Source organism: Solanum dulcamara, chromosome 3 (genome assembly GCF_947179165.1).
Source record: "Solanum dulcamara chromosome 3, daSolDulc1.2, whole genome shotgun sequence".
Lineage (NCBI taxonomy): Eukaryota > Viridiplantae > Streptophyta > Magnoliopsida > Solanales > Solanaceae > Solanum > Solanum dulcamara.
The window spans coordinates 77334055-77405767 of NC_077239.1; the positions used below are offsets into that span (position 1 = coordinate 77334055).

Consider the following 71713-nt stretch of genomic DNA (forward strand, 5'->3'; position numbering starts at 1 on the left):
ATAAGAGTATTTATAAATAATATTAAATTAAATATTTAAGATATATATTATTTTTTGAAAATATATTAGTTAGTAAACATATGTTCTTAACTAATATTACGAAAAATCAATTTATATTTTACAAGTTATTATATTTTAATTAAATTAATCATAAAAAACTAAAAATAAAAGATTTATACAAACATCATGAAATGTATGTTTGAAAATAATATTAAATATTATAATTATAATATCATAGTAAAGTTATTAAAATAATTGACAAAAAGATAATCTATCAAATCTAATTAAAAAATAAATGGCTTGTAATATGAAATATCAAGTCGATACTACTAAAACCAATGAAAGTAAAAATAAAACATAAGTTCTAAATTCAAAATAAAAATTTAACATAATACTCTTATGTCAAATTTCAACATAACGTACATAAATATGATTTAAAAGAAAAAAAAGTAAGTTCGTAACTTTATTAAAAAATGAATTCAACTTTAATTTAAAAATTAGAATACTAGTAAAATCGTTCTAATGAAAAAAATAAACATAGAATAAATAAATAAATAAGATAATATAAAAAAATTCATTGAATCACATTAAGTAAAAGTTGAGAATGAGAACGAAATAAAAAATAAATATTATAAAATAAAATATATTTAAAAAATCTTAGAATAATAAAAATAAAAAGAATTTAAAATAATAGAAATTAAAAAATAAATTAAAAAGAAAAAAAATTGAAATAAAAGAAAGAAATTCAAAAGTAATCAGCTTGTAATTACACCATATAATTACCATCAATTCACAACCTTACCCAGTGAATTGGAGTGTAATTACACCATTCCTACACCTAATTACCTACTGACCAAGTGATAATGCTCTTGAAGTTGTTTTTGATGATTTGACAAATTCAGGAAACGGGTAGAGGATCTGGTCCCTTTGAGGACTTCTTGCTGATAACGACAGCAGAAAAATAGTACATAACAGATTCTGCCAAGTCTGCAGGTCTGTGCGTACGCGGCCAAGTTCATGTGCAGAAGGCCAGTTGTCTAATCAATACAAATCGTCCAACACATAGTATAGCAGTGATATATACATTCTTTACAACATTTTCTCATTTGGCTTTCGGAATCTGAAAAAGGGAATATCCATTAAAGCTCATGCGCTCAAGTATTGAAAATTTTCTTTTGAAGAGGACCAAGGTTCTGATAGAGTTATCAATATTTTGTTCTTGTTTTAGAGTTGTAATTTTTTGTTCTTAATCTTGTAAGGTCTACTTCCTAGTCTGTAACGAAAGTTAGATTAGTTCTCATTTCTTATTTTCTTCGTTCATCTTGTCAAAGTAACTAGAGCTAGTTTTGGAGACCACCTGAACTCTAAATCATCTAAGAGGTTAGTAATTTAGAAGGCAATAGAGTTATTGTTTCAAAGTCTGATGATGAAACAGAAGTAACACTTATTGATCTTAGAAAAAATTTGCACATCTATTCTACTAAAAAATTAAGAAGCTTAACAATAGTGTTGATTGACTTAGTCACTGAGTTGACAAATGAGAAGGACGTGATGAATAATACTATCAATATCTTTCAAGATGAAAAACTTGCACTAGTATCTCAAATCACAGATCTGAAAAAGAAAATCATGGTCCCGATAAGTAACAATGTTGAGCTTGATCTAAAGCTCAAATATCTGAACAAAAATAGTGAAAGTTCCCAGAATGAAGCAAGAAGTGTACAAGCTAAGCTTGAAGAAAAGTTAAAAGAGGCTGAGATGAAAATGTATGACCTAGAAGAGTAGATAATGGTCTTAGTAGCTGATAAAGTAGAGCTTGAGATTGAATTCAAGAAGCTGAACAAGTTTAGTAAAAGATGCAACACTGAAGTCAAGAATGAAGAGGCTGAGCTTGAAGAGAAGTTTAATGAAGCTGAACTGAAGCTATTTGTTCTGGAAAAGCAGATTATGATGCTAATGGCTAATAATGCCGAGCTAAATCATGAGATTTAAAATTTCAACAAGAAGTGCTTAAAGGAAAAATGTGAAGCTGATAATTTACAACTGAAACTTGAAGAAAAATTGAATGAAGTTGATGTGAAGTTAGCCATGACTCTTAAAAGAAATACTCAACTAGAAGGAGATCTCATTCAGGCAAAGTAAGAGCTAAGAAAATCCTTGAAATGGTTTGCTTCATCTAAGATGCTTGAAAGTATGACAAGTCAGGAGCATAATGGTGAAAAAAGATTAAGATGCCTGAACATCAATCCTCATTACAATACTCACACCAAATATGTCTCAGTACCTGATAATCTTTTGTGTCTCCATTTTGGAAGGAATGGTCATCTGAAGGATGAGTGTTCTGTCTAGAAGAGCTCTCAAGAAAAAATTTCAATCTATCTTAAAACAAAGGCAAAATTAAACAGAGAACCTGGTCCTAACTTTGCACATAAAGATAGTATGAGGAAAAATATTTGGTCACACTGGACAAAAAATATCGTGATTATGCTATTATCTGACTATTGGGAACTTCGTTTGAAATGAATTTCCAAACTTAACAATTAATTTATGTTGCAAGAAAGTGAGTGAAATGTAAGCCAGTATTAGTTTTATGTTGAAGATATGAATAAAATACACGGAGTATAAAAGGCTTCATCTCACTCAAGGACAGGTTAAAGAGAAGGTGTTTCATTTGCTTACAACCCTGTTTGACTATGATTAGGATGCAGGTATTTCTTACATTGCTTATTAACTAACGGTGTGAACCGTTTTGATTGTCACGTGTCAGTTATCTGTCATCTGACCGTTGTCCCATCAACTACAACTCAAACATCGTGACTCTTTTGAAGGGATCTGATACACCCTTTTTCTTCTTTTTATATAACCTTACCTTCTTTAAATCAAACCCTAACTTGTCCTAAGAAATTCACTCCTCTCTCACAAAAATTATATTTCTTCATCTTTGTCCTCTTTCTATAAGATGTCTAACCCAAGTTCGACCACTCAAGATATGTTCAAGGTCCTTCAAGATATTAATCCTATTGCATTTTTTAAAACTTATGACATTTCATCATCTTTTGCTCTACCTTCAAACCCTTATGCGAATGAAGTGTTAGAGAATCTTATTCTTGATTCCCCCATTCAAGCCAGTGAACAAGAGTTTTCTATCATTTTCTCTACTCTGGACTTTAAATGTACTCCAAAACCTGTCACCTGATGAGCCTATTCAGCCCAAGTCCTCCTTTGAAATTGAGTTATCATTATCTCTATCGGGTGTGTCTTTGAATGAGATTACAAAGCGACATTTCAAAGGAGATCTTTCACAAATAAGAGGAACAGAGTCCAACATTCTTGCTAAGAATGAAGGGTTGGTAGTTGAAGTGGCTACAGAAAGCCTTGCAACCATGAAGAACAAAATTGTACCTTCCTTCTCAGAGGAAGAACTATGTAATGCTAATCCTTCCTTTTATAAGGAACTATCTCCTAGAGTGAACAAAACTCCTGAAATGGCTCCATTAGTTGTAAATACTCCTGATGATGTAGATGATGATTTCAATAAGCCCTTGTCTTGGGGTTTGAAAAAAAGAATGGTACCAGTTTAAGGCAAAAATAAGGAGAAAGTAGTGGATTTTGTAGGCTTGAAACCACAATATCATCCCACTACAAGAAGTTCTTCTCAAATATTGATGGGTGATGCCATAAAAGCAAGCAAAGAGAAAACTATTAAAAGAACAAGAAGAAAATTGAAACAAGTTAATGAGTCTGTTATACTTGAGAAAGATGAAAATTTTGAATTGTCAGAGGGAGAAGATGATGAAGAAACTAATTCAAACAGGGGTGAGGAAAAGGTCGAATGAAGTTCAAAGAAGATTGATTCTAAAGGTAAAAGGGTCACAAAGCCTAGAACAAAGAAAAGTTCTGCAGAAACACCAGCAAGCAGGAAGAGAAAAAGAAAAACTGAAATGGTGAAGGAAGAAAAGAAACAAACCAAAAGAAAGAGAGAGATATTTTCTGAGCAGTTTGGAGAAGGAGATGCTGATAAATTATTTGGTGCATCTAATCCTGAACCTGAAAAGGGACCAGGTTCAAGTAGTAAAAGAATGAAGATTGAGAAGGAACTGTCCAAAGAAGGAAGAGTTAAAATTCTGAGAACTCAAAAGGTTCTAAATGGAAGGACATTTGACACTGATATACTTGATAAGCCAGGAATACGCGATTTGGCTGATGCTATGGAGATTCAATAGTAGTCACACTTGTTTAGAGATTATGTTCCTGTGTTGTATAAAAAACAGGTCCGTGACTTCTATTATAATGCTGAGTTTAGAGATGATGGGTGTTTATACATCAATGTTAGAGAAATAGATGTGTGTTTGGATAAATTTATGCTTGGTAGAATATTAAATATAAAAATTGAAGGAATCAGATCTGTTTTAGGGATGGGGTGCTCTAAGAAATTTGTTCAAGAGTGTGGGAAAGTCTAGATATTGAATACAATGGGAATTCCCAAGAAGTTTCTCAAGGTAACATATCAACTGTATTTTGAATTTGTGAACAAATTAATGCTTTCAAGATTAGAGAAAAGAATAGTGGCTTTTGCCTCTGATTTGTTTATCATGAAAAGCCTTGAGCAAGTTTGAGTTTAACAACTTACCAACCATTATTTTGGAGCATATGCATAAGACTGTTTCTGTCAAGGATGGTAATTATGGAATGGGGTATGGATATTTTCTCACTAAAGTGTTCAACCATTTTAAAGTTCCTCTTGATGCTGATGTAAGTGGAACTGTCAAGCAAACATTTTTCATGAATACTTTGGTTGAGTGTGAATGTGTTAAGGAAAAAACTAGACAAGTAAGTAAGATGTTTAAATTAATGTTCGAGAAGGAGCTATTAAAGCGTGAGTTGGAAGATATAACAACACTCTTAAGTGCTAAAGATGCTAAGATTGTAAGGCTTAAGACACAGCTAGCTATTACACAATCAGAGGGACCAGGTTCTTCTGAATTGCAGGCACTCAAAGAAGAAAATGCTAGTCTGGCAGCACAAGTTATCTGTCTCAAAGAAAAACTGCTTATACATCATGAAAATCATGCCGATCAAATGTCTTTTCTCCTTAAATTCCTCACCCAAAAAATCCCCATCCACCTAGTGTTATGTCCTTTTCTTGAACTAATCACAATGATTTACTTTTCAGTTAGTTTGTAATGTTTTGAATATTATTTCTTAGTTGTGATGAATGAATATTTCTGTTTCTCCAGTTTAATCTCCTGATTTATTGCTTTTTGGCTTGTGATTGTGTTGCCCTCAATAGCTCTGTCTTTTCTATAATATTGCATGCTTAAATTTTAATTTACTACTTTCCTTTTTAATGATGTCAAAAGAGAGAACATTGTAAATTTTTGATATGTTAGAGAAGAGCTTGGTGAAAGGGGGAACTTTGCATTTTGAAAGGGGGAACATTGATTTCTTTTGTGATTTATTGGCTAGAGAAATTTGCTCTGATTCTGCTCTCAGGTTGTAAAGGGAGAATGTCGTAAAGGAGTTTGCCATCATCCAAAAGGAAAAAAATTATAATGCTTTTGTAGTTGATTTTGATGATTTGACAAATTTAGAAAACAGGTAGAGCACCTGGTCTCTTTGAGGACTTCTTGCTGATAACGACAGCAGACAAATAATACATAATAGATCCTGCCAAGTGTGCAAGTCTGTGAGTACGCGATCGAGTCTCTGTGTAGAAGGATAATTGTCTAACCAATACAAATTGTCCAGCATATTGTATATCAGTGATATATACATTCTTTACAATATTTTCTCATTTGGCTTTCGGAATCTGAAAAGGGAATATCCATTAAAGCTCATGCTCTTAAGTATTGGAAATTTTCTCTTGAACAAGATCAAAGTTCTAATAGAGTTATCAGTATTTTGTTCTTGTTTTTAGAGTTGTAATTTCTTGTTCTTAATCTTGTAAGGTCTACTTCCTAGTCTGTAAAGAAAGTTAGATTAGTTCTCATTTCTTATTTTCTTTGTTCATCTTGTCGAAGTAACTAGAACTAGTTATGGTGTCCACTTGAACTCTAAATCATCTAAGAGGTTAGTGATTTAGGAAGCAATAGAGTTATTATTTCAAAGTCTGTAACAAAGTTGTTAAAATGAGTGGAGAGGGATTGTGACTACAATTCCTGGATTACAATAGCTTATAATCTGAATCTTTGGCTCAGTTGTTCAAGTGAAGATTTGAGTTGAAATCTAGTGGGATAGTCATGGTTTTTCTCTCTTGATTAAGGAGTTTCCACATTAAAATCTTGTGTTTATTTTATCTTTCTATTCTTTAGATTTCTGCACTAATTTTTGATAAGGGACCCAGTCATTATTATTCTGATGAAAACATTTATTTTAACACCAAGTAATTACCTGACCAACCAAATACTTTAGACAGTGTAATTACACCAATTACACCAAATTTAATTATCAGAGTAACTTTCCAAACAGGCCCTAAATGCATGAGAGTATTTACCTCTTTTGAAGAGGGTGAAATGAACTTTTTTGCCAAAGGCCAAACAAGGAAAAGATACTATATTGAGCTTTTGAAAGTTTCAACATTTCATCTATATTCCATTTCCTTTTCTTTTAAAAGAAAGAAGAAAAATAAGATGAATTTTCTTTGTTAGTGAACTTATCTCAATGAATTTGTTAAATTTTTTTTAGTTGAGTTTAAATTATATAAATTATTCGTATAAAAAAAGGTTTTCCATTAACATATGACATGAATAATATTAAATGTAAGTTTTCTTAAAATGTGAGTTTAATCTTGAAAATAAGTCATATTATTTGTTATAATGGACATTAATAATCTGATAATGTGAATAATTCGTACATTGATATTGTATATAAGATGAGAAGTGCACTTTAGCTAATTCTATTTTTTTAATAATACATTTACATTCTAAAAAATTTAGACTAGCCTCTATTTCTTCGTCCTCTCAACAAGAAAAAAAGAACTTACAAAATCAAAGAAAGAGAGCAGTATCAACTTACATGTCATTAGAGGCGGGTTTTGTATGATTATTTTTTAATGTTCATTAGGGAGTGTAATAATTTTGATTATTAAGTCATTTTTGTTAGAAAACATTTTACTTTTTGATATAGGATTTTTTCGGAATGAATTTAAACTTAGCCAGACATAGATTATTGTCAACTCATATTGAAATGGAACTTTGAAAGCTGTCGAATTCGCTTAACAAGTTGGGGATTAGTATCATCGCGATTTAAGCAAATTATTAGATCGTGAAAGAGTGATATCAGAGTGCTAGGTTCACCAACCGATCTTATGAGTTATTAGGAGAATCTTACGAGGCACGAGAATATTTGTACTTGTTAGTGTGAAATCCGAAAAGAGAAAATCAGGGAACGTACATAATAAATAATTTTAAACATAGTTTTTTTAGCTTAATACATTGCCCAACTCTTAAATTTATCAGTAAATTTCATTTAGATACTGAAACTACTATTTGTTTCAATCGAGCACCTGAACAAGCGATAAAGTGTGCATATCTAGTCACTTCCGTTTGATTTTTTTTAATTTTAAAAAGAAGTGTATTCTAAAAGTGTCTATTATGTAGCTAAGTTAACCACATAAATTATATCATCTCCTTCAGCTATATACATCAGTCTCGATCAAAACAAGTCTGTTGTTTTACAATTATTGATGCTAATGCACATAATAAAAAAATGTGACATGCATATTTTAAATGGTTAACTTATATACATAAATGGATACTTGATAATACACAATTTTTTCTTCAAAATTTGAATTGAAGTATCTAATAAGAATACTTCATCATATGTCCAGTTGTCCATGTGCTCAATGTCGTAATTTGAGTATCTAAATGATATATACTGATAAATTTAAACTATTATCCATGTATTAAGCCTTTTTTAAAAAAATAAAAATAGAAATGACATGGATGTTTAGGATGGTCACAAGCACATGGGATGTGTACTCTGAAGTGAGTTCAAATCCATAAACACTGTACATATAAATACTGTTTTGAGAATTTGGAATATTCGTTAGATTTGGGCAAAAAATAAATAGAAAGCACATATTCCAAAATTTTCCCATAAATAGAGAGCATTGGAAAAGTTGAATGACCCCTCTACTAATTCCAAAAAATATTTTATTTCGTTTTGCCATATTTAAAAATCAGTATTTAATTATGAAAATTTTAATTCTATAGTTCTCTTTTTAGGAGTTTTTTTATTTTTATACATATGAGATCCGAAAAGCTACCAACATGGGTTGTGGTGCAGTGATGGATTGTTTCACCCTTAACTAGAAGTTTGGGGTTTGAACCTTGGATATGGAAAAAATCTTATTGAGAGCACCCCCGAATGAGCCCTACAGTCTGTGAATCGAATTTAGTTAGGGCTCCACGGGCTCCGAACACTGGATGAAAACAAAAAAAAAATCCGACAAGCTTATTTTTTTCTATTTAAATTGTAAAAGAATAAAAAATATCATTTTCTTGTATATAATTAATTATTACATATTCTTACATCATTAAATTTCTTCCATGTGTACGGGTAAATTTTTACATCACATAATATTGATATGTACGGACAAATATTTACCATCGATCAACTAATATATTCAGAACGTGATTTTACATTATCAGCATTTACAATTAGAATTCTTTCTTAAAAATGAAAATAAACAAAATTGATTTCTATTTTTCGAATTACTATAAAAAAAAAAAAAAAGTAGGAACCTTTTTTTATTTATCCGTTACAATAATGGGTCTCCAGTGTTTAAATATAATGTGGTCCTTCTGAGTCCAAAGTACAAATATAGTTTTTTCTCCAACTGCCAACCCCACTTCTCCACTCCCTATATATTTTTTTAAAACAATTATTCACTATCCTAATATCTATTTCCATAGGAAAAACATTATTCTACCTTTCTAGTTTGTTTTCTGAATTTATTATAAATGTTTTTTTTACTATTTTATGGTATGGTTGGGTAGTTGGATGAAATTAGAGGGGGAAAAATAAGAAAGATAATGATATTTTAATCGGTATTAATTTTAAACTAATTACACCTATTTTAACTATTTAAATTATGTATTAGTTGTATCCTTAGAGTAAGAACTACAACTCAGAATAAAATATTGAATATGTATAAATAAAGTCTCATATTGATAGATGAAAAATAAAAGAAGTTACTTATAAGAGACTTCATACCTAAAATGGACTCAATGCCAGCTCAACGGTGTAAAGAAAAAAGCATGTTCCTTAAGCTCTCTAATTTCAAGGGCCCATTGCTTTAGTAATGATTTTTTAAATTTTTTATAAGTCTCTTTAAAAAAAAGTATTAAATAACTTTTCATATAAAATTAAAAAAAATATTAGAAGAAGTTGATACATTTGATTTACTATGTCTTGTAAGAGATTATATGGATTGATTATATTATCAATTGAAAAATAATATTAGAAGAAATCAATTATATAAAAGCTATTAATAATTTTATATCTCAAAGAGTTAGAAGAATAGATTTTAAGAAAAAAATATATTAATCTTTTAAAAAATATAAGAACTTCATTTGATTTCGACTTTAAACCACTGTATACTTAAGCTATCCTCAAATGGTGTACAACTTTCCAAAACTATCCTCAAATGGTGTACAACTTTCCAAAGAAAAGCGTACAAGTTTAGCCAAAACAGATAATATCCAACCATACTAAAAAGTGTGTGAATTATTTTAACCCAACAACGAATATCAAAGCCACCGACGAAATGATGGTGTAGGGCTAACTCGACTTAGTGCCTTTACCCGTTTTAGGACCGATTTGCTATCTTTACCAATAGCATCAAAGACACATGTACAAAAGAGGAAGTGGTCACACATAATCTCTTCCTCAACCTTAGTGTAGTATCTATTAGCCTATAAATAGTGATGAGTCGTGTGAAATTTAGTTCAAAGGAGAGATTATTAATTACTATACTAAAAAGGTTTCGCATTAATAGCTACAAAGAAGAAAAACTACTTATAAGGTATTTGAATAATGTGAAACCTTTTAGAAAATCATGTATACTAGGTTCAAAGCGGACAAATATTAAAATATCTTTGGATTGTTTTAGCCAAATAACTGATAACAAAGCCAATAGCTCAACTAGACTCACTTGTAGTGGTAGTCTCAATTTGTTTACCAATTATCTTCCACAGATAGGATTATTTTTCCTCAACTACCCAAAAACGGAAAATAAAAGAGAAAAGGAAATGTGAGATATTAGTTGTTTAAACATGTGCCTAGTCGTAGATTAATTAAGTTATTAATTAGTTATGCATTTAAGAAATACCTGTCCTTTCAATTTCATTTTCTTAATTCAGATAGAAAGATGAGGTGAGGCTGTTTTGTTGGGAAATTTCATGCTCGACAAGTCAAAAAAGTCTTTAAAATTAGTACTCTACTTATTAGAGTTAGGTTTATTGAATCATAATTAATGCTCTTTTAGTATTAGTATTAGAGTTAAACCTAACTTATGAATATCATTATCTTATTTTTGCTAAAATTGGATTAGACTTAAATTTCTCCAATGCAGTACTAAATTATCCAACATGCTCGGTTGGGTGTCGATTTTCTTTTGGTTGTTATGCATTTTTGTATTTGAAATTTATCGACTCAATTAATTTGACAAGAGGATTGTTCGAATGGTAAGCACCATTTACCTCCAATTCTGAGGTTATGAGTTTGAGTCACCAAGGGATTAAAAAGGATGGAAACTCCCGAAAAGAATTTTTTTTAAAAAAGAAGTCCACTAAAAAAGAAAAACATTTCTGATTAAGAAAATCTATATTTTCATGACCCAAATATCAAGACATTTGGTTAAGGATAAATGAGTCATAACCATCCCAATATAAATTATTATTTTTAGATGTAACCGCTTCCTAATTTTTTCAATTACTAATATAGGACTTTGTTCGCATACTTCATCATCTAGTCTTCCAGTATTTATAATTTGTTTCATTCGATCCCTAATTACCAATGGGCTTGTAGCTTAATGTTACTGTGACGTCCCAGACGAAATGGTGCATAAATTGATTTCTCTGTATATTCTCTTTTGAGTTAAAAGTTTATCCTAAACAACATTTATTATTCCCAAATCTCACTACATCACATTATTGTTGCATCTTTTTTATTAGACTCCAAATATAGTACTATCTTCCCTTAAAATTGTACTCCTACAAACTATCTAGAGGGAAAAAACGTAACATTATTCGTTAAATTAATGCCATTTGGTTGAAAAGTTGGTACTTTAATTTGTACTACATTAGCAGTACCAAGAAGATAAGGTAAGATTGAGAGAAGCAACAGTGTTCCTTTCACTAATCATTCAAATTGATTGATTTGTAATTTATTTAGTTGGTTCATCAATTAAAGATTCGACTTTATATATTATTTTGAATTTTTTATCAACTTTAGTTGCATTTTTTAGAGATCACCTTGCATCAGCAGCCCATTTCCTTTGCCAAAAATCAAGCACAAGTAAAGGAGCAAGTGGGAAATTATATAGAAAAGTTGTAATTAATCTTGCTGTTTAAGTTAATCAACAAATGAACTTGATTATGATCCACTAACTGCAAAATAATATATACCAACTTGATTAGGTTACTTACAATCTTATATTTTTCTCAAGATTAATTGCTTTTAAGAGGATTGACATTTTAGTACCACTTGATAGGACAGTACTCCTACGTATATACTATATTCACCTTGATTTTTTTTTAAATAACATTATTGATTGCTCGATGTATATTCAATCTTATATTTTTCTCAAGATTAATTGCTTTTAAGAGGATTGACATTTTAGTACCACTTGATAGGACAGTACTCCTACGTATGTATTATATTCACCTTGATTCATTTTTAAATAACATTATTGATTGCTCGATCTAATAGATTGATCATCTTTTAGCCGCGACCAACCCATCAATGGAGCTAAGTGCCCGTTTGGATTGGCTTATTTTAGGTGTTTTTAAGCCAAAATAGTTTTTAAGCAGTTTTGAAGTGTTTGGGTAAAGTTAAAACACTTATTTTTAAGCCAAAATAACAAAATTAAACCAAAAGCCATAAGCTAGAAATTCTAACTTATGACTTTTGACTAAGTCATAAGCCAAAAGTCAATCCAAACAAGCTCTAAGAGGCTCTAAATGTCATTTTGCCCATGTATAATTTTAATTTTTTTTCAAAAATTTTTCCTGAAAAAAAATGTTTGGACATAGAATTGCTATAATTTTCTGAACTTCAAAAAACTCCAAAACAAGAAAGAAGGAAGAAGTAATTTTGCAATTTTCACTCCAAATCACTCACAAGAAATCAAAAACAATTCCATTTTGTATTCATGGCCAAACACAACTATAATATTTAAATAATATTTTCAACATAAAAACAAATAGTACTTTTTCTTTCGAATTTCATAAATTTTATGTCCAAACGCCCTCAAAGTATACACTGCTGGACCCTCTGCATTGCATTATTAATTATATATGATTGGGTAATAATACAACAAATTAAACTTCTATAATTCTTTAATTGTTTGAATGTAACCTTAGTATAGGTTGTACACCTAATTTTCTTGGAAAGGTAGGGGAATAGAGATAATAAAATTTGACAAGAAGTTAAAAATAAGTATTAGAAGAATTTATTAGTAAAAGATTTTTTTTAAAGAATGTTTGTTGGGTTGTTGAGAAAACAAGTAAAAGAGGGTCAGATTTTGTAGTCGATAGAAATTTCAACCACTTCTTCAAGGTAGCTAAACAGATAAATTTTTACCTCTTTTTGTTACCAATGTTCATTTCTTAAATGGAATACATATCACACATTTTTAGTCTCTGCAACTTATAATTTCAATTGAAAAACATTTGCTATATAAATGAGTTAGTTGTAATTTTAGTTTAATACATATTCTTGGTGGCATTTCTTGATTTTAACGTTGGCAAGTTGAGTCATTCAATGGGTAAACTTACCAAATAAGGCATCATTGCCTTTTGTAGTAACCCGGTCCAACTGTTAAGGTATTGTTCACCGTGGGTTAAATTCGTACAAATTTGTTCCTTAAATTTTTAACCTAAAAAACACCTTGACAGTTGATTATGAACTCATTCGTATACGGTCTCTAACTTTCAATATGAGATTCGCCTAGGATATAATGTGCACCGCTTCTTTAAAGGCTTGCCCTATGTCATGGGCGCCATATAATCCCCCTCTAATCCCATCTATAACAGTCTTGGTCCAACTGTTAAAGGTATTATCCACTTAAGAACTAGGTCTGCACAAATTTGTACCTTTAGTTTTAACCCAAAAAGCATCTCGATAATTAATTCTGAATTCATTCTTCATTTCTTATAAGGTTTCTAATTTTCTTCTCATATTTCAATATAAAATTCACCTAAAATATAATGCACCTCTTTTTCATACGATTGCCCTCCATCATGTGTGTTTAGACCCATACACACAAAATTGACCAAGAAATTATATCTAAACTCCAAAACTTTACCCTTTTTTTTCTATATAAAACAAGAAATCTATCTAATTGTTTTTGTCTAAAAGGAGCAAGCTATCATTCATGATATACTTATGCAGATAGAATCCTATATTTATGGACTAATAAAACATAGATTGAGAATGAAATTATAACATAATTAGGTAAAAAGAGTATATATAGATATTATAGAAAACAACTTGTCACTAATATCCATCTCAAAATGGTTATAGTTATGCATACGTTTAATATCTTAATTGTTAGTATAAGCTTTACAATTAGGTATAAATTGACATAATGCTTAATCAACCAACTAAAGATTGGGGGCTAAGTGCACAAATAGCTATTTAACTTGTGCCCATTTTTTAATTTTGTTTTGTAAGTTTATCTGCTTTGGAAACAATTCAGATGTATGCGATTGAAGTTGAAAATTTGTGTCCGACTAGGATGCATGTAATATTAGACTAAAATTCCATTTATGTGCGTCAAGAGTTTTATTTGTTCTTCGAATTTCAACAATTCAACAACCAAATACTTTCCAAATAAACTCAAATTTGGAACAAAAGTTTTATATATCATAAAGAACAAACTTCAATCATCAATTTGTCAAAAAAACACAAATCTAACTAATTCATTTAGCATCATTTTAGTTTTTTGTTCTTCGAATTTAAAAATTCTACACAGAATTCAACACCTAAATCTACTCCAATAAGCTCAATCATCAACTTTATCAAAACAACAACAAATCTATAAGCTCACTTAGCATTCTTTTAATTTTTATTTTTATATCTGCGCTCTAGTCATATACGACTGAAATACATGTACAAAACTGACTTAAATGTCAGTCACATGGACGATGCAAAAACTTTTGTCTGAAGTAAATCTAATACTAGATATTCATACAAAACAAAATACAAAGCGAATACCAATTAAATGAGACGACCGTGATTTTTTTTACAAAAGTTAAACACTAATACTAAGTGTAGTACAATCTTTTTCTCTATATTTGGTAAAAATATCATGTGTTGTCAATTTATAGTCAAATGTCTTGAAAATTTCAAGTAACCCGGAAAAATATTCGAACTGCACGCTCAATATACCAACTATAAACATTTTGGTTATACCAACCATAAACATTTTGGTTTGGAGTTTGATTTGACAGTCTCCAACTTTGAATCCGTACATATGAGGTTTGGGACTTCAGACCCTAATTTTGAACTTTCAATCTCGTGGGCTTTGAAGTTGATTATGAGGCGATTAATCATTAAATACTTTATAATTTTTAACTACGTTTAAATAGTGGCCTTCCAAGAGGCTATCTTACTACTACCACCCACCATTACAAATACTAGGTAGGTCCATCGACAAAGTTTTAGGCAGACAGGAAGAAGTCACTGTCGTAGGGATTTGAACACTGATATCCCATGGTTTAATCCCCACTTATTTGACGGATAACAGGTGCAACAAAGATAGTAGTCTTACAGAAAGAGTGTATAAAATTCATCAGGAGCAAGAAAAATGACAGATTGATAACAAATGGCTATGTTTCATACAAACTCAGAAAATACCATAAATGCATTGAGGCAGCAAAAAGAGATCACAAATGCAAGCATTACTGGACTACTACATCTCTGAGCATTATTTGGTAGGTGCAATGAGGTGACGTGAAAAAAAACTGCTTTAGCACATAGTATAACGATATCAATAGGTAAAAATTCCACGCGAACAAAACATGGTGGAACTAACAGATGGCCATTGTTCACTCTTTGCCATCGGCAGCACGGAGGGAGCCCAATTCAACTGGAGCTTGTGTTCCCACAACTTTGGATGATCCATAAGCAGACACATCGGCACCCTTCACCTTCTCTTTCTCAATTTGTTCCTTGATCCAGAAATATGTAATTCTCAACCCATCCTAAATCAGTTGGAACACAGACATTAGAAGTGCATCAGTTGTATAATAACAAACACCAAAGGATGATCAAATGATTTACGTTGATACCTTCAACTTCATATTAGGAGCCCAGCCAAGCCTTTCCTTGATGAGAGTGTTGTCAGAGTTTCGACCACGCACACCCTCTGGTCCCGGGATGTGATGGATAGGAAGGTTCTTTCCATCAAAGCTGAGGACTATCTCTGCCATCTCATTCATGCTTACCATCTCATCACTTCCGATGTTCACAGGCTCTCTAAAGTCTGATTTTGTTAACCTAAATAGGAATAAATTTGTTTGAGCAATGGAGGTGCATCTCCGAAACAAAGCTTGACCCGTTACAGTTGCTAAAACATCACCAATTAGGACTAACGATATTCTGAAGGTCCTTTTATTTCCTATTAAGTTTCTTTCTGGTGGGGCATGGGGGCCAAGGGGAGGTCTGTTAGAAGAATATTTTTACTTTAATACCCGAGATTGTTGATCAAAACTATGCCAAATCTCTCTTTTGTCATGATCTCTGAGGTGTCATAGGAACAAGCCCCACCAAGCTCACATACAACATAAGGAAGCTCTCAGATTCTTTCTTGTCCACTCTTCTCGATAAATTCATATTTGGTTTACAGGACTCGGGAGGATTCAATTTAGTAGGTGGTCATTCGTATTATATTTGCTTGAATAAACCTTTTAATTGTTTCACTTTTTTTTCTCAGCCTTGGGTTTTTCTAGGGAAGGAGGTGTCTCCAATCATAGAATCATGGAATGCTCAAATCCATACAGAGAAAATATTTGAGTGACAGAGTACAATTAAAATTCTTGTTGGGAAATCCAATTAAGTTTAAAGTTCTACGTACCTCAGAACACCTTCAACACACTCATCAATGAAGGTGAAAGATCGAGTTTGTTTTCCATCTCCCCACATTTCAAATTTGTCAGTGGAAGTGAGGGCTTTTCTACAAAAAGCTGCTGGTGCTTTCTCGCGTCCACCTATAGTTCAAAAATAGAGGTTGATCACTTCATGGAAAAAGACAATGACAATGTACCAACATGCAATTTGCTTGAACGGGATTACCTTTCCACGTTCCAAATGGGCCATAAATGTTATGGAAGCGTCCAATGCGACATTCAATTCCAAAGTCCTTGTTGTAGTGCTTGCACAACTCCTCTGTTGCTAGCTTTTCTAAACCATAAGCATCTTGAGGCTAAAACAAAAATAACAACTGTCTTCAACGCTGCAGATATCTAATTCCAAATACATCTAAGGCTTATTGATTTAAGGTACAAACCTCTGCAGGCCAAGCATCAGACTCCTTTAAGCTCACATTAGTTTCCAACTGCTTAAATTCAGGGTAGATGCAAGCACTGGATGCATAAAAGAACCTGTAACCAACATTTGAAAGGTCAATCTCTGGAAACTGTACTATCTCTTAGATACTCTTAACTCAACAAAGGCAATGAATACGGGAAATCAGAACTAGCTACAAGGAATAAATGAGCCCAATGATGGCATTCACGACGGAATAAATATACTTTGATACATTATATTAAGGTATCAAAAGCTAGGGGAATCAACAGAAAGAAAAGTGTGCTTGTCAACCAGATTTTTCAGTCTATTCCTGCAAGTCCCAAAACCTTGAGTTCACGGGTTGAAATCCCGTCTCCCCAACGTCTTGTTTTGCCTCTTAAAGGAACATGGTTGTAGATTGTAATGCTCCTAGATGACTTGTAATAGCATTTTGCTTTATTTTATTATATATTAGAAAATGATTACGGATGTGCAAAAATTGGCAGTAAATGCAGAAAGAAGTGATAGAACCCACAGAAGGAAAGGGGTGCAACAAATAGAAACAACTTCATCTTTCTGCACGAGTCTTGCATAACAAATTGATATTGGTAGAGTCAACCATCTACAAGAAAATTGCAGTAGTAACATACACCGAGAATTATGAACAACTTTTTATATTTGTACGTGTATAAATATTATTGTTTTCTTCTGCTCTCGGGTCACTGGGGGCAGTGCATTGCAGAGGAGGTTTTTAAATCACTGAATTTAGACAGCAACATTATCTCCCATCTTTCTAAGATAAGTCCTTCATCGTTTTAATATGAACAAATGCCAAATGATTGTTAGCCATAAACAATTTTGCAAGTGAAATATCCTTAAGTTCATATAACCTTTTCATCTTAAAAATTAACAAAATTGCCAAATAAAAACCAGTTAGCCCTTTTGCATTAGAACACTAGTATGACACTAAACACTAAACAAAACTCCCTAAGAAAGCAGGAGAGATTGGCTAACCTCTTAACACTATTTATTCTTGAAGCCTCCATCATGTTAAAGCTGATCATAGTGTTGTTATACATGATCACCGAGTGGTTGGACTGAATGAAGCCCATACCTCCCATATCGGCAGCGAGATTGAACACATGATCAACTCCTTTTGTGACTTTCAAACAGTTATCCATAACCCTGAGATCAACAAGATGGAACTCATGACAAAACATGTCCTCAGACATGTGCTCATTCTTCTTCCAGTCAGAAGCAATAATGTAATGCCCCTCGGTCTTCAGACGCCTTGCAATGTGTGAGGCAATGAATCCACCAGCTCCTGTAATCGAGACCCGAAGCTTCTCTGAAGGCCAGTAGGGTTCCCTCTCAAGGTTTTCATATGTGTACTCCCCATAAGTGGTTTCAACAGAAGTTCCCATTCTGTGTACAAAATACCATCATTAGAAGGAAAATGGTAGGGATACTAGGCCAAATAGAGGCAAAGCTCGAGATACTAGGAACATAACAGAATAAAACTCACTGGATTATCAAAATACTTCTAAAACAACTGAACAACATTAAAGAAGGGAATCTCCATGTGGTTAATACAGAAACAAGAAGTCTAAGACATACATCCAGATGGCTGAAGGACAAACTTTAGGTGTAACGCACATAAGTGAATATCAAGAATGAACTTTTCTCTAACTACACTACAAATTACATTTAATAAAAAAGCTAAAAATGGGTAAGGGTCAAATTTGTCCCATTGTTCAGTTTTGCCATCCGTTATACTTTGGTCTAATGTTGCCCCGTTGTTAGGAAAAAGTCTCATTACCGCCCTTGACCCCTAACGGAACTCCTCAATCATAGACAGAACGTGAGGAGTAAATTGGACCTCTTTTTCTCGAATAATTTGAAGACGTGGAGTTCACCGTTAATCACGTTGGAGCTCCATTAATGCAAATTGATAAATACGAGACGATTAGCTAACGACAATGACATGAATGCACTATTGGCAAAATCGAGTTATTACGAACAGTACATGGGCAAACTTGAAGCTCCCACCAGTAGGCCACCAGTAAGGAGAGAAACAGGTATACTAGTGTAACCACTCCATCTCAGCCAGTTAAACAAAATACGAAAACTACACAACAAAACTAAAAGATTCTCTTTTTTCGACAAGGAACACAAAAAGAGATTAACTTAACAAAGGCTTATTCATATCACAGCAATAAAATATAATTGCATAAAGAATAGGAAAATCTATATACAGAACTAAAAACTATACCTTAGTTCAATCCCTCCACAAATTAAGCATTAAACGAGACAAGAACTCCACTTAAAACGCCCAACTTAAACAGAAAAAATGTATTGAAAATACCAAATAACCAAAAAAGATGAATTTTTTCCACCCCCAGATTAAAAAGAGTGCAAAAAGTGTACTGAAACCTCAAAATCCAAAAGGAGAAAAGCAACCCCAGAAAAGTTATAAAGAACCTAATCACATTAAAAATCACTTAAACCCCATAAATTGAAATTAAAGATTCAAAGAGAAAACAAATCCAAATTAACAACTTCAGCACAGGAAACAAAAAACAAAGAGATAAGAGTGCAAAATACCTTGAAAGATTTGGATTTTTGAGGTCTCGAAGGAGATGGAGAAACCCAATAATGATAAAGGGACTATGTTTTTTTCTTCTTTTTTTTTGTGGGGTGCGGGGGGGGGGGGCAGGAGGTAATAGATCTCTCTCTATCTATATAGAGCTACTCAATAATTTCCATGTAGCAGGGGTTTCTTGGTTCAAGATTACTACAGTAGGCAATATATTTATGTGGACCAGAATTTATGGAAACAGAAAAGAGTTGTGTCTGATCTGTAATTTAAAAACATAGAAATGGAGTCGGTTTGAAACTTTGAACAATCATCTTCTAAATCCATTTTCATTGGTCTGTACTCTGTAATAATTCTGGGCCTTTGAAAAATGCATCACATGCCCAATGAATAGATTATATATATATATATATATATATATATATATATATATATATAAATTATTTGATATTCAAAATTTAATTAGATTAATTCAAATTCATATTGCTAGGAACTCAATCAAATAAGTTTTTTGTGGATCACACGGCTAAATATAGTAATTTTGTAGGTTGATTTGAGATGAAATTCGAGAATAGCTTTAGGGCATCATACTCAGTGGATAGGCATTTAATTCGCTCAAAATTCAATCTTTAGTCAGTTTGTAATATTCTTAGTAGCTTAGGTGAAAGCTTGATTTCGTGTGATTTATGACGTTAAAAATGCTTACTCAATGGATAGGCATTCAATTCGCTCAAAATTCAATTTTTAGTCGATTTGTAATATTCTTAGTAGCTTAGGTGAAAGCTTGATTTCGTGTGATTTATGACTTTAAAAATGCTTTCCTTTTTTCTTTGTTTCTTCATCTTCCTCGTCTATTTACTTAGTTGACTATCGTATATAAAGCAGGATACATGCTCTCTAAATGGGATTTAGGATCGCCTATGATAAAAGAGCTTTATATAGTGCTTTCACTTTTGCGCTTTAAGGGGAGTATTAATATACCACTTGTATACGTGATGGTTGATTTTTAACAGTAAAATACTACATAAATAGGTATATCAAATAAGAAACGATCTTTGAAGTAGATTGGAAATAATTCATAAAAATATTAATATAAATGGAGTTTTTCGAGAATGAATTTCGAAAAAGAAGAGTGGAAATTAGTATGAAAAAATATGCTAAAATAATCGTAATAAATGAACATGTTTAATTCATCATTCTATTATGAGGGGTGAAGCTTAAAATCTACAAAAAATTAAACGTCATAGTTGTGATTTGAATGTATATTTTTCTTATACACATGATTCAAAAATCTATGCATATAACAATATGCCCCTACCCCCCACCCCCTCCTTCCTTATTTGAGCAGTATAACTGTTTGATACGCAGATCTCCTTTATTGCATTGAGTATACTTGCTATTATTGAAGTTTAACTTGAAATTTCTAGTTAGTAAAAATATATATTCAACGATCTCATCGTATTTATAGTATTTTTTTTTTATTCGTTCAATAAAAGAGAGCTGTGTGGAAACAATTATCTAATTTAAACTTAGTTTAGTATTGATTCTTTTATTTATTAAAAACTAAAATTTTAACTAAGCACTTAACATATGATTGGCGAGTTGGTGACCAAATAAAATATAATCAATCACATCATCTGTCCTAATTATAATATTTGAGTAATCAAGCTGGGGTTATCATATTAATTTGACTTGTTTTGTAGTTTGTTGCGGAAGAAAGAGTAATTGAACTTTTGAAAGTTGTAACGACTCGTTTGATTGTGTAACAAGTTATTTTGGTAATAATTATTTTGAGATTGTTATCTCATCTTCAATGTGGATAAAAATAACACTACAATCTCATTATAAATTATTCTATGATTTTATTCTAATTAAATATGAAATAAATTTATTGTAAAATTAATTATCCCTTATCACTAATACCAAATGAGCCCTATATGTTACGTCCATCATAATATTATCCTGAAATTATAATATTATTTTTGTCCCACATTAAAAATGAATAACAATTCTAAAATAATTCATCTCGAAATAACTTATTTCGTAACCAAACAACTCCGGAGAGTTTTGCATATTTTCCAACACCTTTTGAAAATCTTTTTAAAAAATTAATCGATGAATAGTAGTTCTTGCTTTTTGTCTCCAATTATTGGAGGAATCAAATCTTGATCCCATATTCCATACGACCCAATAAAACAAAAAAACGAAGAATTAGAATCAAGTGTGGATCTTATGATTTGATACATTTTTAAAAAATCTTTAATTAGAAGTGTATTTTATTAAATTAATTTTATTATTGATGTCTTTAAAATCTAAATTTATCTATTAATTATTTGTCACAATTCGAATTTGGGTGTGATGACACTCATCTCAATCCATCGAGACAAGTCAATGTAAAATCCAACAATAAATGAATGCGGAAGTAAATAAAATAAAACAAGGTTTAACTTAGTCAAAAACAGGTAAGTAATTCCAAATTTCCCCAAAACTGATTGTCATGTGTACAAGCCACTAATACATTACCGAGGTACAAAAGAAAATACAGTCACAATGATAGCCTCAACACTCGAATGATAGCCTCAAATGTGGTAGAAAACACTAGGAGATCAAGCAGGTTCGAGTTCACAATCTACATAAGTGTAGAAGAAAGGGTTGAGTACCAAACAACACGGTACTCAGCAAGTGGACAATTAAAACTACGCAAAGCTCAATAGATACAGGTACTCTTGTCATCTCAATCGAACCTCCTTAACTACAACCTGCATAAAACCAGCCCAACTCTATACTTTGTATAATAATAATACGCAGTTCACGAATACTCATCAATAATATTAGCAATTGAATCATATCAAGTCAAATTCAGCAAACACAGAGAAATGAGAGGTGAACACAATTCACAAATATTAGAAAAATACGATGCAATGCAATAAAATGATGCATGTCTGTTCTATCGGTACACATCCGCTGAATCACAGTCCGAAATTCATGGGGGACACTTCTGTACATGTAACCTACTACGGAGCGTGTGGCCCGTTCCCTCAATATACGTATCCTGCCACGGAGCATGTGGTCCGACCTCTTTATTTCATAATACCTGCCACAGAGCGTGTGGCCCGACCCCTTTGTTTCATATCATTTCCAGTCTCAGCACAGTATATCAGAAACAATGCAATCAATTCATTATCATATAACTCACGATAATAGCATGATATTAACAATAATTTTCACATCTCATATCAATATAGTCATTTATTTTGTCCAAAATAAGTCAATAATCTCATCACATCGATCACACCAATACACGTCATTAGATTGCCATTTTATACCCATTATTTTAAAGGTCAATTATACAGTCAATAACCCAGTCCAATTCTCATTACTTCCCAACGCACATAACAAGGAAATACTAGCATCTACAAGCTTAAACCGATGTTTAGAAGTTCACTTGCCTCAAATAATCAAGCAATCACTCCGGTACTTGAGCCTTCCCTTTTCAAATAGTATCCAAAACACCACAATCTAATCAAATAAATAATCATAATAAGATTTTGAAACTAACATCACATATTACTACATGTCTAGCCTAGACCCAAAGACTAACCCAAATCTATAATCACATTTTCAATCCTGATGTCACTTAATTTATCAAGTCTCATATTTCTTAAATTCAAACCTAGAGTTAAGTCTCAATTCCTTAAAATAATATAACTCTAATGGTATTTATATAATACAATACACTTATTATTTAATTACCTATCTCATTATACCAAAATTTGGAACATAATATGATAAATGGCGTGAATTTCTCTTAATCGAACTAATGCCCAATACATTAACTATGAGGCAATATTCAGGACCCTTAATTTTCTACAATCACATTTCATATATGATAATATCTAACTTCTAATAATTAATTCCTCACATACCATTATCGTCATTAATTCCTTACTCAAGATTTTTATAGTTAACTTATCATTGACTATCATTAATTGTCTACTATGTTTGGCCAATAACTTTAATAATATAGTAACTACTGCCATATGATCAATTTCCATGCTCTCGATCTCTCCCCCACAAAAAGTAATAACTAGAAATTCAACTTTGTCTAAAATAGTAAAGAAAGGGGCTGATCTATACTCTATAGCGATTCCAATTGGTCCATACTCATTCTATGTACTGATGTTTTTGCGGTAAATACAACCCGAATCAGTTAGTATATGACCCTATGTCCATACATGCAATTACAATAATGACCTGCGGCCTTTTGCTTATCCCGATGCAATGGTTTCTTCGTTGTTATCGGTAGAAGCCACAAAAGGTAGTGATGAATTTTTTTTATAGTAAACTCTATTAACTATTTTAATAAATAAAGTGGTATACGATATTAAATAAATTATCAATTTAGCTCACTAATTAAATTAATTATCTAAAGTTGCCCCTCAACTAAATAACCGTAGTTATCAAATAGTCCAAAATACTCATTAAAAATTTATGAAAAAAGTCTTTTATAAAGGAAAGAGGATCAGTTCTCAAAATGACCTAACAAGTCATTACATTATTTAACACCAAGTGTAGAAAGGAAAAAGTATAATAAAAATCTCTTGATTTCATAAATTAAACAAGTAAGTTGAAATAACTATTATTAGTATAAGAGGCTAGTAATATGAAATGGAGGGAGTAGTTGCAATTGCAGTTTCTCAAAATTTTAGAATACTTTACTATTTGAGAACTCCATGAAAAAAATTAAAGAAGGGAATTGGTTCAGTAGGCACGACTTATTCCTTGAGGCATAAGTTTAGTAGCATGCACTTGTCAAGGCATAAAATTCTAAAACTAAAGTAATACTTTGAAAGACATAATTTGCGTTTTCGGTCATAATTTTTTATAAATAGCTATTATAAAAATCTCAATAGACTAAAATAACTACAGTTTAGGTAATTACATTCCGTAACTATAGGTATAGCCTATAACACCTGTTTGTATAATTCACATACCTATTTGTATAATTCGTTGTGAATACAAATCCATTTGTATAATTCGCTGGTAGTATATAAATAAGGTAAGTATATACAAATTCTGTATTTGTATATTTTAGGAATTTTTTGGAACTTATACAAATCAAATGTATCAATATTATAACTATATACATGCTAGAGTAAGCATATACAAATTCTGAATTTATTCAATTAGGAAATTCTGAATTTATACAAACAAATTTTGAATTTATACAATTGAAAGGTTAATTATATAAATTTTGGATAATTATAGCTATGTATAATAATTACTGGAAAAAGCTTGCCGCGAGTGGGAATTAACTTAAACTATAGCTATGTATATTAACTAACTAGTATATGTTTGCTAATTCGTGTCCCATTTCTTAAAGCATAAAGTTCTAAAACTAAACTTATGCTTGTAAAATATAACTTGTGTCTTGGACATAAGTTCAGTAATATGAATTTTTCAAAGCATAAAAAATTCACCCTGAACTATTTATGTGCAGATGAATAAATCGTTTTTTCTTCAGTTAGTTATTACTTTGGGGAAATAAGTTTAATTTGCTTTAGTAGTTTCTTACTATTATAAAAAAAGGATTTCCGTGAGAATGGATGAAATTTAGTTCGAGAAAAAGTTAGATGGTTGAAAATGAAACTCGATCTATAGAGAGAGGGTGGGGATTCTATGCCTTATAAAATATGGAAAATTACACAAAATGGACCTTTTAAACAAACTATTTACCACTCCATACCCCTTTCCTAATTAATTTCCTTATATGCCCATTTGGCCAAACTAATTACTCTTGTATCCCCTTTAATTATTTTTAAATTCGTGCGCTGACGTCATGATGATGTCAGCGTCCACCCTACATGATACCGATAGGGTATCATATACCGATGGAGTATCACAGAGGATTAAACTCAGTTCTATATGATATCGATATGGTATCAGCATAACGACGGAGTATCACAAAGAATATATTTACTAAATAGTTTAATAAATAAGATTGTGATTTTAATATTTTTTTTTAATTATTTTATTTTTATTTCTTAAAAAAAGAGCTCAATCCTATATGATACCGATAAGGTATCAATATATTGTTATGGTATCATTGAGGATTTTAATAGTGTCTCATTAAGAATTTTCAATATCATGATAATAAATGAATATACTGTGGTAGTATCATTCATGTAATATCAAATGATTTAGAAAAATCTCTATGATATCATCACAGTATATATATACTATGATGATATCATTCAACATTTGTATGAAATAATTTTTAATGATACCATGTCAGTATATGATGGTTTTCATGGAGATGTAGCTGAAGGATTGAAGTAGACATCAATGATACCATGATAGTATATAGATATACTGTGAAAGTATCATTAAGAACTGAAGCAGCCTCAGTGATACCATGTCAATATATTGATACTGCGATGGTATCTTACTCGCGAATCTCATGCCTTGGGGTTATGAATTGTAAAGAGATGTTTATTTATAATTATTTTAGTTTTATGAGGCATGAGCTTAGTTTTCCTTAGGATGCCTTCAACTTTTGACTCGACGAGGCTTCGTAATAGGCCCATATCCTTTTATTTGGTACACTTACGTCAATGGGCTCTACATTGGGTCAATTTAAATACTCAGCCCATCGTTTTAGTTTGATCCGAAACCCGACATCTTCGGACCAATTCTCGACTTCCACAAGAAATGCAGAAAAGAGAGCAATCGAAGCTAAGCGGATCAACGGGTGGCTCCGTCGGACCGCCGGCGAAAAGAGGTCGGCCATTTGGAAGCGGAAGTGGCAACGCTGCCGCCGCCGCCGCCGCCGCCGCTGCAGCAGCAGCCGCTGACTCAGCAGCTCCGTCAACACTCCTTGGCCCTTCCCTGCAGGTTCACTCTGCCTTCGCTGGTTAGTTCAAGATCTTGCTCATAAATAAATACTGTAACTTTGTTATGCGTTTCATATAGAGATCGGGCCTATTTTGGTGTTTTTTCAAGTTTAACTCTTCATTAGACTTGGTAAAGTTTTGAGCTTTCTTGCTAAGTGTACATCATAGAAGCCTGTATGCGCTTGTCATGTTCCAATTTTAGGTCGTAAAGTAGGCTGAGAATTTTCAAAGAGAATAATAGACATATTAAACTTGGGATTTGAAATAAAATGGTTTAGGGAGGGGCTTTGTTTGATAGAGAATTTATCTGTAAAGGAAGTGTATCAAGATGTGTGGATACCTAAGGTTGTGTAAGGAGTAACAACCTAACCAATGTGGGGCATTCTAATAACCCACACTCTCACTATTTAGACATTTGGAGCGTGGAGAAATGTAACATGGAAGCCCATACATTAAGTAAACCAAGAATTGGTATGTGTCTGACTCTAATACTGTATTTCGAAATCAAACAATGAAAGTCTGGAGAGAAGATGGTGGAGGCTAAAGCACGCGTAGGCCTGACACCAGAGGTTGGTAGGCACATTCGGTAAAGCATTCCGCTAGCTGGCGCATAGCAAGCAAGAAAGCTCAAAGCCGGTAGTAAGGTCCAGAGTAGGAGCATTAGGGTAGGCGATGGCTGTTGGATGGTGGAATTTAGCAAGTTGCCGAAAACCGACACCACCTACCTGAGCAAGAGTTGTGTTCACCAGGTAAATCTGGTGAAGGGTAATTGAATTCTATGAAATCGAATCTCCTGTTGTTCATCAGTAGCTCAGTGGTAGAGCGGTTGGTTGTTAACCGACCCGAATTCTTATTCACCCCGGATGATTGTGTTGGGTAAATTGTGACCTTATACGATCATGTTGGGTGAGCAACAACTACTTCGTCCCAGTACTTGAAAGAGAATTTCATTCCATCCGATAATTACAATGTGAACTTTCAGCCTGTATGTACAAAGAAATGTGAGCAAAACTTGGTAACCACTTCAGACCTACGTGGTAACCCACTATAGCCAGTGTTATTAAAAGTAATTTCTTTGTCGCTCAATCTTCAAAGCGATGAGAAACAAGATCTCTTCTTGGGCGAAGCCATGTGCTTAGGATAAATGTGCGCTTCAAACAATGACATGCAAAGTGATTAAGCAAATAGTGGGAGGTTCTTGAGATTTCAACTCTGAGGAACTAGATTGATATCACCATTGTTGTATTGAATATAACTGCAATTCGAGTCTTATAGTACTAAGTTCATATATGTTTGGTGTTATCTATTTTCAATAATTTAGTGCTTAACTTCAAAAAAGCGTGCGATTTTCGAGACCCATGAACCTTGTGGATTTTTTGTGCTTTTCGCTTTTAGAAAACCACTTTTATAGGCTACTAGCTGACAAGCTTACTAATCAAACAATCTAAAACTGTTGAACTAAGGCAGAACAAAACAAAAGCTCCACATGCAAGTAGATTCAGTACAGTTGTCCAAGCTTCAGCATTAAGTGATCCAGACCACTTTATCAACAATATTACCTTTCTTTTTAAATTGTCTGCACCCTTTCATTGGTCGAGCTGATTTCGGGCAAGCTCAAGCTCAAGTTAGTTACCACCATCAAGTCTGAGAGTAAGGATTGAACTTGAACCGTGTGTGTGTCTCTCTCTCTGTGTGTGTATGTGTACTTCTTCAGCTTTGACTCTATATCTTAATGTATTGCTAGGGACCTTAAAAATCCACTTTTTTCAAGAGCTGTAAATATTGGAAAAGTATCTCTAAAATCAACCCCGAATACACAATAAAATCACAAAATGTAAGGAAGTGAAAGGGAGCAATGGGATAAATAACCAGTAAGGAGACAATTTTTATTTTACAAGTTAAAACATTCAGTAAGAGAATATTGTACCACAATCCCCAGAGAGACACAACATTAGAGGTGATTTCTTTTCAGTTTGTCTAAATCCCGGTGGGCAGAGTTACCTGCTAATGCTGGTGGGAGGTAGCATGTATAGAATATTTGAGGTGCGTGCAAGGTGGGCTAGACATCATCATTATCAACAACAATTCGTCTTAATCCCAAACAAGTTGGGATTGGCTATATAAATCCTCATTGACCATGTTTCATCATTTAAGTTGATCTCAAGCCAACATGACACCACCATTATAATTAAAAATTAAAAATTAAAATAAAACTCAGTAAGGTGATGTAATTATATCTATTTGGACCATTTCAATATTTTACAAGAGTGTTGACCATTAAAATAAGAGAATGTCACTAAGATAGTCTAGCTATGTAGTCCTAAAGCTTAGGTCTAGTGGTAAGAACACAATGAATGATGTGTGCGTTAGGCGTACGTCGTGGGTCTAAACCCTGTCGAACATAAAAACCTGGTGTTTAAGTGGAAAAGAGTAGAGGGGTGAGTCCATTATCCAACGAATTCCGAACTCTGTGCCACTACCACTTAGGGAATTCCCAGTTATTAAAAGATGTGGTATGACTGTCGTATGTGAACTTTTATATGCACTGATTTTTAGTTGTGCCAATATGATGGTTGAAGGTGTTGTAACTTATAAGATAAAAAAAGTTGTTATAAGGGGAGAGGGCAGGGCTAATATCGGATGGAGAAAGCTTGGGCCAAGGACCTACAAGCTTTGGAAATCCATGTGGTTATAGTTAAGAATAGAATGCGATGGAAGCAAGGGTCCAGTTATACCTTAAGTTGTACGAACTCTTCATTTTTGCTGCCAAACCCGTGTCTACATGACACAGGTTCGGGATTTGGTCTATCCACATCGAATACTTTGACCAGAGTCCATGGACAAATTTGGGGAGGAAAATTGAGATTTTGATTTCTCAAAATAAAAGATAACAGATTTAAGATATCGGAAATGTCATACCTTCGATCCTTTTAAGACATGGGAATGTCAAGTATTGAACTATAATGTACTAAATTACGGAGAACACTTGAATACAATTGCTCATCAATGCAAATGTGGCAAAAGGTGATAAAAGATTTAGGAAGTGTTGAAGCATATGGATTTGAAACATAATAGTTAAGGGTGGTGACCTAGTTTAATAGGAATGCAGTCTTTGAGTTGAAAGAATTGAACTTGAACCATGTGGTTGTGCTTTTGTTCAGTTTTGATTTTTGTGTTGTTTCGTGATTTAATGTTTACTTCTTCCAGGAATTTGTAATGATTGCAGAGAGTATTTCTAACTTCAACTCCGAAAAGAGACCAGGATCACAATTGAATGTGATAAAGAATTGAGAAGAGAGCAAAAGGAAAAATAGCTAGTAAGACACAAATTCACGTATTTGAACCAACTATCCAAGATAGGTTTCATTCATCCTACCAAAGGCAAAGTTTCACAAGTTAAAATAATTGCCTTTAAGATGTTCAGTAGAAAATTGTTCTCGGTATCATAGCTGTTGTTGCTGCAATTTTTCAATTTTTACCCCTTTGCTGTGTTTTTTTTTTTGGGGGTGGGGGTTACTAAAACCTGAAAATGACATAGTTGTCAATTGAGATCCACTCGTCACTCACATGTCTGTTAAAGGAACTGGCCAAATCACATACCACATGCCAATCTCAACTGCACTGATTACTCCAGGGCCTGATTTAGTATTTAAGGAACAAGATGTAGTGCATGAATTCTAAACACCTTTGACTGAAGAAACACTCCTTTTGTCCAATTTTATATGACATTATTTGATTGGACAAGAAGTTTTGCGAATTTAGACTTATATATTATAATAGTGTATACAACAACAACAACAACCCAGTGAAATCCCACAACGTGGGTCTGGGGAGGGTAAAGTGTACGCAGACCTTGCTTCTACCAAGGTAGGACGGCTGTTTTTGAGAGACCTCGGCTCAAAAGAAACCATCACATAACTTTGAAATTTGAATTCTTGAAAGTTGTGAAAGTAATTTAAATGGAATATGTCAAACATTTTTGGGACATGCCAAACTATAAGAGTATCATGTAAATTGGGACGGAAGTAGTAGTAATTAGTAGGTATTATATCTTTGCTTTTTGAAGATGATGTTGCAATTGACACAATTCCAACTGGATTACTGCAGTGTCAGTTTCAGCTGATGGGCGGAGTAAGTTTTTTTTCCTTTTCCTGCAAAGGACTAAAGAAGCCATGACGGCAGATGATCACTGACTAATCTTTTGAAGCCTTATGTTATGACACAACTCACAGGATCATCTTCTTGACTGGGATGTGATCTAGATAGCCCCCTAGTCGAGTACGATAGAAAGAATCTCATCATTTTGTGTCTCCAACAATTTTATCCCCTCTTTACTTCCTAGAGTATAGCTTCACCTAGGGACAAACTCACTGCTCCATTGAAGTTTCTGAACTTGGGAACGACTCTTCTTTTATTTGTTTTGCCCCCTTAATATTTGTTTTCCGAAATAAAAAGTTTCTGTTACTTCGTTTTATTTACAAAACAATATAGGTATTAATAAAATTCTGTAAAATTAAGACATGGAAGGCCAAATTCCTATGAGCAGCCTATTTGAGCTGAAGATGTAATGCAGCATTCGTTTTCTTGTGAGAGGGTATGTATAAATCTTGATGCACATGATTTGATGGCATGCACTATGTACTCATGTAGATTCAATGATAGGAGTTGAATAGAGTGACATCGTCTACTGATCTATGGTTCTATGATCACCAAACTAGCCAACTCGATCTAGAACTACATGAAAGAGTTATGGCTAGGATTTGCATGTGTAGGCAGGGAGGTATTTGTTTTTTTATATGGTCAACCCATGCCAAGTGAACCAGATTGTTTCTGAGCTCAACTAACTAATGAAGATAGAATTCGCCTGGAAGGGAACACGATTTATGCTAGGGGATACTTACTGAAAAATTGACTTACATGTTGAATTGAGAAAAAAAAATACAGGCATTGATTTCTGATAAGGCTGTAGAAATAGGATGATGCCAGCCCTTTTATTCTTTGCATGCTCCTTATTTGGTTATCTTAAAGTTTTCTTTTTTTAACTTTACCAGAACAGAATAATAAAAGAATTGTTCTTGCGCTTCAAAGTGGATTAAAGAGGGAGCTGACATGGGCATTAAATGTCCTCACTTTGCTATCATTCAAGGAGAAAGATGAAGTTCGCAAGGATGCGACTCCTCTTGCCAAAATTCCTGGATTGCTTGATGCTCTGCTTCAAGTTGTATGTTTCTTCATATCTACCCCACAACATGATTCCCATGTAACTTCTGTTTGTTCCTTACTTTTTATTTTATTATCATGCCGATGATGACAATATTTCTGTTAAACAGATAGATGATTGGCGTGATATAGCCTTACCAAGGGTACTCGTAAAGGCACCTCGTGTCCGGCTTTTGGGTGCAAATTCAGTGGTTACTGGATTTGGACTTGAATATGAAGCATTGAACTCGAATGAATCTGTTCCCAATACTAGGTAATTCCGGATGGTTTCAAAACCCCCGTCTCTTTCTTTTTAATGCCTTTATTACTTTAATCTTTTAAAGTTATTTATTCCACTGCATGAGATCTCTGTAATGGTTTGTAATCCTGGTTCTGGAGCTGCCAACAGAGAGTCATCTGTTCGGAATAGTACTGCCAAGTCTCGCCCCACGGGTTTGTGGTTTGAGGAAGATGGCCTATTTAATTTGGATGAGGAGGGGCGGATAGAGAAACAGCAGTTTGCTGTTGCTGCTTCAAACATTGTTCGCAACTTCTCTTTTATGCCAGATAATGAAGTCATCATGGGCCAGCACAGACATTGCTTAGAAACTCTATTCCAATGTCTGGCAGATTATGTCACAGGTAGGAGAGAAGTTTAGTTTGATATTTATGATCTCTGTGTTGTGCTTACAAGCTTGCCATCTATGATGTGGCGCTTTTCTATGGGAAGTTATAATGTTGATATATATGGTTTCTGTGTTGTGCAGTTGTGCTTACAAGCTTGTCATTTATGATATGGTTATTTGTATTATAATGGTCCCCTCACCTAATACATTTACTACCCCTTTTTCTTAAGTCTTGATGGTTATAATTTGCAGATGTTGATTTTGTCTTTCTTGACAAGTCGAAGTCTCCAATTATGCCTTGTATTTCCATTGAGAACCTATATGAGAACATATTTCCGGACTGCGATATAGCTTTCAGACCTGTTCAGCCTATCCCCTTCACAGAACTATTGAATGTCTTGTGCTTTTCTATTTGATGCTTTCAATTCAAAGCTTGAATTTAATGTTCCCCCACTAGCTTGGTAAAGTCTAAAGAAATGTCTTGGAATCTATTAGAGGTGTCCTATCCATTGTGTAACACATTGATTTTAGTGTACCTGCGCAGCTATTTTTCTGTTGTTCCTAGTCTCTGGACTTATGTTTGCACTATTCCATAATTTCGATAGACTTGCTTATATTCACCCTGCATCTCACTGCGCTTCCTGCCCTTTAAAAGGACACCTTAAAAAGAATAAAAGGGCAGCCCGGTGCACTAAAGCTCTCGCTATGCGCAGGGTCTGGGGAAGGGCCCGACCACAAGGGTCTATTGTACGCAGCCTTACCTTGCATTTGATAGGTCCTATTCTGAACAGAGAAAAGGCAATTGGAATATGTTAGGAAATACAGTTCTCTATGCCTGAACATTAAGTGTTTTCTGTAATTTTCTTTTAAGCTCTTTTCTTATACAATTTGTCATCTTTTTGCTTTTATGTTAACAGAGGATGAAGAACTTGTCACAAATGCTCTCGAGACTATAGTGAATATAGGTCCATTGATAGATCTACGGATCTTCAGTTCCTCAAAACCTTCTTTTATCAAAATGACGTAAGATTATCACTTGTAGTTGTTATTTCTATTATATTATTTTATGTCAACACTGTAATTGAGTTTCTTGATCCTTATACAGGGAGAAACGTGCAGTCCAGGCCCTCATGGGAGTGCTAGGATCTGCTGTTAAGGCCTGGCATTGTGCTGCCGCTGAATTAATTGGTCGTCTTATAATAAATCCTGATAATGAACCTTTCCTACTTCCTTCTGCTTCGCAGGTTGATCTTTTTTTTTTTGACATTCCCTATTCTAGAGTTGCTAAATGTATCCTGTGAATATTCAGAAAGCCCATTGACCTTAATTTATGGCGTCACAGATTTATAAACGTTTAGTTGATATCATGAGCCAACCGGCTACTGATGCTCAAGCAGCTGCTATTGGTGCATTATATAACCTTTCAGAAATAAATATGGACTGCCGTTTGAAGCTTGCTAGTGAACGATGGTGAGACAGGCAATCTGACCAAGTCACAACTTTTTATTAAGTTATTATCTGAATGACTTATCCACCACATTAAACTTCAGGGCTATTGATAGACTGTTGAAGGTAATTAAGATGCCACATCCAGTGCCAGAAGTGTGCAGGAAAGCAGCAACGATTTTGGAAAACCTTGTATCAGAGCCACAGAACAAGCCCCTCCTGCTAGTGCATGAAAATGCATTCGCGGAGATGCTTTTTGGTGACCCAAGATACTCAGACATATTTGCCAGGATACTGTACGAACTGACATCACGGCCAAGCAACAAAATGGCATCAGCTCGAGGGATCTGGGGCATGTAACATCAAAACATACAAGGTACTTTATTTGGTGATATTTCGTCTGAAATATGTTGTTGTAGATAGATTAAAATGTGATTAGTTAAGCATATGCTTTTGTTGTAAACCTAACGTTAATTCACCTCAGAAGTGCAATATATATGTTACCATAGGTTTTCCATTTCTGGCCTTCATTTTATTCGAAGCTGTTAGAACTTTGAATTACTATTTGCTTATATAAATTACAAAAAAACATTTTTGCATTACTCTTCCTTATCCATTGCAGATAATGAACTTTATTTTTCGTTTATTACCTCCTCCTTGTAACCTAATGGGTTCTTCTATCGGCATTCGTTTTCCTCCAGGTTTTACATTTTCCGTTATTATTTCTGGATTTACCCTAAATACTCACTCGGATAATCATATAGAGCATCTGGTTGGAGGTCCGGCCTCAATTACTTGGTACTTATAGTTAATTACTTGGATACTTTTGGGGATCATCTGGTGCGAGGTCTGGCCTCCTTGCACCAGATTTGATATTTCCCAGTTTTTCAAACTTTACACTTCCGATGTGTTAATATCTCCCCCTTAGGAACATTCATCGTCGAATGGGACTCATCAGTTTTCTTCTGCTTGCTGCTTCAAATTTTTGGTATTTTAACCCTTCAATCTTGGTCATGACTGATGAGCTATTAGGTTTCCAAGTCTATTGGCCAAACGAATTAAGTTCATCTCATCACATTTTTTTACTTGTTCATCAAAATAAATTAGCCTCTGCAATACGTGTGGTAAAGGACTCGGATATTGCACGCTTTATTGATGAGAATATACCTTGTGATTCATGTACTTGTATATGTTTTGCATATCAAATTGATTATTTTTCTCATAGTAAATAAACTATAGAAGTGCAGGTTGAGTATTACAGCAACTAAAGCTCTTTTGCCTCCCTTGTACCTGCTTTGAAATTGATCTATACGTCTCATTATGAACAGGGGTGGATCTAGGGCTTTGGGAGGGGGTTTCCGGGAACCCAATAACTTTTGCTCAGATCCAGTATTTATATTGAGAAAGTGTTGGGAACGTAGTAACAAACAGTTTGGCAGAAATGAGACCACTTAAGTTTTGTTTCCCTCCTCGATGAGGGTCGAATCCCCTTGGTTCCTGTAGTTCTTAAATTTAGGAGTTTCTTATTTTAGGATAGTAGCTTCGGTCACTTGTAATAATATTTATTTATTTTTTTAATAATTTTAGATCTCTAGGAACTCATAAACTTTAAATCCTCGATCCGCCTTTGATTATGAAATAGATTTGATAATATATCTACGGGTCTGGAAAAAAAGACATCTTGCCCTACTAAGATGATTAGTATTAGATTTAATGCTGCTGTTAATTAACTTCTTTTGTATGAAACTCGTAAGCAAAACAAGTTTCATAAGTGACATTCCGCTCTATTTGAGTAATCAAAATTGAAAGTAATTAACATCATTGATCATAGAGAATAAGGGCCTTAGACATATTCTTTATATCCAACTTTTAGAGTAGGAAAACTATTCTTCATATAACAAGTCACACCAACTGAAATTGATATGTAGAAACAACCATAAGCAATAGAGAAAACTAATACGAACTGTATTATTCAGAATTTGTGAGAGGTGTACGCAGCTTGAGCTTGCCCTGCTTCTCTTGAGCTCCTTCCTTTTTATCCTTTTCCATAGGATCTTTAAAATGGATCATTGAGATTTTGATGGGCTTCATATAGATCCCTAAACTATCAATACCACAACTGCTTTTGCTGCCGTAAAAACCACCAAAAGAAGGATAATTTCCTATCTGAAAGGTGAACTTGTTGGCATTATCTGAAGGGGTTCCAAATGGTCCATAGGAACCCTTATTGGTTCCAAATGATATTGAGTTCAAAATAGTAGATCCATGAGATTTTCGGAATGAACCACTTATGGAAGTAAGAAACTCTGTTGGATAATCAAACGTCACTGCACAAAAGACTTCACATTTATTATTGCCATGCTTGTTTGACATAACTAATTTGTCATTCTCATAGAAGAGGAACTGCAGTGAATAAACTGTGTCATAAGTGTAGGAAACAAAAATCTGGGCTACTTCGTCTCTTCCCTTTTCATCCCAACGGGTTGCATATTGTGCTGCTTCTCCCGCTGGACCAACTTTGATCATATCCATATTTTCTTCTTTTATCTTGAACAAGTGAAACCAACTTGTAATTTTGTCTTCTCTTACTCTTGTTTAGTACCAATTTTCTGATCCAATCATAAAAAGGAGCAAAAGAGATTATAATTAATATTGAAAGCAGGTTTTATCAAGAGAAAAAACAAACATCATGGAGCAAAAAAGTTAGTAATAATTAGTTACAAAATTTGAAGAAACAAAATTTTAATTATGTTTGTGAAAATACTTTCCAAGAATGTCAAAATTTTACCCCCGAGGTTGTGATGGGATCGTGGAACTATCGCTCGAGAAGTACTCAATTTTATTTTGTAACCCAAAAAGTCACCCAATTTTATTTTGCAACCCAAAAAGTCACTCAATTTGCAAGGCAAAAGTCACTCAAAGGATAGTTCTCTTAGAAAGTCAAGCTATTTGTATATTTCTATTTCACCTAGAAAGTAACTCAACTAATACAAATGATTTTTTCCATTAAATTTTGGGATAATGCATAAGTATCTCTGAACTAGGACCAAAATTCCACCGATAGGTATTAATTTAGCTACGTTCCTATTACCCTTATACTATTTTATAATGAAATAAATACATCCTAAAAGTTGATGTGTCATACATAGTACACTCTTGAAAGCAAGTGATGAGTGAAAAATTGAACACATGTCCTTTTTAATTGGCATCTTTATAATTAATTATTACACATAATTATTGATATTAAAACTAATTTCTTCCTCACTTTAATTTTTTTTCTTTTATTAATTTTTTATCTTTTCACTTTTAATTATTTTTTTAAAAATAATTAAAAAGTGTACTTTAATTTTAAAGTTTTAATTTTTTTTATCTTTCATTTGACTTCTTCACTTATTTTGATATCCACTCGAAATTAACTTATTGTAAATATAAGACAGTTGGAATTAAATTTGAAATCAAATTAAAAAGAAAGACAAAGAAAATAAAAAGTATAAATAAAATCAATTGAAAAATAAAAGAGAAAAGACAATGAATGAATATTAGTTTCATTAAGATCAATACTTTTATTTGTGTCTTTCTTGAATATTTATTGTTGGAAGTTATGTTAATGCTTCTGAAAGATTATACATTTTCCCCATATTTAATTGGATTATGAATCAAATCCCATTCTTCATCATTCAAAATTTTCATGTATTTTATTGCTCTTCGAAAGAGAAAAACTAAAAAATACAAACAACTCTTAATTTTTTAAAATAAAAGAAAGCTTCACGGTGCATAAAAAATAATTTTTATTATTTTACTTTTCCATGTTTCCTTCATATTGCTTATGAAATTTCACTTCTTAGTTAACATTCTATCTATTATTGGTTGTTTTTAGCATTAATTGTTATCAAGGTAGTTGTTCTAATGATTCATGAAGAAGTTGACTTACAGATGACAAGTTAATGGAGCAAAGAGATTTGCAAACACAACAGCACAAGTCTTGCAATTTTGTGGCCTTGATCTGTTACGCCTGTTTAGTATCTTCAATTTTATGATCCGATCCTAAAAAGGAGCAATAGAGATGATAATTATAACTACAATCAAAAGCATTTTAAATTCCATCAAGGGTCTAAAGTTAGTTTTTCAAACCTTGGAGATTAATTTTCTTGAAAAAAATTATGAGCGACGTCAAGAATTAAACTCACCTTAATGAATGACGATGAATGGGATCTGCCTATAGTTGTTACTTATAAGTGCAAACAGAGATAAGATGATGTGGGGCAGTAGTGAAAAAAGAATATTTCAATAGTTAAAGTAGGTATCATGTTGATGAGCTTTAAACACCAAGGAGATATTTGAATTAATGTCATTTCATTCAAAATTACTTAAATATTAAACGACATTTATATGGAGATGCTGATATTTGCAGGTTATAGATATTCATATTTATTAGTGCAACTAAATATAATTTAGCGAAAATTATATATTGTTTCTGCAGATGTTGTAGCGAAGGTGATTTTGCCAATTCGCAAATTAATGAGTTTATAACAAGTGTTTCAAGCAGGGATCAACCATCCCATGTTTATCATCATAAATCTCAACATGTCTTTATTTTTCCATTTCTCAAAAAGACGCTGGTAATACTATCTTACCGTTATTCTCCACAATTAAAATTTCTAGATGAAGAAGATGTGATTCTGGATGAAAATAGAATTTATCTACCTAAATAATATCATGACTTTTTATTATTAAAAGATATTTTTATTTTTCATGGAGGAAATGAAAGGTCAAAGTAGTGAATATTTAGTCTTTTAAATTTTACCAAAAAAAATAGAAACAAGTAAAATAGTACATTTTGAGATATTTAAGTTTTACAGTAAAGAATATAAATGAATGCAGGGATAGTAATTAACACATTTTTTATATAATAATTATAATAAAAAAAATTGAATTATAGTAAGAATAAATAAATAGAATTCTTAGCCAAAGAGAGGTGTCAATTTTATCTACTCATTTTTGTTGTTTTATCTCCTATTTTTTTTTATCTAAATAAATATTCATATTTTTAATTTTGTCTCTATCCTTTATTGTAGTATTTGTTTTATATTTTATTAATTGTTTTTTCTTCTTTTTCTCTTTTCCTTTCTCTATTCTACTTACCAGTAATTTTTGATAGTATGAAAAATGCATCTTCCTTAGAATCTTAATCATAAGAAAATATATGCAAAAATAAATATAAAATTTGTGTACAATATATACCTATTATTATTAGTTCTTTTACTATTTTTTAAAAATAAATATAAAAAAGAACAAATCTTTAAATAAAACATAAAAGGTTCTTCGTACAACAAAAACTATAATAAAAAGGCCGTATTTCAATATTTGATATATATTTATTTTTTTAATCTATCAATAGTAGTGTTTGAACCTTGGTAGTAATGAGCATATTACTGCCACTACAATAATTAATTTTCGTCTAAGGTACAAACAAAATGAACATACCTTCCAAACTTAAGAAATTACATTGAAAGAACACAATACACACACCTTCATTAAGGATCTCAATCATAAGAAAATAGATGAAAATAATAATAATGAAGCAATGCATAATTTTTAAGCTCTTGTCAACACTCCCTCTAACTAACTGATCAACATCTAAGATCCCTTTTTCATTGAGTCATGCTTTACTATAACAATAATAAAAGGAAAACATGAGTTCAAATATAAAATAAAAAGGATAATCTTGAGTAAGGATTTCATGAAATTAAAAAATTATGAATTTATGTGGACAAAATAGAAAAATCTTTAAAGAAAATATAAATAGTTTTTTGTACAATAGTATTGTTGAACCTTGGTTAGTATTATTATACCTAAAATATTCTCGAACTATTGAAAATGATACAAAATGCTCCTCATGCCCTTTTCCGTTAAAGCAAATGTCATTTTTAGACCTAAAAGTGGATGTTAAAGGCATTTTAGGCCCAATAGATGGATGAAGGACATTTTTGTACCATTTTCAATAGTTCGAAGGCATTTTAGACCCTTTTCCGTAAAATTTATAAATTGTCTACAAAACCAATTCTCTTTGTTAAAGATTAGTATGTTTTGTCATTTGAGCATTTGATATGTAGTTTTTTTATACTATCAAGTTAAGTTGACCTACAACAATAAATTTGAAGAGCAAAAACATAAAATGCTCTCTCCATATCCATATTCTATTGTACATACAAGAAACTTGTCAACTCTCACTTGCTGTTCTTATGCTTTGCTCTCCAGTCCTCCAATTCTGCAAAAATTACTCATAGGAATTAATGTGTGAACTCGCTCAAAAAAATACTACTTCCTCTGTCTCATATTAGTTGTCACGTTTCATTTCTCGAGAGTAATAGGATCAATTGGACTAGTTGAAAATTGAAAGATTTATAGAACTTGAAAAATCAATCCCTTTTAGAAAACAAAACTGAAAAGAGTGGAAGCAGCAGCAAACAACCTTGTCAAAGTTTCTTTTTGGGGCTTGGTATCTCCTTAAATGCTGATGGGCATAATTCACTTACTGTACATTTAGCACAGTGGGGTCTCAGAGGAGTACATATGGTCTGTCCAAAGCCTACCTGTTTTTCAAATCCAAAGGTCATAGCCACAAGACTGAAGTGAGAAACAACCAGAACAGAAAATTCATCTCCAATTGAACTATGCTTACTTTGAGTAGTCTAATACTGTAGGCAAAGTTAGTTTCTGAAAAATTTGTCGCGGAAGTAAGTCAAAGTGTACATTTTGGACGAATGAATACTTGGAGAAATATTGAAGATAAGGAAAACAGTTTCTCGTCTAGGGAGCGGATATGATTATTGGGCAATCCAGTGCAGGAAGTTTGATATTTGAAGGAGAGATTTGTAACTTGTCGCAGAGAAAATCAACTTGTCTTTCGGGGGATCAGACATGAAACTGAAGAAAGGGGCTAACTCCTAGTACACAGATTAGAAGATTTGAGTTTACTGCCTGTTTCCACCCATGGAGTGCAGGTCCAGAGACACCTCAAGTGTAGCTAACACCTAACCTGTCTAGCTAGAGGTTGCAAAGTAATTTGAGAATGATCGAGTATTCACATTGACAGCTTTCATTATTATGTAGTGCAGCTGATAACAGTAAATTCTTAAAAGCTACTGCCAAATAGAGCTAAAATGAACTTTTAGGTGTCAGCTGAATATATACCAAAGAAGCAATAAGCACACACTTCATATTGATTTCCAATCAGAACTGATTGCAGAAAGGTGAAAATTAAGATGTAGTTGAGCTACAACGGTAACGACCATATGAGATGGGAAAGGGGGATCATCTACTATACTTTCAGAGGAAGAATGATGGGGAGACGTACCAATAGCAAATTAATGGAAACCCATTCTTCTTTAGGAAGCCACTGCTGCAAAGAGACCCTAGTCTCCTCGGGGGATCTAGTTCCCTGACAGAGCAAACAAGTAAGAATTGAGTGTTTCCATCTAAACATGTTATTATTAACTCCTTACAGCGGGAACTGTGAAATTTGAAATGAAAGGAAGTTGTTAAAATATTTTCTTGATAAATAAAGTAAAAAAATTTATATGAAGAGGAAACAATGTATATAAGGGTCAAATACCATAAGTAGGAGAACCTACACCAAAATATGTTTCTCTAACATACTGAATCTTCTATACAAATAGGAATCTCATGGGTAATACTAAAATGAAACTAGACATGAGAGGCTATTTTTCAACTTTACAAAGTCATTGCCAACCCTTTCAAATGCTCTCGTATTTCTCTTTCCATAACCCACATAAGAGCTAATGGAGCAACATCTCACGCCCTCGATCATCTCTTCCTTCTCCTGATAGCCCAACTGAACAATGCGTCCTTCACTGTACCTGACATCACCAAATGTATTCCAAACCAATTTAGACTTACCAAGTACAACTGGCAATGTAACAGGAAATAGACTATGTCTACACCCGAAAATCTACACACGAAGCATCAACTGCTATTAGGTAATCCTCCGCTTTCTCAAATTTTCCACCTTCTGTGACGTTCCCCTCGCAATCAACCACAAAAAGAAACACACTTTCCTGGGTGCCCTGAGACCCAAATAAAAAGGTATGGCAAGGACAACTCCTCCTTCACTAACGAATTCCTGTAATAAGACTTAACTGTGAATAAGCCGTTTTCATTTTGTCCCTATCTCCATAAATACGATATAACATACGGACTCTAACTCAACCAGGATTTGAAATTCACCAATGTCCCAACCCCGGAGGTTCCTGCTAAATCTCAAATCCCAAAGAACATCATCCTCATGTGTCCTACAAATCTGTTAGACTGTCGGCTCTTTCTGGCACCGAGACTCTTCACATATGTTGGAAAAGTAAGCATCAACTCACTCTTTTCACGCTACCTCTGCCCCCATAACTAATCCTGCTTCCGTCCCCTACCCTGAAGCTAATATGGCCTCTAAAGTCATCCCATTCCGTCATAAAACCCCATGGTCTATCACTCCAAGTCTTCCCCATTTCCCTGGGGACGTGACCGCTTTCCAGTTCACTAAGTGAAACTTACTCTATCCATTTGCAGCATATTGTGAGGAGTTTTGTTGAAGTTTTTCTAACTTCCTAGGTGCCTGCATTGACGACATTAAGTATGTGGCATGCTTAACAGTGTGCTCTTTATTAAAACTTACCTCTTTTGGTATCCTGATCTCTCTCGATCACCAGATTCCACAACGCAAGATCCTTATCTGAAGCACCCAATGATAAACCAAGATAGATAGTGTGTAGTTTACCTATCTTACAATTCAGTACGTTTGCTATATCTACAATGTATCCACATTTTCTGTCCAATGTTACAACGCTTTGGCTTTAATTCTTGCTCAAAAATAGAATCAGAACTTTAGATCCTCAATCCATTTGCAAAATAAGATACCAGTTATCAAAGGCACATCCCAGCAAAATTACTTCCTAAATTGTTCCCTTCCAGTTTTAGCAAACTCATAATTGAAGTAGACAAAAAGAATTTGTTTAAAAAATTTGCACATATGTAACATAATGTACACGCCAATTTCTAGTTACTCATTATGGTAGTAAAACTTCGTCTGCAAATAGAATTAAGCATACCTGCTTTGTTCCAGGCTGTGAGACCCAACCAAGCCGATTACAAATACGATGCACGTGAGTATCTACACAAATACCTTCAACTTTGTTCCATGCCATTATCATAACCTAAAGGAAAGAGCGATTATAAATAACTTAGAAATGTGCAGTGAAAGGAAAATGAAAAAAGCATAACTTTGCTTCCTACCAGGTGAGCAATCTTGGGACCAACACCTGGAAGTAGAAGCAAGTCGTCCACTATACTAGGAATGTCTCCATCATATTTAGACACACAAATCTTTGCAACTTGTTTAAGGTGCCGAGCCTTTCTTGTGTAAAATCCAACCTGACAATAAAAGTTGTTAAGTAACTCAGCTTGAGGGCAAATGTCAGTAATATCATAAACTGAAATCATTGAGCGCATACCGGGTATATCAAGTTCTTTATGGTGGCTTCATCAGCTTTATCCATTTTGTCAGCACTCAGCAAACCATTTTCAAGGAGCCGTTGATTTGCTTCTGCAGATTCAGAGGACATCATTACATACCAATAGGAAGCCAGAGAAGAATAGCACAGCCTCATAAAATTGTGGAAGATTATTATCTGACTTCAAGTAATCATCTCATCAAAAGATGGATGTAAGAGAGCATCTTGAAATCATCTTTTTTCTACTAGTCATATATTGGTATTCTCCTAGTAATCCCATTTTGATAAACATGTTTTCTATGAGGATGAGGGCGTAAGGAAATTGGAGGTATCAAGAATAGCAATCACTAGCTACAAAAGCAAGGAGTTTGATATACTCAGTAAACAAACCCCAATACCTTACATAAATCTTTGCAACAATGAAGTACAAGATCAAGATAATCATGATGACAGAATAAAAAGAATTTAGGTGGTAAGATGACAAAGACATATCAGAGTAACCTCTAAGATAGGAAGAGGAAAACACATGTGGATAAGTTACTAACTCATTCAGGAGACACAACCTATCATAAAGAGAACATGAACGTAGTCCTACTAAGAGATAATCACGTTATTAATGAGCATCATAGAGCTGAACTTCCAAAACTAGTAATCTCAACACTTGCCATGTGTAACATGACCCTTGGTCTGGCTTGATAACAATGATCCGACCAGAACAGCAAATCTTCTTTCCTGATGAGATTGTGAACAGAAAAGTGAAGAAGAAAATAGTAATCAACATCAGCATTCTATCAGAAGTGTTAAAATATTATACGAGCTTACTCATAAAAAGAGTAAAAGGACACTTTCATTCTCAAGTTATTCTTATATATGAGCACTCAGTTCTAGATTGCAACTTAGAGAACTTGCTTCATTTAATTTTCAATTTCTCTCGTTGGATGTTATATCTGGCCTTTCCCTTATTTAGATGTTAAAAATGTCCTTCCGACAAGACCATCTTGTCAGGGAAAAATCCTAAAGAGAAACAAGTCGAATTGTTTCCGAAAGGACTCTAGTGTCGTTAGATGCCAAAAAATCACCTCCTTGCTTGAAAAACTAAATGTTGTTTCACTTTTTTAGAGAAAATACAACACATTCAAAGAATACAACCACTGACCAAGCATCAAGTCTGCAAAGATGTATGCACCTTAGGTTGAAGAGAAGTCACCCCTTCATCCGGGTCAATGGAGTCCACAGGTGCATGCTCTGATAATCTCATACTGCGTATCCCTTCAATGACCCTTTCCCAGTTGGCTGGAGGTTGTACTGCATCAAATTTGCCAGATCATAGTCATACTATCCATAAGGTTTATTCAACCCGAGAAATCCTCATGATTAAAGAACCGTTGGAAACGAATAAGAGATTAAAGTCCTTTTTCTTTTAACAGCAGAATCAACCTTTCTATATGGAGATATAGTTAACAACTAAATGTGCAACATTCAATATTAATAGTAGAAAAACAGAAATTGTCTTTGTACTCACTTGACTGAGAATAAATATTGTCACTTTTTTTTGCAAAATCTTCAATTTCTGGATGCCTGAGAAACTGCAACAATTTACAAAAAACACATGATTTGGTTCTCCTCACCCAACCTCAAGAACCAAGGATCTATAGTATTTGATATTTGAAATAGTCTGTGAAGTACATAGACCACAGAAAAATTTCCTCTTTCACGAAATGGAGTTTCCCACTTTTTCTTGTTAAGAATATAACAAAACAATCTTTGAGTTAAACTTTGTATGTAATTAATTCAAATTTAATAACGTGCTTGATCACTCTTAGAGAGTGTCAATCTGATTTTTCGGAAGCAAAGTGAGACAATCATTAGATTGGGAGTACAATAAGATAGTTCAAAGAAATGGAGTGAAGCCAATATAATTCATAAACATGTCATTTAACTTGGCGTCAAACAATATCTTTGCCTCCAACTTTGAACGTGCACAAGTAGACACTTAAACTTGTATAAAGTTGAACAAGCAGACACATCTGCCCTATGTGGTGTCCAAAGTGTATTATGCCAATACGTGTCTACTTGTTTAATTTTATACAAATTTAAGTGCATACCTGTATATACTCAAGGTCGGAGGCATAAATGTGAGTTGAGGCCAAGTTAAAGGGCAAGTCTATGTATTATACCAACAAAGAAATATTGCGAAATCAAACCTTGGCAGGATAAAAGAATGATCACAAGTCACAACAATAAACAAAAATGGAACCTCCACAGCATAGGAGAAGAGACCCACAACAGTATTAATGAGCAAAAGAAAAAAAAAACATACTTTTTCATCTGGAGATTCTGTCTTAACTTCTTTGGCTATCACTTCCACTCTCCTTTTTCTCACTCTGTTCTTGGGAACAACACCATCAACTTCAGAACCTAAAATTAACATCTTTGATGATTATTACACAAACCCATCTTTGATAATTTGCAAGAAAAAGTCTACACTCATGAAAAAGACTGCAACTTTAAGCTCAATTCAAGGTTAAAACTTGAAACAAGATACGAAAAATTCAAGATTTAACTACACAAAACAACACATTCTTGTAAGATTTTCAAAAGTTGTATATCTTTTTATTTGGGAGGCACCTGGGTTTTGCATAAGAGGATTTTTTCGTGCTTTTGGCATTGCTGTAAAGGAGATGAATCGAATTGGAAATGGAAGTGAAGAGAGATATGCAGTGTGTCGGAGAAGAGAGAGGGACATATTTCTGGAGGGACTGGCAAAAGTTTAAGCCACGTCTCTTAAATTGAAATAATAAATAATAGAAATTGCAATTACAGATATCTCAGAGAAACTTTTAAAAAATAATTAAATAATTTAATTAGTTGACTATATGAATTTTTAGTAATAGCTATAGTAATTAATTCTTTATACTTATCAAAATTGAATAAGATTAAAGGAAAAATAAACTCCTTGGTCAAAAGTTTCTCCCATTTGGTTAAATTAAAAGATGTTGAAGATAATTTTAACCAAAACATTAAACATGAAGATGAAATTTGGCAATAGAAACTGGCTGTGATTTCCCACAATGTCATAGCAGCCGGGGCGGGCTTTTACATCTTACAAATACTTGTTTTTACAATACAATAACATGCCCAGTACAAAGACAAAGCACTACCTAGTGGAGGAACTTATATTTACAATACAAAGCATAACTGATAAACCTTACATAATAACCAAGCAGTAAGCAGCAAGCATAGAGTAAAATAAGATGAACTAAGAATTTGGAAATTTGTGGACGGTGAGTTAGTTTTCTTCATTTTCATCCTTTACTCGAAGATCTTTCAAGTTGATCATGGAGGATATGATGGGCTTCACATAGATTCCAATACTCTCAACGGAAAAGGGACTCATGGTGCCATGAAAACCACCAAAAAGACTATGATTTCCTAACTGAAAGTTGAAGTATTTGGAATGAGATGTAGGCATGGTACACCCATATGGTCCATAGGAACCCTTGTTGGTGTTAAATTTAATAGTTTCCAAACCTGTTGAATACCCGTCGCCGACATAGGATGTATACCCAGATGGCCCATATGGTACAACGGGAAAGTTGGTGGTGTTAACTTTAGTAGTTTCGTTGACGTAGAATCCGCTTAGCGAAGTAAGAAATTCTGATGGATAATCAAGGACAACGGCACAGAAGTTTTCAGAGCTGTTACTGCCATGCTTATTAGACTGAACAAAGTTGCCATTCTCATAGAACAGGAACTGAAGCGACTGAATTGTGTTTTTGGTGTAGGAAACAAAAATCCCAGCAACTTCGCTTCGTCCATTTTCTTCCCATATTGATCCACCACCTCTTCCCGCTGGCCCAACTTTGATCATTTCCATATTCTATCTTGCTTCTCAACTGGACTAGTTGGAAGATCTGGTTATCTATAAAAGCAGTAACCCAAAGCAAAATAGTTAAATTTTTGTATATTAAATTAAGATTTACCTGATAGAAATTGTACTAATATTTAGACTTTAGCTTATAGTGAACTAACAATCTATTTAAAATCATCTACAATTGAACACACAACTCTCCCTCCACACTCTTGTAGTTCTTCTCAGCCATCTCGGGCTCTATTACATATAAGGTTATCACAAAGTATGTCCAACATTTGTTTACTAAAGAAACTAGACATAAAACAATCATGAAAGCGTTATTAGTAAAAGAGGCGCAGTAGGTTTTCCAGTTCAGCAGTACTAAAGTTTACCCAAAATTACTGGAAACAACTGCAATAACAATGATAGCAGTTCCGGTAGCATTTTGAAAGGCAATTTGACTTATGCTTGTATATTTTACTATCAAACTCCAGTGAAGTACTTCCGGACCATGTATGAAATCCATTGAGAACACATTATTATTTTAGGACTACATCTTATCAGCTGGAAGAAGTTAGATGAGGCATCACGGATGCTTTTCAAAACTTTGGTATGTCCATATCTATATTTCTTCACTTTTTTCATAAAAAGAAAAAAAAAGAATTGTTAGAGGATCTTAAGACAAGATATTTTCATCCATGTACAGTATGTGAGTATTTTTTATGATGTCGCAACAAAAACCAAAGAAGCTCATGAAATATGATTTCTGCAAGTGTAAAGGCCGCACTAAGGACTTCTGTTACAAACTAGTGGGCTATCCTCCTGAGTTCAAGTCCAAGAGGAAAAGGTATAGTGGAAATGTTAATCCTGGTGGAACTTACAATGCAATAAGAGACCACAATAGTTCATTGAATGAACCAGATCAGTCTCAAGCTAACTTTACATATGGTATGAATACAAATGTCCTAGTTGCTGACTGGGACAAACAGGTTGCTCACGCTAGAAATGATCAGGTGAATCAGAGAAACAGCTCTGTCAAGGATGCTGAAAAGTAAGCTAAACAACTTCTTTAGGGGTGTCCTTATCCAAAAAAGCAAATATGACCAAATCTTACATATGCTTGATTATGGTTCTTTAACTACGAATGCTGATGAATCGAATGCAATCAATATTGCAGGTAAAGCATTGTTAGTTTCTGAAAATAGTGAAGTCTCGATAATTGATACTAGAGCAATCAATCATATGGTGTCCATTGTGGGCATGCTGTCTAAAGGGTCCATACTGCACACTGAGAATCCAAAGAAAATCCATCTCCCAAATGGGGATATTTCATAAGTCACTTATATTGGCTCTAGTGCCATATCTGCTTTAAGTAAAAATACAAATGTCTTTCATGTTTCTCAGTTCAAGTATAATTAACTGTTTGTGAGCAAGATAACCAAGGAGTTAGGATACTCAGTCACCCTCTTTCCTCACTTTTGTGTTTTCCAGGAGCTTTACAGTGGGAAGGCAGAGGAAGTTGGTCAAGAGGAAGGAGGACTATATCTGCTACTAAAACAGTTGACTAAAAGAGATGACAAGGAGTCTGCATTTGCTGCCAAGGATGTACAACAAGAGTTCAAACAATTGGATATGGAGATGTGGCACCGAAGGCTAGGAAATGTGTCAACTGTAGTACTATTAAATAAACTGTTCACTATGAATAAACAGGAAATGTGTAAAGTGTCTAAGTGCATAGTATGTCCTTATACTAAACAGATTAGGATAGTGTTCCCAACTAGTAGTATCAAGAGTATTAGTAGGTTTGATGTGATACATGTTGACCTAAGGGGTCCTTATAACGCAACTACATTTGATGGAAACAAGTGCTTTCTTATAATTGTTGATGATTACTTAGGAATGACTTGGTTGTATCTGCTTTAGAATAAATCAGATCTGTGTGTGTGTGTGTCTATTCAAGTTTTTCTGCAATTTGTTAAAACTCTTTGGTGAAACGGTAAAGGTGTTAAGATTTGATAATGGGACAGAATTTGTAAATTCAATATGTGATGCTTTGTTCAAAGAAATGCGGATAATAAATCAGATATCATGCCCCTATACCCCTCAGCAAAATGGAGTTGCTGAGAGAAACCATAGGCATATACTTGAGGTCACAAAATCCTTGAGGTTTCAAGCTAAAATCCCTTAAATGCTTTGGAGGCATTGTGTATTAGCTGTTGCATATCTAATTAATAGACTTCCTAGCAGTGTGATTAACAATCTGTCTCCTTATGAAAGACTGCATGACGAGAAGTTCAGTTGAAGCTGAATACAGAAGTCTTGCATGCAGTCTCAGAATTAGTGTGGTTACTTGGTGTTTTAAAGGAAGTTGATGTCGGTATTCAATTACCAGTTCAAGTCTATAGTGATATCAAGGCAACAATTCAGATTGCATCCAATCCAGTGTATCATGAAAGAACAAAACACATTGAGAATGACTATCACTTCATAAGAGAAAAGGCTTCAACAGGGCATGATCATGGTCAAATATCTTCCTACGCAAGTACATCCAGCTTATATATTAACAAAAGGATTGTCAAGTTTCAGCATGAATATCTGTTGTCCAAGCTAGGAGCTTTGAATATTTTTGTACCTCCTAGCTTGAGTTTGTTATAAAATGGGATTATAATAAGCCCTACACTCATTGTACAGAATTCAGATCAATGAATCAAACAATGATATTAGATTCTTCTTCTTCTTCGTTCCTCTTTAATTCTGTTATTCAGTTTCTTTTAATTACCTTTAGAATGGACTCATCATTTCTTTAAAAACACAAAAGAGAACAAAAAAAAATAAATCTTTACGCTAACACGATAAGCATTAACAATAGATCCAAAAACAGGGGGTAATCAAATCTGAACTGAATAAAAGGAAAATGAAAAGAGACATAAATAGCACCAGAAAGTAAACAAGAGAGAGACTTACAGTTACGGTAAGGGACTGAAGGTGAACTAGTGGTGGCGATCGGTGGCGGAAGCCGGACGATGAAGGACTAAAAGGGGAGGCAAGCAGCATAGTAAGGAAGATATTCCTTTATACTCAATTATTTATGAACAGTGTAGCTGGGGTAATTACTCACTTTTTGCCTGCGTCAGTTTTCAAGCATCTCAATTAATTTTATCAAATAATTGTATCTCTTACCAGTAATATGTATGAGGTAACTTCTGCCTAAGCTATTTTGAAGACAACTTTGAATACTAAAAAATATATTTTTCCATTTCAGTTTAAATTAATCACGAAATTAAAGAAAATTTCTAAATCATGGAATTTGTTAAACATACAATGTTAAAATTGACGAGTTGATCAAATTAAAAAAGAGCATTTTTTTGAGATGAACCTGAAAAATTAAATTAAAATAAAGAGAATAATTAAGAAAAAGATACCATCTCACAGTCAAAATAGGAAGGTAATTTAATTTGCCAAGCTCGCTGATCATAGAAGACGAAACTTAGTTAACCATCTTTGCTTTATCATTAAGTAAAAACTCAAAACATTAAACCAAATTGAAACATTATCATTTAGAAATTTATAGATGGATATTCTTGAGTTGTAATTGCATTTTACTGATATCGAAGCATTTTCAAAAGGATAAAAGGATGATAAAATTGTAGTGAGTCATTTATTTTCAAACCAATTGACAATTCATAAGAACTTGCGCATACAAGCTTTCCATCTAACATTAACCTTTTTAAAAATCATATAAAACTCAAAAGATAAAGTTCACATAATAACCATAGATAATTGTCACTAAGACAAATAAAGGATTTAACAATAATATTAAATATGGGATATTTATAATCAACACTCAATAAATATCAATGAAAACTTTAGCGACTCTGAATGTAATGACATTAACTTAATTACTGCTAAATACTTCCTCCGTCCCATATTAGATGGGCATCTTACTAAGAATGTTTGTCCCATATTACTTGATCACTTACTAAATCAAGATAGAATTTATTAGATTTTTTCTATTTTACCCCTACAATTAATATGATTTTTTGAATGTAAACAATTCCAATACTAACTATTTTTATATTCTATGTATATTGTATTGATATAAACAAATGACAAAATGGAAAAATCTTTCAATGTATTAATGACTTTTTAATCACCGTATAAAATTAGAAGTGACAATCTAATATGAGACGAAAGTAGTATTTCTTTGGTTATTACCACCAAGAGTTAATCTCTAATATGTTCAGCATTCCCCCATTCTAGAAGCCCACAAATCCAGAAGCAGCACACCATTGTTGAAGCCATCAGCCACCATTATTGAATGGAAAATTCAACCACCAACCATATTTTTAAGGCTATAAATAGAACCTTATGTTTCACACATAAGAACACACAAAAATACAACCTAGGAAGAGATTGTGAGAAGATGGGTGAAATTTTTGTGTTAAGAGAAATTCTGGATATAAATTCTCTGTAATTCTATTCTTGTGAAGTATAGTTGTTTTTCCTTCCAAATATTCTTCATAATGATCAGAGAATCACAACAAGTGGTATCAGAGCCTTCGATTTTGTGTTCATCGAGAGATATCGAAATACAAAAATTTCAAGCAGGAGCTGCGTTTCTTCGAAAACATGATCGTCGGTGTGTTTCGATCACTTTAATAGATTCCTTGCGTCGACACAAATTCAGCGCAACTTTTCGGAGGTACAAGCTAAAACGAAGAAATTATGACAGTTTAAAAATTTGCTTTGTTTTTGTAAATTTCTGTCTACAGGAAGAAGAAGGTGAATAGTACCTACCACGTTAGTGACACATTATCGCCCCGTAAAAGCCTAGTCCCCGTGTCATGCAGGTACCACATCACGCCTAGTCAGTGCCACGCCACCGTCCAATCATCATAAATTTTCTAAAATTTATAAAATAAATCTTGAAGTTATTGAAATTATAATTCTGCCCCAAAAGTTTAGTATATTTTCAATTTAACCCCAATAGTTTGGTGTAAATTTGAAAATTTTCTAGAGGTCCAATTTTGACCCAAGAAGAATTAATCCTATCATTTTGATCAAATCATTTTTAAGATATAATAGAAGAGTCATCATCATCTGGAGCTATGATAAAGCTTACTGCCACAAATTACACATTGTGGAACCTCAGATGGAAGATCTTCTCAGTTGTAAAGATTTGTATGGTCTCATAGAAGCAAAGGGAAAGAACCCCGATTCCTTCCAAACAAAATAGAGTGAAAGAAATTAAACAAGAAAATTATCGGTCAAATTTGACAATGAATTGACGATACGTTTTTCATCATATTGCACAAAAAGCACACGCGTATGCTCTCTGGATGAAGTTAGAAGAGATGTATCAAGCCAAGACCGCTCGGAAAAAAGCCCTGTTGATAAGGCGCTTTGTAAATTTGAAGTTAAAGCATGAAACTTCAGTTGCTGAACATATCAGTGAATTTCAGAGCTTGATAAATCAATTATTGTCTATTGACATACCGCTCGGGGATGAGATGCAAGCCCTACTACTTCTTAGTTCTCTTCCTAATAAGGCAGAAGAAAGGACATCGATTATGGTGAGTCACATGCCCTTGTTACAGAAAGAGGGAGACAACAAGGAAGAAGTCAAGATAAAAGGAGAGGCAGAAACAAGAGTAAGGAGAAAATCCACAAATGGTAGGAATCCATCATATGAGTGCTACTACTGTGGAATAAAGGGCCATTTAAAGAAGAACTATAGAAAATTGCAGAATGAGAAGGAGCAGTTGAAGTAGAAGGATAGAAATGCATTAGTCACTACCCACGAAGAGGTAGCCATTTGTTCCATTCATAAAGAGACATGTTTTTACGTCTCAAGTAAAGAAGACAACGAATGAGTGGTAGATACTGCAGCATCATACCACGCCACATCCCAAAAAGATTTCTTCACAATCTACAAAGCAGGAGACTTTGGATTAATGAAGATGGGGAACACTTCTTCTTATGAGATAGTTGCAATTAGTGATATCAAAATACAAAAACACATAAAGAGTACAATGATACTGATGGATGTCCTTCATGTGTCAGATCTTCAGCTAAACCTAATATCATGTATAACTCTTAACAAACAGCGCTATGAAAGTCATTTCAGAAAAGGCACATAAAAATTGTTGAAAGGAGTTATGGTTCTCGCTCGAGGACATATTTGTGGCAACCTATATAAAACTCATGTGAAGGTTTGCTTAGACAGTCTCAATGTTATGGAAAAAGAGGCATCTCAAAACCTGTGGCACCATAGACTCAATAACATAAGTGAAAAAAGAGATATCAATTCTAACAAAAAAGTAGTTTAAATGGACAGGAATATTTCTTTAAACCCTCATAATCATTGCTTATTTGGAAAGCAATACAGAGTCTTATTTACATTTTCTTCAACCAGAAGATTAGACTTACTAAATCTGATACACTCTGATATTTGCGGTTCCATACAGGAGAAATCACTTGGCGATAATTGGTATTTTTTGACTTTTATTGATGATGCTTCTCGAAAGGTGTGGGTGTACTTCTTAAAAACAAAGGACCAGGATTTTGACTATTTCAAAATATTTCATGCCATGGTGGAGCATGAAATAAGAAAGAAATTAAAAGGCCTTCGCTCAGATAATAGAAGCGAGTATACTTCCAAGGAGTTTGATTCCTATTGCAAGAGACAAAGAATTCGACATGAGAAGATGGTCCCACACACACCACAACATAATGGAGTAGCCGAGAGAATGAACCAGACAATCATGGAAAGAGTCAGAAGTATGATCAGTATGACAAAACTGCCTAAACCATTCTGGGGAGAAGTTGTTCACGCCACCTGCTACCTAATCAACTGGTCACCATCAGCCCCATTGAATTTTGAGGTTTCAGATAAAATATGATCTGGTAAGAATCTCTCATATTCTCACTTAAGGGTATTCGGTTGCTTAGCACATACACATGTATCCAAAGAGCTCAGGAAAAAACTTGATGGTAGAACTATACCATGTATCTTTATAGGCTATGGAGATGAAGAATTTGGATATAGATTATGGGATCCAATACAGAAGACGATGATTAGAAGTATGGATGTTATATTTCACGAAAACTAGATAATAGAAGACATTGAAAAGCCCACAATGTCTCATAAAAGAAGTTTCAGTGCCCAGAAAGTTAGTTTAGATCCACTACCAATGTTGTTTCCCATAAATAGCATGAGAGAGCATGAAGCAGTACCAGAAGCAGAACATGAGGATGTTCGGCAGGGGGAGGCACAAGCCCTTCTAGAAGCTACAGAACCATCACAGGGAGACGATGATGGTATACCTCCTAAAGCCAATAATCAATAATTTCGTCGATCTAAACAAGGCCGAATTTCATCAACTTGATACTCAAAATCCGATTATATTTTGTTTACTAAAGATGGAGAACCATAGAGTTTTCATGAAGCTATATCTCATAAAGATAAAGAAAAATAGTTACAAGCAATGACCGAAGAAATGAACTCTTTACAGAAAAATAACACTTCTGAGATTGTGAAACTTCCACAAGGAAAGAAGGCACTGAAAAGCAAATAGGTACTCAAGCTCAAGAAAGATGGCAGCAGAAAGGTGGTGAAGCACAAAACCCGGTTAGTAGTCAAAGGATTCCTATAGAAAAAGAAAATTGACTTTGATAAAATATTTTTACCAGTTGTAAAATTAACTTGAATCTGTATCATCCTTGGATTGATAGCCAGTTTGAATTTGCAGCTAGAACAAATGTATGTCAAAACAGAATTTCTTCATGGTGATCTAAATGAAAAAATCTATATGGAATAGCTAGAAGGTTTTGAGGTTTCAAGAAAAGAAAACCTCGTCTATAAGCTTACAAAAATCTTATATGGCCAGAAGCAAGCAGCGAGGCAGTGGTACAAGAAATTTGACTCATTCATAATAAGTTAGGGATATAAAAGGACTGCTGCAGATCAATGTGGTTACATTCAAATTTTTGGATGTCAATTTTGATATACTTCTATTTTATGTGGACGACATGTTGATCATCGGACAAGATGCAACAAAAATCAGACAGTTCAAGAAAGAACTCTCTAAGTCCTTTGAAATGAAAGACTTAGGTCCAACTCAACAAATTTTAGGATTGTAGATAACTCGAGATAGGAGAAACAAGAAGTTATGGCTATCTCAAGAAAATTATATTAAACAGGTGATCAAACGGTTCAATATAAGTAATTCCAAACCGATAGGTGCCCTTTTGGAAAATCACTTCAAGTTGAGCAAGAGTTCGTGCCTCTCATCCAAGAAAGAGATTGATGAGATGTCTACAATTCCATATTCTTCAGCAGTTGGAAGTCTGATGTATGCTATGGTTTGCACGAGGCCAGATATCGCACATGCAGTAGGTGTGGTGAGTCATTTTCTTTTTAACCATGGAAAAAATATTGGGAAGTAGTTAAGTGGATTCTCAGATATCTTAAGGGTACTTCAAAATGAACTATATGCTTTAGGGGAGCTAATCCAGTCTTGGAAGGCTATACAGATTCAGATATGGCCGGAGATTCTGATGGTAGAAAATCAACTTCAGGATATCTTTATACTTTTGCAAGGGGAGTTGTGTCATAGGAGTCAAGATTTCAGAAGTATGTTGCACTATCCACAACTGAAGTAGAATATATTGTTGTAGCGGAAGCTGGTAAAGAAATGTTGTGGTTAAAGCAGTTTCTATAAGAACTAGGGATGAATCAAATAGAGTATAGGATATATTATGATAGTCAAAGTGCTATTGATTTAAGCGAAAACTCAATGTATCATTTTCGGACAAAGCATATCGACATTCGCTATCACTGGATATGCGAGGTGATGGATCAACAATTGTTGAAACTAGTGAAGATCCATATGAAGGAAAACCTAGCAGACATGTTGACAAAGGTGTTCACTCAAGAAAAGTTAGAGTTGTGTAGAGACATAGTTGGAATAACTTTCAGATAGTAATTGTGTTGGAATGCAATTGAAGGGGGAGAATTCATATGTTTAGCAGCCCCCTATTCTAGAAGCCCACAATTCCAGAAGCAACATACCAGTATTGAAGCCATTAGCCACCATTGTTGAATGGAAAATTCAACCACCAACCACATTTTTAAGGCTATAAATAGAGCATTGCAGGGGGAGGCCACAGAGGCTGTGATCGATGAGGAAGGCGTTTTAAGGATTAAGGGGCGAGTATGTGTGCCCTGTATTGATAATTTGATTCAGACTATTCTTGTAGAGGCTCATAGTTCGAGGTACTCTATACATCCTGGTGCAACCAAGATGTATCGTGATCTGAGACAACATTATTGGTGGAGCAGAATGAAGCGTGACATTGTTGATTTTATCGCCCATTGCCCTAATTGTCAGCAGGTAAAATATGAGCACCAAAGGCATCAAAAAATGCCCATTCCTGAATAGAAGTGGAAAAGGATTGCAATGAATTTTGTGGTCGGCCTTTCAAAGACATTGGGTAAGTTTGATTCGATATGAGTGATTGTTGATAGGTTAACTAAGTCTTCTAATTTCATTCCAGTCAAGGTGACTTATGATGTTGAGAAGTTATCCAAACTCTATATCCGCGAGATTGTTCGATTACATGGAGTTCTAGTTTCTATCATATCAGATAGATGTACGTAATTTACTTCTAACTTTTGGAGGACCTTGCATGCTGAGTTAGGTACTAGATTGGATCTTAGTACTGCATTTCACCCTTAGACCGATGGGCAGTCTGAGAGGACAATTCAAGTTCTAAAGGATATACTTCGTGCATGCGTGATAGATTTTGGCGGTCATTGGGATCAGTTCCTATCTTTGGTAGAGTTTTCATATAATAATAGCTATCACTCGAGTATTGATATGGATTCATTTGAGGCATTGTATGGGAGGAGATGTAGGTCTCCTATTGGTTGGTTTGATGTGTTTGAGGTGAGACCTTGGGGAACTGATCTTTTGAGGGAATCATTAGAGAAGGTGAAATTCATTCAGGAGAAGCTTCTAGCAGCTCAGAGCAGGCAGAAAGAGTATGCAGACCAAAAGGTTAGGGACATAGAATTTATGGAGGGAGAGCAAGTGTTGTTGAAGGTTTCACCCATGAAGGGTGTGGTGAGATTTGGTAAGCGAGGTAAGCTTAGTCCAAGGTATATTGGGCCGTTTGAAGTTTTTAAGCGTGTTGGAGAGGTAGCCTATGAATTTTCTTTACCTCTAGGTTTTTCTGGAGTGAACCCAGTGTTTCATGTGTCTATGCTAAAGAAATATTATGGGGATGGAAACTATATTATTCGCTGGGATTCGGTCTTGCTTGATGAGAATTTGTCATACGAAGAAGAGCCTGTAGCTATTCTTGATAGGGAGGTCCGCAAGTTGATGTCAAGGGAGATTGCGTCTGTGAATCTCCAGTGGAGGAATCGCCCTTTTGAGGAGTCCACTTGGGAGATTGAGACGGATATGCGTGAAAGATATCCACAGTTGTTCGTCGAGTCAGGTACCCTTTTCAATCCTCGCTCTTCTTTTGACCGTTCAGGGACGAACGATGGGTAAATTGATATCTATTATAACGACCCATTAACTATTTTGAGTACTAGGGCCTTTTTATTTCATAAAAGACTCATCCCATAAATTTTTAATTGGGTATTTTGGACTATTCGATAACTATGATTATTTAGTTGAGGGATAACTTTAGATAAATAATAGAATTAATGGGCTAAAGTGGGAATTTATTTAATGTTCTATACCACTTGTTCAATACATATAAAAATATATTAGTGGGTTTAACTTTTATTTATTTATTAATTCATAATTAGTTGCCCTAATTAATTAAAAGAAAACAAGCAAGGAGAGAAAGAAACCTACCTGCGGCGTGGTCAGGAAATTAGTTGTGTGATTCAAGTAAACATTCAACTTGAATGTATATGAATAGGAAAACTTATATGCTTCAGTCCACGTAATTACTATCCAAAATTAATTGCTTGTTGAAAAGTTAGTAGGAAAAGAGAATGTAATAATGACAAGGGTGTTAGTTGTTCATTGGATCAGAAAGCAAAAGTTACTTTCTATCCATATATAAATGTCAACAATTTCCAATTTGCTTTGAAAATATGCAATAATTAGTGAAACAGGAACTTAGTGCTCTTTTCTTCATATTTATTCAACGTGAGGGGGGAAACAACAGGTGGAAAATATATAAAATTTACTTATATTTTACTCGTTAGTTTATTGGAAATTTGTGAGTATCTCGTAGTTAAATTGGTTTTAACATGTTGGTATATATTAAAATATTAAGGGATGGTATCATATGAATATCATTAGATTTATCAGGAGAAAATTAAAACTTAACTCTAGTTTTGAGTTTAGGGAATCAATTATAGAGATGGATGAGTAGTTGTGGTCTAAGTTCAATATATATTATTGGTGTCTACGAATTCATTTTCTCACGAATATTTTATACTTCATAGATTGGAAACGTTTTGAGGCATCGAAGAAAGGAAAATCACCAGTGAATTAGCTAGCTTAACTTTGGTTCTTCGATTGAGGTAGGTTATGGTTTTTATTCTATATCATAGATAGACTCTTAATAGTGATTGATAATTCATTGAGTAAAATGTGTGAAGCTTACTACGCATTTAATTGTTGTGGTTTAGATGGTTGATATGTTGTTGTGATTGGCCTGAAATTCCGAGGCCATGAAACCCATAATCTTGAACTTGACCTATCAAAAATGGTGCATTGAATAAAGAAGGCTTGATAAAATATTGTTAATAAAGTGAAATATAATCATGAAGAATGATAAATTAATTATATTTGGATCGTGTGTTACGTTCCGACACAGTATATTTGGATCGGGTGTCGCATTCCGACACGATATATTTGGATCAGATCTCACGTTCTGACACGATATATTTGGATCGGGTGTCACATTCTGACACGGTAATATTAAAGGAAAATAAATTTAAATGACTTAAAACTACCCAATCTCCAAAACTCATTTTTTTCAAAAGAGTGTGATGTGGAGGCTTGAGTCCTCATGTGTGATCTTGATGTTGTTGACTGGTTATGAGGTTGTTCATTGTGTTATCACTTGATCTTGTTGGTTGCCACATGTTAAGTGCTATGGTTTATTTCTTGCTATTACTTATGTATATTGATTTCTATTTTGAGTCGACCGATGATACCTGCTCAGTACATGTTGTCCTGTACTGACGGTCTCCAGTCCATCAAATTGCAGGGTGAGCTATCCTTCTAGCTAACGATGGATTCTCTTAGTCATGACATGATGTCCTTAGTGTTTGGACACGAACTATGTCACTTATTTTGTTTTAGTGTTTGGCATTCTAGACTCAGTATTTTAGAATTATATGTCCTTGATGTGATGACTTTCAAATTTTGGGGAACGTTATGTAGTAAACTCTTATGGGATTGTTATTTCTTACTTATTAATTTTAAGCTTCCGTGTTATTATTATACTTTATAAGTTGAATTTATATTGTTGGTTCTCCCACCTAGGAGGTTAACTGTGTGTGCCACTCACGGCCCATTTTGGATCGTGACAAAAAAAGTGTTTGGTGAGGTTTTTTTGTAGAGAGAAATTCTGGGTGTAAATTCTCTGTAATTCTATTTTTGTGAAATAGAGTTGTTTTTCCTCCCCAATATTCTTCATAGTGATTAGAGAATCACAACAATCTCTCTCATCCTTAACTCGAGGATCTTTCTATGATGAGCTTCATATAAGCTATTGCTACCATGAAAACCTTAAAACGAAGAGTGTAACGCTTTGTTTCTCTGTTCTATTTAATTTTGACGTTTGTTCATTGGTGTAATCAGCATGCACACCCATTGAATTACTTCATTTGAGTATTTTTACTTGTCCATCTTGAACTTTACACACAAAGGAGTATTCATGATTTCGAGATGATGAGTGCATTATTACGAAAAGGTAGATTTAAGATATAAATTTGATCGGCTTGACATTTAGGTTTTTATTACTGAAAACGTTTAAATTTTAAAGTATAGGTCCGAAATTAATTCTTATATATTATGTGCCGAAGTTCTTGAGATCGACTGAACCCATTGATTATATGTTAGATCCATTCGATACTACTAATTTTATTTTTCTTTCTAAAATTGGATAACACCTCCCTAAGTGGTTATTGGTAGCACTTTTACCATCATGTTCATATTAATTGATATTTAGTAGTATTATATTTTGAAACATTTCAGGATAACTCGAATAATGAGATATAGTAGACCTACAATCCATATGGGTGAAATAGATAAGTAGTACTCCACGAATTAAGACATCATGAAAAATTGTGACAAAAAAATCGAAATTTTTAGGCACATAAGTAAAGGATCATACATATATAACATATATATTATGCAAAATAAAACTAAAACCAAATGACTAAATAAACAATACGAACTACTAATCATATTTATATAAAGTTAATCTTCTTATTTTCCCTTTTTAACCTGCACTGGAGAATCGTTCAGCTTGATCACATAAGATGGAATGTCCTTCACATAAAACCCAATACTCTCAATGCCATAAGAATACTTGGTGCCATGAAAACCCCCCAAAAATTGATGATTTCCTATCACAAAATTGAAGTCAATATTACTTCCATCGGTTGATGATGGGGTACCAAACGGTCCATAAGAACCTTTATTGGTGCCAAATGTTATTGAACTTAAAAATGTTTTTGTTGAATTTTTGTTCAGAGGTTCGAACAAACCACTTATGGAAGTAATAAATTCTGATGGATAATCCAAGATAATTGCACAGTACATTTCACCATCACAAGTAGGGGTGTACATGGAGCGGGTTGGTTCGGATTTTTTACAAATCAAACCAAACCATTTGTGTCGGGTTATTAAATCTATAAACCAAACCAAACCAATAAAAGTCGGGTTTTTCGATATCAATTTTTCTCGGATTTTTCGGGTTTCTCGGGTTTTTTCGGGTTTTTTCGAGTTTCTCATAGTATCTAATAAAAAGCACAGAGCAGTGCTTCTTAAAAAGAGTTCTAGTACAAAATATCAACATATAAGATGGAGGCACAACATTGTTTGAAGTTTTAACTTTATAATATAACTTTATAAGATAAGTTTTTTTTGTATATTATTTAGATGGGCTACTCAAGTCGAAATCTAAATGTAAGAAAGAAAACAAAAATTATGAAAAAATTTTAAAAAATATTTATAAATTACATTTTAATAAAATTTTTTATGTATAACATAATTTAAAAGTAATATATCTATAATCGGGTCGGTTTGGGTTCGGTTTGACTTTTTTTAGTTAAAACCAAATCAACCCTATAATGATCGGGTTTTTTTTTCAAACACCAAATCAAGTCAAACCAAACCACTAGTCGGGTTTTTTTTCTGGTTTGATTCGATTTGTCGGTTTGGTGCGGTTTATCAGTTTGTCCTGTACAGCCCTAATCACAAGTACCGTATTTAGCTGACATATCTAATTTCCCATTCACATAATTCAGGAACTGAAGTGAATTAACTGTTTCTTCATCATAGGATACAAAAATTCCAGCTAATTCATCTCCTTTTTCTTCCCAAATTGATCCACCACATCCTCCTACTGGCCCAACTTTGATCGAATCCATTAATTCTATATTGTTCTATCTTGTTTATGAATAATAATTGGAGTATACTTGATGGAAGATCTAGCTATATATATATAGAAGAGTTGATTAAGAAGTTTTTGAGTCGTATTAATTAGTAGTACTCCTAATTAAAAGCCTTTTCATTCACAACTTAGTGTTTGTTCTTCTATCTCGAAAATAGGAGTGTAACGACGCTTCGTTTCTTTCTTTCTATTTAATTTTGGTGTAGGTTCAATGGATTTGATTATCAGTTTTTCTTATGATAATATAGTATTCAACATGTACATATTCCCTCCATTCCTAAACAAGTGATGACTTAGATAATCAAGAAGAGAGTATTAACGAAAATCGCAAATCGAGAAAAAAAAATATGACTAGTGATTTGGTTTGACTTGATTTGGTATGGAAAAAAAAAAACAATATTGTGTTGGTTTGATTTTAATTTTAAAAAGTCAATCCGAGACCAAACCAACCCGACATCATATATATAAAATTTTAAAAACTATTTTATTCATAAAAATATTTACTTTGATATAATTTATAAATATTTCTTATACTTTTTCATAGTTTTTATCTCTTAACAATATTATTTCAAGTTTGATTTAGGATTTTAAATAGTCCAATAAAGGTTATATTCCATAGATATTAACAACTATAATAAAGCTCAAATCAAAATCAAATCACGCTAACAAAAATTAATCAACTCAATACTAAGAATGACAATAACTAATGTTGAATATTTGTTCTTTAGTTATATATTGATTTGGATAAGTAAAATAAATGATCTAATTTTAGTTTTCTTTAATATTTAGTCATATAATTAATACTTATTAGACTTATTTTAGCCTGATTTATTACTTTAAAATTATAATCATTTTTATTTTGACCTATTGCATTATTTGTTTTAATGCGATTACATCATTATTTTTGTTGAATATTTTAGTGTCATCACTCATATATTTGTGTTATTTTCTTAAGAAACACCTTAGATAATTGTATTTGGATAGGATTAAAGAAATATTTGAAATACAAGTTCAATAAAATGTTTGTATGAATACTTTCGAAAACTTGAGAACCCAAAAAAATTCAAGGTTTTATTCATTTGATTTGGTTTATAGATTTAAAAATCCGACACAAATGGTTTGGTTTGGTATTTAAAAAAATCAAACCAACTTGATCCATGTACATACCTAATTGAGGCAATGCACTTTCATTAAGAAAAAAGTTTATGACATAAATTGAATACCTCCACTTTTGCATTTTTAGTTATTCTCAAATTATTCTCGAAAACATAAATAAGTTAAAGTAAAATCATAAATATGAATAATTAATTCTCTTGAAATTATCATCTTGAAAACGTAAGTGAGGGGCAAAACTAAAACAAATTTGAACATAACTTTATGAAAAAAAAAAAAAAACAATTCACTTTTTTAAAAAAATAATTTCTCACTTTCAAATTAATTTTGACGCATATTCAACGATTTTTATTTTTCGGAAATCTTAAGAAAATCCTCATTCGCTATATATGTGTCTCTTAATTTTAAAATAATTAATACTAAAAAAAATTAAAAAAATAATTAATTCTCTCTTGATTATTTAAATTGACAATTATTTTGAAACAACTATTTTAAGTGTATATGACAATTAAAAATGGACGGAGAAAATACTATATAAAGATTCACTAAGTCTTAAGTAGTTATTACTCCTATATAAAGAGTTTTAACGGCAAAGAGTTTCTATTGTATATCAGTATGTAGCATGAGGCAAGGGGTAAGTCTCGAGATACGGGACATAAGTCCCATCAATCTACGGGGTATATGTCTTTTGTATATTTAATTTTATAATTTTATCACTAAGAAAATAAGCAAAAGTAAAACTTTCAATAATTTTATAAATAAATTTAAATAAATAATCGATAATATAGAAAAAGTATTATAATTATTATTTGAGAAAGATATCAATAACCATTAATATACAAAAAAAAACATTATAATTACTATTTGAGAAAGGTAACAACTCACAACACAAAAAATAATAAAAACAAAAATAATCTTTAAAATAAAATCATCATCCATCTGCATATTTATTTGTCATTCCTACCCTCCATTAATAGTTGTACTGATTATTGTTTATATATTTTAAAGAACAAGAATGATAAAAAGTGTAAAAGCTCTACCCTATCAAATTCCAGACACAATAATATAAAAAATTATTTATAGCAATGTAATTTTCTATCAGAATTTATTTATACATTTTAGAAAAAGTTAATATAACCTGAAAAAACATGATAACATAAAATATAAATATAATTACACTAATAATAAAAAAAAATAGTATGATTTAAGCAAAACCGTTTTAAAAAAAATAATTAAAACCTGAGCATACGTTTTTACACCCAAAACTTAAAAAAGGAAATTAGAATATGTGAAATTGAATCCAATTCACAGAGAACTCCTAATAAATACTCCTTACTTGGGAGAAGTATCAAGTCAAGTAAAATGAGTATTTAAATTTATGTCGAAATGCCTAGTAACCGATGTTATAGACAAAACCGTGACCTTAGAAGTTGAAAAAACTGAGTAGGTAATTATTAATATGGATATGATCAAAGTTGGGCCAGTGGGAGAATGTGATGGAACTTTATGGGATGAAAAGGGACGATACCAAGTTGCTGGGATACTTGTTTCTTACAGCCAAGACTCAATCGATTCACTTCAGTTCCTCTTCCGTGAGAATGGGAATTTACTTCTCTCAAAAAAACATGGTGTTGATTACTGTGAAAACTTCTGCTCAATTGTGTTTGATTATCCATCAGAGTTTCTTACTTCGTTAAGTGGTTCCTATGGAAAACTGGATGATTGTTTCTCAACAGTTATGCAAACTATAAAATTTGTTACCAACAAGAGTTCATATGGACCATTTGGGACTAATACTAGGAGTAATACCAAGGAATTCAACTTTCACTTGGGAAATCATAATAATCTTTTTGGTGGACTTCATGGTACCTACAATTGTCCTGGCGTTGAGGGTATTGGGGTCTATTTGAAAAATGAACAAGATTGAGGGTGTATCTGATATGAAGATTGGGGTATATTATGCTTATTTTGTTTTTACTTCTGCAAAAATTTATCTACTGTTCTTGGTGCTCTTATTATGTAGAGAGATTTTGGCTAAATGTTATGTTCATCCAATTCAATTTGTTTGTCTTTTTTTTTCATTCTTAGCTCGTTTAAATAAATATATCTTTTTTTATATAACTCTTCAATTTTACCACTACTAGAAAATAAATTATAGCGACATACAAAATTTTATAGTTGAACGTACAGTAAAAAATTTCATGCTAATCCACTTTATTTATGGATTAGCAACATATTATAAAAAAAAATTAGCTAGAAATTATTTATCTATGAATTAGATGCGAAATGCCGGCATATTTTGTAGCTAATTCAAGGTGCTACAGTGTTCGTTTTTTTTAAATAGACGTGAAAAAACATTTGAAGTCAAATACCTTTTGGTTGCTAAATTTAAAGAATTCAAGAGTTCATTTTTAGAGAGAAAAAAAGACTTTTGTGTTCCATTATATTTAGGTAAAATGGGTGGCTTCTGTGTTTGCATGACAATGGTATGCTAGACTTGTTGTGTGTCTGTTTTCATTAGAGTAGTAATATTGTTGTGCGTCTGTTTTGATTAGAGTAGTTATATGTAGGTTGTTTGTTGTTTTTCGGTTACACAGTATAATGTTGGTACTCGTTAAGCAATAATAATGTTTTGGTTAGCATTTGCAATAAAAAGAAATGGTGTGAAGGTGTTTTGAATAATTTTTCTTAAGATCTATCTAGTCTTTGTTAAAGCGTATACTTACGTTCTGCCATAGAAAATATTGAATTTGAAAGTCATGTTTTAAAATTCAAAAGGCTTACAATTCATATCATGGTATCATATTTAGACAACATGTCACGATCCAGAATAGGCCGTGAGTGACACCCACATTAACCTTCTAGGTGGGAGAACCAACGATACAAACCCCAACTTACATTAACGATTCAACTTATAAATCACGACAATAATGCGGAAGCTCGATCTTATTAAAGTCAAAAATAACAAAAGCCACTAAAATTTATTACTTGACGTTCCCCCAAAATCTGAAAGTCATCACATGAAGGACATCTAAGTTTTAAAACTAAGTCTGAAAATACCAAACACCAGAATAAACAAACAACAAAATGTGTCCGAAAACTAAAGACACCATGCCATAACCGAGAGAATCCATCACGAGCTAGATAGATAGCTCACCCTGAAATCCGATGATCTTGAGACTGACTAGAGCTGAGGTCGAGTCGAAGTCGGTGGAACACTCGCTGCACTCCACAAAATAAAACAAGAAAAGATACACGTAGAGGTCAGTACAGGGCAACATGTACTGAGTAGGTATCATCGGCCGACTCAAAATAGGAATCAATATGCAATAAATAATAGCGGGAAATCAACCATAGCACTTAACAGGTGGCAATCAATGAACAATTACATAACCAGTCAACAATATCAAGATCACACATGAGGACTCAGGCCTCCACATCACGCTCTTTTTTGGAAAATGAGTTATTGAAGATTGGGTAACATTAAATCATTTTTATTTGTTTCCTTTAATATTACCGCTCCTGAACGTGACACCCGATCCAAATATACCGTACGAAACGTGACACCCAATCTAAATATAACGTGTCGGAATGTGACACCCGATCCAAATATAATTAATTTATCATTTCTTCATGATTACATTCCACTTCATTAAAAGTATTTCATCAAGCCTTCTATATTCAAGGCACCATTTTTGATAGGGCAAGTTCAAGATTATGGATTTCACGGTCTCGGGATTTCAGACCAATCACAACAACATATCAACCATCCAAACCACAACAATTAAATGCATAGTAAACTTCACACGTTACTCAATGAATATCAATCACTATTAAAAGTCTATCTATGATATAGAATAAAACCATAACCTACCTTAACCGAAGAATCGAAGTAAAGCAAGCTAATCCACCAATGTCCTTCCTTTCTTCAATGACTCAGACCGTTTTCAATCTATCAAATATATAATATTTGTAAGCAACCGAATCCGTAGACACCCAGATATTACCAATTTTCTAAATCTCAAGCCTAAGCCTAAGGCTAAGTCTCAATTCTTCCAAATAATATAACTCTAATGATTTTTATATAATACAATATACCTAATATTTAATTACATTGTGATAATTATAAAAAAACAAATTTGAAATCCAAACTAGTACCTAAAACACGAAGCCAATTACATTTACCCTTGAATCTGTTAGGCATAATGCTATCTGTATATCTATCCTATAATATAAATTGATAACATTCCTCCCAAAAATGAGATAATCATTATGGTCAAAATTACATTCTAATTACTCAATAGTTGTTGTCCACAGTAACAAACAAATATGTCAACATTGTAATTTAATGACCAATTCTTTAGACTAACTGTACAACCTATATGCCCATATTCATATAACCATTATGCAATCCTTTATCTCACCACTATTTCCTCCAATCACTGATCCAATCTAAACAATATTTTCTTAAACCAACTCCAGCCGTCTTTTCCAATTCATTACTCTTTTCCCAACACTAATTGGACATTAAGTAATATACTATATATATCCTATCCTAGCAAGTAATTCACAAAACAAGTATGATACCTGAAATAATTTTTCTTTAGGAGGCCTTCGATCATCCGCCGCCGCATGTGAGTTCTTTCTCACGCCCTTCGCTTCTCTTTTCTTTTCTAATTAAAATAATTATGTACTACAATTCATAAACCCTATTTTTTTATTTTAATAATTGGTATAGAGTATTAAATAAATTATTAACTTAACCCACTAATTAAATTAGTTATTTAAATTTATCGCTTAACTAATTAACCGAAGTTATCGATTATTCCAATTAGTCATTAAAAATTTACGGAATGAGTCTTTTATAAAAATAAAAAGTTCTAATTCTCAAAACAACCTAATGGATCGTTACACAACATTCCATAATTGTGCTCCATCTATGATCCACGCAAAAGGCTTCCTGCCCTAAGCGTGACAGGGGTTGGGAGACAATATATATTGCATAATGTTTGTTTATCACACATTATATCATAGATGAAACGGAACGAAGCATCACTATCTTAAATTTCCATAATAGTTATAATAAGAAAAAGAAGACTTGAAGATGATAAAAATCCAAATAAGCATATAGAGTAAAATAAGACGAACTGCATACTTCATTTTCGAAATTTGTAGAAGCAGCTTGGATATTCTAATTTACTTTTCATATTTCACACGAAGATATTTCATGTTCACATTGGGCTTCACATAGATTCCAATACTCTTAACGGCAAAGGGACTCATGGTGCCATGAAAACCACCAAAAAGACTATGATTTCCTAACTGAAAGTTGAGGTGTTTGGAATGATATGTAGGCAGGGTACGCCCAAATGGTCCATAGGAACCCTTGTTGGTGCTAAATTTTATAGCTTCCAAAACTTTAAAGCGCCCATTATCTCCATAGGAACTGCTTATGGAAGTAAGAAATTCTGACGGATAATCAAACACAACTGCAGAGAAGTTACCACATCCATTTTGATCACCATATTTGTTCGACAAAACTAATTTATCATTTTCATAGTAAAGGAACTCAAGTGCAACAACAGTAAGTTTGTTGTAGTAAACATTAATACCAGCAACTTTGTCTCGTCCCTTTTCATCCCAAATGGTTCCACCAACTCCTCCCACTGGTCCAACTTTCACCATATCCATATATTATTATTATTCTCTTTTCTTTCTCAATTGTAATATATATTGTTGGAAGATGTACTACTTATATAGTTGGAAAAATTAATTTCAATTGTTAACAAGTTGTTGATCAGTCTTTATTGTTAATTATACTCGGAGCCTTTTCATTGTCACATGTTGATGTTTGTTATTCTATCCATCTCGAAAATTGAAGTCTGACGCTTAGTTTCTCTATTTCTATCTTGGCGTTCAATGAATTTCACTTTTCAATACAGCATTCGCATATCCGTATTTCCGCGTTTCATTTTTTCTGGTTCACTATTTCAAATTTCAATAAGAGATTTATCTTTTGATTTTTATTTATCACTTTTAACCTATAAAAAAAGAGGAATTTTCAGATATGACAGATCTTTCAAACATAATTACTCCATATGAATATAGTTTTTCTAATTACTTATAATGACAAACATAAAATTTGCTATTATACAAATGTTATAGGAAATTATATAAAAGTTGTAGCGAATTATACAAACGCTATATCCACAAATTATTTATATACCGAAATATATAAACACTGGTATACATATGTATTTGTATATCTGGCAAGCGAGATTGAGAGAGAGGAGGAGAGAGGAGGAGAGAGGTGAGCGAGATCGAGAAAGGGAGGAGAGAGACGAATTGTATATGTATATTTTGTCAAAAAATTGTATATATATAACTGGTATACATATGTATTTGTATACCAAGCAAACGAGATTGAGAGAGAGGAGGAGAGAGACGAGCGAGATCGAGAGAGGGAGGGGAGAGGTGAGCGAGATCGAGAAAGGAAGGAGAGAGCCGAGCGAGAGGCGAATTGTATATATATATCTGTCGAATTGTATATGTATATTCGTCAGAAAAATTATATAATGGTAACTGATATACATATATATTTGTATATCTGGAAAATGAGATTTTTCATACCGCGTAAATAGATAGTTATGTTTGCTGCGACCCATAATTATTTTTAAACTATACCCTAAATGCGTAATATAGTAGTAAAATTTGTCATACCACGTAATTTTCCCTACAAAAAAAAGACAATTACACGTACTTCAATATTATATTTATTATTATTACTTATACTTTCAAAAAATTACGTATTTTAAAACTAATTAAGAGTTTTCTATCATATATTAAGAAAAATATAGTTAGATACATGTATTTTTGCTACCAGATACACTAAAATATGGAGAGAAATGAACGAGATGGGGAGGGAGGCGAGCGAGATTCATATGTATCCTAGATACATGCGAATCACACTAGATATACACTAGATACATGTATTTCTATGTATCTGGTGTTATTCGCATGTACTCAGATACATGCGAGAGTGGCGAGTGAGATGGGAGAGAGGTGAGCAAGATTTGTTATGTATCCCAGATACATGCGAATCCACTTAGATATAATGTATCTTTAACGAATTACACCTAATTTTGACCTCATGTATCCGGAGATACATGTATCTAGACGTATAAAAATATTGTAAGACACGTAATATTGCAAAATAGACTGTATCTAAGTAGTTAGCTTCTAAACTAGTGAGATTTATGTAAGCCCCCTCCGCCCCCACCACACACACAAAAAATAAAATTACCCTACTCTTTAGAATGATGACTAAACATTAATCATGATAACTACTCTCAATACTAACTAAGCAATTAAAGTTTCTTGAATTCATCACATAGAAAATCCAAATCAAAGGTAAAAATAAAATTCTAAAATTATTTTAAAGATTGAACAATTGAGTTAATTTGAACTATGAAAAGTGCTTCAATAATTCATTTATTTTGAAATGGAGGAAGTACTAAACATCATGTCAATTTTTCTTAATAGATATGTCAAATTCAAATATAATAAGTAAAAGTGAACCGAGGGAATAATATATTTTTGAAAAAATTAGCTAATTACACTCTTTTATTTACCATATTTTTCATTACTCCCATCCATTTCAAAAAAAATCAAAAATCTCTTCTTTCTATCTGGATACATTAATTCAGATTCATAAATTATCTCTGTATTCAAAAAAAAATGTTACCTGTTGATATATAAAACCCTAATTAATGTATCCGAATTACTGAATTAATGTATCCGGATCACTGAATTAATGTATTCGAATTATCATGTTTTTAAGGAATTTCTGTAAATTGAAAAATGATAAGAAAAAAATGATAATTAGCCATTTATACTATATAATTTATGTAAGTTATAGTATAGTTTTTGGGAGATAAACTCTTATATATGTAGGTATAATTTCTATCGGGCCTCGTGATCGGCCAATAACAAAGGGTGGCTACTGATTAATACTTGTAAGGTTTTTCACTGCTTTTTTTTTTTGTTTGCCTACGATTTTCTAATTTGACAATAAACGATGCACTTTTCTTTCAGCTTTGTAGTATTTTTCTATCTCAACTACAAGAAAGTATAAAATTAGCAACAACTTTTTAGCAACAAGTAAATTATTGTTGGCTAATATGAATAAATGGCAACAACGTAATTTAAGTGTTGCTATATATATCTTGCAATTGTTAATCATAATTTCTTTTTGTTGAAGATATTTTAATCTTGTTGTCATATGCTACGATTAATACAATAAATTTTAAATATAAATAAATTATAACAACTTTTTAGCAATAATTATAATATTGTTGCCTAATTTTATTAAATGACAACAACTTAATTTAATTGTTGCTATTTCATAAAATATTTGGCCACAATAAATTTTTAGTGTTGCTAATGCACTTGATTTCGCTACAACTGGTGTGGGTTGTGGCCTAAAAGTGTAATTAATTATACTATTCAGTTTTCCGCCAAAACAGAATGGGGCAATTTTTTTTATTTCCCCCAATTTAATTAATTTGTTACGAGAACTAAACAAGCAATAACTAAATATATAGCTTAACTCTTTACTGTACTGGATTTCGATTTTTAATTTAAGTAAGCAATTAATAATTAGGTTCAATGAATAAATAAAAATAAATAATGATGAGACAATTATAACAAAGAAAGCAGTTTCATTTATTTAGGAAAAACAAACATAAAGCTAAAACAAGGGGTTTTCAGTTTTCTGCCCAAAAAAAATTCGCGGGTCTTTTATTTCCGCCAAAAATTATAGAAGTTCCCCAAATCGTGCCTAAAAACTAAAGCTAGGTTCTCTTTCATTGTTTCATTGAGAAGCAAGTTGTTCTTAAAGTTATCTCTGGTGAGTTTTGTTTATGAATTAGTCTTATTCATAAAGTTTTTTGAATTTTTGGGTATGATTATCTTATGATTTAGAGCCCGTTTGGATGGGCTTAAAAAAAGTAACTTTTATGTATGAAGTGCTTTTAGAACTTTAAAGTGCTGAAAGTTATTTTTATAAATAA

The 71713-nt window shown here is 33.0% G+C and overlaps 7 protein-coding genes across 17 annotated transcripts; 2 read left to right on the forward strand and 5 right to left on the reverse strand.

Moving 5' to 3' along the window:
* Positions 1-15019: 15019 nt before the first annotated feature.
* LOC129883066 (GDP-mannose 3,5-epimerase 2) lies at positions 15020-19666 on the reverse strand. Its single transcript, XM_055957615.1, has 7 exons — positions 19339-19666; positions 17749-18159; positions 16736-16829; positions 16522-16651; positions 16304-16436; positions 15519-15726; positions 15020-15431 (listed from the first exon to the last, which is right to left on the reverse strand). The coding sequence occupies exons 2-7, from the start codon at positions 18156-18158 to the stop codon at positions 15276-15278; spliced, it is 1131 nt and encodes a 376-aa protein (XP_055813590.1). The 5' UTR covers position 18159; positions 19339-19666; the 3' UTR covers positions 15020-15275.
* A 6330-nt stretch (positions 19667-25996) lies between these two features.
* Positions 25997-37557, forward strand: LOC129883067 (armadillo repeat-containing protein LFR-like). 5 transcript variants are annotated; one of them, XM_055957621.1, is made up of 9 exons: positions 25997-26243; positions 31275-31444; positions 31554-31696; positions 31832-32064; positions 32966-33071; positions 33154-33292; positions 33391-33518; positions 33599-33870; positions 37428-37557. In XM_055957621.1, the coding sequence occupies exons 1-8, from the start codon at positions 26042-26044 to the stop codon at positions 33852-33854; spliced, it is 1377 nt and encodes a 458-aa protein (XP_055813596.1). In that variant the 5' UTR covers positions 25997-26041; the 3' UTR covers positions 33855-33870; positions 37428-37557. The 5 variants fall into 5 exon arrangements, with proteins under 5 accessions (XP_055813596.1, XP_055813592.1, XP_055813593.1 ...); XM_055957617.1 differs by lacking the exon at positions 37428-37557 and adding an exon at positions 34823-35175; XM_055957618.1 differs by lacking the exon at positions 37428-37557 and adding an exon at positions 34742-34829.
* LOC129883068 (inactive protein RESTRICTED TEV MOVEMENT 1-like) lies at positions 35316-37528 on the reverse strand. Its single transcript, XM_055957622.1, has 2 exons — positions 37426-37528; positions 35316-36103 (listed from the first exon to the last, which is right to left on the reverse strand). The coding sequence occupies exon 2, from the start codon at positions 36024-36026 to the stop codon at positions 35463-35465; it is 564 nt and encodes a 187-aa protein (XP_055813597.1). The 5' UTR covers positions 36027-36103; positions 37426-37528; the 3' UTR covers positions 35316-35462.
* Positions 37558-39455: 1898 nt separating the features above from the next.
* Positions 39456-49979, reverse strand: LOC129883069 (endonuclease III homolog 1, chloroplastic-like). 7 transcript variants are annotated; one of them, XM_055957623.1, is made up of 12 exons: positions 49833-49965; positions 46547-46937; positions 45336-45433; positions 44538-44601; positions 44202-44320; positions 43681-43747; positions 43016-43107; positions 42798-42935; positions 42614-42718; positions 40852-40935; positions 39967-40087; positions 39472-39762 (listed from the first exon to the last, which is right to left on the reverse strand). In XM_055957623.1, the coding sequence occupies exons 2-11, from the start codon at positions 46890-46892 to the stop codon at positions 39971-39973; spliced, it is 1230 nt and encodes a 409-aa protein (XP_055813598.1). In that variant the 5' UTR covers positions 46893-46937; positions 49833-49965; the 3' UTR covers positions 39472-39762; positions 39967-39970. The 7 variants fall into 7 exon arrangements, with proteins under 7 accessions (XP_055813600.1, XP_055813598.1, XP_055813604.1 ...); XM_055957625.1 differs by lacking the exon at positions 39967-40087 and having other exon boundaries at positions 39456-39762; positions 49833-49976; XM_055957629.1 differs by lacking the exons at positions 46547-46937; positions 49833-49965 and adding an exon at positions 45644-45824 and having other exon boundaries at positions 39473-39762.
* Positions 49980-60340: 10361 nt separating this feature from the next.
* On the reverse strand, positions 60341-61506 carry LOC129881839 (jacalin-related lectin 25-like). The gene is made up of 2 exons (XM_055955948.1): positions 61341-61506; positions 60341-60480 (listed from the first exon to the last, which is right to left on the reverse strand). The coding sequence occupies exons 1-2, from the start codon at positions 61504-61506 to the stop codon at positions 60341-60343; spliced, it is 306 nt and encodes a 101-aa protein (XP_055811923.1).
* A 2595-nt stretch (positions 61507-64101) lies between these two features.
* Positions 64102-64569, forward strand: LOC129883702 (inactive protein RESTRICTED TEV MOVEMENT 1-like). Its single transcript, XM_055958314.1, has one exon. The coding sequence runs from the start codon at positions 64102-64104 to the stop codon at positions 64567-64569; it is 468 nt and encodes a 155-aa protein (XP_055814289.1).
* Positions 64570-67838: 3269 nt separating this feature from the next.
* Positions 67839-68333, reverse strand: LOC129881840 (inactive protein RESTRICTED TEV MOVEMENT 1-like). The gene has a single exon (XM_055955949.1). The coding sequence runs from the start codon at positions 68331-68333 to the stop codon at positions 67839-67841; it is 495 nt and encodes a 164-aa protein (XP_055811924.1).
* Between the last annotated feature and the right edge of the window lie 3380 nt (positions 68334-71713).

What these genes read in the sequence shown, in the direction of transcription:
- LOC129883066 (XM_055957615.1), bottom strand. Translation starts at nt 18,158, where the DNA reads ATGGGAACTTCTGTTGAAACCACTTATGGGGAGTACACATATGAAAAC. An exon ending in AGAATAAATAGTGTTAAGAG is followed by an intron (nt 16,830 to 17,748) that starts GTTAGCCAATCT and finishes TGTTGGTTACAG; the next exon opens with GTTCTTTTATGCATCCAGTG. An exon ending in TGTGTTGAAGGTGTTCTGAG is followed by an intron (nt 15,727 to 16,303) that starts GTACGTAGAACT and finishes ATTCCTATTTAG; the next exon opens with GTTAACAAAATCAGACTTTA.
- LOC129883067 (XM_055957621.1), top strand. Translation starts at nt 26,042, where the DNA reads ATGCAGAAAAGAGAGCAATCGAAGCTAAGCGGATCAACGGGTGGCTCC. An exon ending in GGTTCACTCTGCCTTCGCTG is followed by an intron (nt 26,244 to 31,274) that starts GTTAGTTCAAGA and finishes TAACTTTACCAG; the next exon opens with AACAGAATAATAAAAGAATT. An exon ending in TACTTCCTTCTGCTTCGCAG is followed by an intron (nt 33,293 to 33,390) that starts GTTGATCTTTTT and finishes ATGGCGTCACAG; the next exon opens with ATTTATAAACGTTTAGTTGA.
- LOC129883068 (XM_055957622.1), bottom strand. Translation starts at nt 36,026, where the DNA reads ATGGATATGATCAAAGTTGGTCCAGCGGGAGAAGCAGCACAATATGCA.
- LOC129883069 (XM_055957623.1), bottom strand. Translation starts at nt 46,892, where the DNA reads ATGGAAATGATCAAAGTTGGGCCAGCGGGAAGAGGTGGTGGATCAATA. An exon ending in CAATATTTATTCTCAGTCAA is followed by an intron (nt 44,321 to 44,537) that starts GTGAGTACAAAG and finishes AATTTGATGCAG; the next exon opens with TACAACCTCCAGCCAACTGG. An exon ending in GTCCCAAGATTGCTCACCTG is followed by an intron (nt 42,719 to 42,797) that starts GTAGGAAGCAAA and finishes TCTTTCCTTTAG; the next exon opens with GTTATGATAATGGCATGGAA.
- LOC129881839 (XM_055955948.1), bottom strand. Translation starts at nt 61,506, where the DNA reads ATGGATTCGATCAAAGTTGGGCCAGTAGGAGGATGTGGTGGATCAATT. An exon ending in AGATATGTCAGCTAAATACG is followed by an intron (nt 60,481 to 61,340) that starts GTACTTGTGATT and finishes ATTTTGTGATAG; the next exon opens with GAAATCATCAATTTTTGGGG.
- LOC129883702 (XM_055958314.1), top strand. Translation starts at nt 64,102, where the DNA reads ATGGATATGATCAAAGTTGGGCCAGTGGGAGAATGTGATGGAACTTTA.
- LOC129881840 (XM_055955949.1), bottom strand. Translation starts at nt 68,333, where the DNA reads ATGGATATGGTGAAAGTTGGACCAGTGGGAGGAGTTGGTGGAACCATT.